Genomic DNA, 72,089 nt, shown 5'->3' on the forward strand with positions numbered 1-72,089 from the left:
TCTGAAATTAAAGGTAATCGTCAATTCCCCTTTCTGAATTATCGAAAACAAATATGTGTATATGCCTACGTACTGGGCGTCTAGCAAATGATACCACAATAATCGATTTTGATGTTGGGGAAATTTTGGTGATCAAGATTGAAAGGAGAACATTTTTCGGAAAATTAGAAGTGGAATTAAGGACAGGTTAAGTTACGCATATTGGAGGAAATTTTCTAATTTTTAGCTCTTGAAAATTTTAGCTGAATTTTCGACATAATTCGCTCAATATGGATGTTTTTACATTAGTCGCAACATCAAATTCTAAATCCATAGTTCCAGAAGATAATTGTGATTGGAGATCTAAATTCTAAATTTCGGTTCGGTCATATTGGTGGTACATTGTTTGAGTATAGCCTTAGAGCAAATCAAGAGTAAAAGGCATCGCTTAAAAAATCAGATCGACCACTCCACGATCGACGATATATTTACGAGCACAGTTTGGAAGCGTTTAGTAAAAGGACATTTCGTGGGACATGGAGCGATTCTTAACCGGCTCAGGCTCGGGCGCCTTGAAGGTATTCGCTTGATGTCCTTACGATATCTTGTAGCGCTGTGAAAAAGGCGTATTTGTAAAAACTTGTCGTCAGCTCCTTCTACGATTGCATTTGTATTTGTTATGGCTGTATTTTGTTTGTAAATGAGAGTAAGAAACGTCCTCATATCCAAAAGGCGACTTTTCATGCTCTATGTGCTCCACAATTAGTGCAAAAATACAATGTTTCAGGAAGCCAATTAGATGTTAGAACAAATTTTGGTAAAAATTTACAGCGATGACAATATAGCAGTTTTGAGCTCTTCGACAGACTTGGGTTTATTGTTCGGATACATTTTTCACACAAAATTTCCCTAGATGCTCTCCACAGGATTCCTTCATTGTGAACGACTTCAAAAGCCCTACATAAAATTTAACAAACTGGGTTTCGATGGACCGAGATTTACTTGAATATTCGTAATAGAGAAGCCGGCCGTCAAGTTTTACACGTAACATCTTTTTTTAGCTACTAAGCCATCCGGACAATGCAGAGACCAAACAACTTTATCAATATCCCATAAATGGGGGCTAGCGTGTCATCCACACCAAGAAGCCATCGGTGCCGATTCGCTCGAGCTGAAATGTGTGCTCCCATCAGGTTTTCCAGAGAAGTTTCAATTCTTCCCATTCACTTTTATTCTACTGGCACTTCCGCCTTCTACTCAACAAGCCCATTGGTATCTGGCCCGTACCCCCTCTCGTTGTTCTCTGTTCGAAATTAGGTTAAACTTTAATACCCCGATGACATGGTGGAGACAAATGTTAATGGAGTTTTGGAATTCCCAGCACAGAAAGAATGATGACAACTTGATATTGAAATATACTGACGTTGACGACTTGCGGTATCGTCCCAGGCAGAGGCAACTCATCAGACACTGTTTCACCTCTGCTAATTTATACAAAACCCTTCTTACCAGAAGTACCGAAATTCCAGATTTCTGATTTCTTCCTTTTTCCTGATTAACACTGTATCACTGATTTTCTTCCTGAATTTTTTTTTAATATACTGAAGTCGATTTTTGTTTGTAGAAATAAATTACAAATGAGATTGTTTTGAAAAGATTTGAGGATAGAAAAGCAATCATTGTGAAAAAAAATGAAAATGAAAGCAAGAGTTCTTGACGCGCTTGATGGTATGGTGCCAAAAGGTGCGTCCCATGAGTTTTAAGACTACGCTTCGAAAACCATTTTTTAAAATGGTAATTTTCATTCATCCCCCTTAACACGAATACACTCATTAGCGCGATATTGTAGCTTATCCATCGCTTTCTTAAATTTGACCGTTACAGATTGCTGGATGTCCTCAGTCGTTGCATAATGGGTTCTCTCTATCTCCTATTTCAACCTTGGAAAGGCAAAGTAGTGTAAGGGACTCAAATCCGGAGAGTAGGGAGAATAGCTTCACTGAGTTATAGCTTTTTTAGCCAGAAACTGCTGAACAACAGTGGTGGTATGCGGCTGGGTATTATCGTAGAGGAAAAAGTTGTGATTTTTCCATATTTTCGGACTCACACGTGCGATGCGCAAACGGTCCAAAACTTGTTTGTAAAACTCTGATCCTTCGGCACAAATTCGTGGTGATAATCCCTTCGCTATCGAAAAAAAATGAGCATTGTCTTCACTTTCGACTTTTGAGACGACATTTTTTTAAGGCGACGTATTCGGACCGCACCATTCTGCCCTCTGGTGTTTTGTTTCCATCACCTGTTGTTATCGAATACAAAAAATGTTGATCATTTCGAGCAGATCGGCAGTCAATACATGCGGCAAAAAAGGCGCGCACACTTTTCTCTTCTTCATATCTTCATGCAATATGCGTTGAATGGTGGTTTTCGGTGTCCCTGTTTTCTCATTTATCAAACTGCACGAACATTGGAGACCGGCTTTCAAAAGATCAGCTACACGAGCGATGTTTTCCTTCCTTTTCGTGCTCACTGGTCGGCCCCTCCTCTTTTCGACTTCCAAGTTTTCTCTACCACCGATAAACGCAGCATACCAACGCAATGTTGTGGGAGGAGACACAGCTGATTCACCCTACACTTCTCGTATCAGTTCCTAAGTTGTGGTATGGTTAACCTCGGCTTTACAGTAAAATTTTTTTCTCCATTTTTTAAGGTTTTGTGTAAAACAAAATCGGATTGCTGTCAGTCTGTCTGTCCGTCACACGCATTTTTCTCGGAGACTGTAGCAGCGATTGACACCAAATTTGGTGAAAAAATGGGAACTGCGAATGCTCACGCATACAGTGTGTTGAATTCGGTTACGTACAATTTGAGGGGAGGTCCCCATACATGCAAAAGGGGGGTGTAAATTTTTTCACCAAATATAGTCATGTAGGGTATCAAATGAAAGGTCTTGGTTAGTACTTTCCGAATCTGGACTTAGTTTTGAGATTTGTTGGAAAGGTGGGTAGTTCGGTCGAAAACGATCATTTATTTAACGGGGCCATTCTCAGAAACTACCCAACCGGCTAGGCTCTAAAGTAACTTTCAGTTATTGGCCGCAGAAACCCCTTAAGTTCTTCCTAGAACTACGAATTTAATGAAGATCGCGCCACTGTACCGTTTCCGTTGATCGGCTTACAGAGGGAAACCATATTAGAAGGCCTATTTTCACTTATGTGAATTTGTAGCCACAAATAAAAAAGTTACGGACTAGAGTTCAACTTCGGCACATAATTTTGCTGAAGGTCGTAATTAGAGCTCAACTGGGGGACATGTAGTGACTCCAACTTTTATTTTAAGTCAAATAGCTTTGAAGTTTACATTTTAAAAAAAGGGGACTAACGGTTTCGTCCTGAGCAGAGGCAACTCATGAGACGCTACCTCATCCACATTGTTAACTATTTTCTAAGAATATGAACTTCAATGCGGGTGAAAATAGTCAAAATCAAAAATGTTGCAACCAAAAAATGTTAATTTTCACTACTTTTTTATTTATTTACAAGTTTACATAAGAAGGTTTAGATAAGGATGCACGAGCCCGAGCGTGTACCCAATAATCGCTCGGTTCTATGCTCATAAAATCTGGTATAGCTAAATTAACGATCTATCCAATAAAAAAATCGATTTTGAAAATGTAATGTGGTTTCCCCCTTAAGTTACACGAACTATTATCTCACATGTTTGCACATAAAAATGAAATAATTTTGAATAATGGAATGGAACCTGACAAAGAGAAGACAATGTTACTCTGCATGTGATATTAGTTATCATCATCAAGGCCGCACCAACCGGTATCCGGTCTAGGCCTGCCTTAATAAGGAACTCCAGACATCCCGGTTTTGCGCTGAGGCCCAGCAATTCGATATCCCTAAAAGCTGTCTAGCATCCTGGCCTACGCCATCGCTCCATCGTTTTCTACCATAGATATTGCCCTTATAGACTTTCCGGGCTGGATCATCCTCATCCATATCATCATCAAATATTCGTAAGCTGTGGCAAGGGTATTTAACAAGGAAGTAAAGTCATTAGAGTCACCTTTGAAAAAATACATAATATTTAATTAAAGCGTTCTTTTGCTGAAATCATAATTCTTATTCTTCATGGAATACTTTTAATACATTTAAGGCAGTTTGTTTTTATTTCAACGCTACTATGGTTAACCACCAACTTATCTTACTCACTCTATTTTTCTCGAAGATTTTGTGTTCTTCATTAATCCCCAAGGGCTATTTAGTTGCCCAGATAGACTTAATATGAAAAAATTATCATGTTCTCGAAAGTAGATGATGAAAATGTGAATGTCTCTAATAATTTGGCCATCCTCTGAATTATATGCACAAAATAGAATTTGCGGGTGCATCGAGAATAATTACTGATATGAGTGGAAGGAAAAGTCTCAAAAATGCTGACATAGTGTTTTTTTATTTCGTTTCTCTTGCTCAGAATGCTCCTTTTCTATTACTTTTTTCTTAAAGTTTTGTATGAAACAAGATGTGGTGCCATTTTGTGTTTAGTTGAAGGGTGCTCCCCATATGTGCGAAAGGAGAGTGTACATTTTTTTCGCCGTGATGTGGGGTATCAAATCGAAGGGCTCGATTAGTATTTTCCGAAACTGACCTTTTTTTCTGATATTGGGTTAAATATAGAGGAGATAAGGGTTTCTCAGAATCTAGCCAACCGAAAAATCTGTAGAAAAAATTACAGGGATGCAACTATATGAAATGCCTCAAAACACATTCCATTCCTATATCCCTCAAGTTCGCCCCAGAAGTACAAAATTTGACATCAGCATAGGCGATAATATACGACATAATTCTGAAAAGTTTAACAAAGTTATAGAACGACATAATTCTGAAAAGTTTAACAAAGTTATAGAAGGTCAAAGTTTCGAATTTTAGGTAAATTTTTGGCACCCTATGACGACGTATGACGGGTATGACGTCAACACCATATACTGGAGGTAGACATGTATATATACATATGTTTGTGCTAATAAAGCTTGCGAATAGTAACTAATATAATAGATATGTACGTACCCGGTTACGAGCAATTTTTAATTTACGTATATAACATATATGTATGCTTTTATGCGCGGAGTAAAGTGGAAATACGTGAAGATGCGTTACCCCTATTTAGATGCGCATGCATGCATCGCCATTCGGTAATAGGCAATGTTTTTGTTTGTTGTTTTTTCATTGAAAATTCTATTTTAGATTCACGAAAAAAATCAGGGCCGGCGGAATCCCCCTTTCTCTCGTCAGGCCTGACAACACTGGTCAAGGAAGCTAGGAACCAAACGTTGTTCAGTCTAACAAGATCCTTTGCTTGTAAAAACTGACTTCTTGGCAATATCTTGCAATTACTTCTTCAAGAAAATATACACGATGTGTAACGTTAACTTTACTACTATGATCGAAACGTAGGTATAACCTCAATTGACAACTATGTCAAATTTCATAGCGCAAGAAGGCGCTGTAGGTAAAACTGCCTAGGCAAGCTTTGAATTTTCACGGGACAGAAAAGATGACGTCCAGTGGGCAGTAAAGATCGCAGTTGTGTTCTGCGCATCTTCATTCATTCAACAATACTACTTGGGCGAGTGTTTTTGATTGGTATAAATTGTTTCAAAAAGACACAGAACGCGCTGATGACGCGGAGCGTTCTGGTTGTCCTTCGACGAAATTAAGGATTTGACATTGAAAAATCGTCGATTGCGGATTGAAAATCTTGTAGATATAACCAACATTTAATTTCAGCAGTATATTCAGCATAGGGCATTATTTCACATTGGAATAGTTGCATGTGCGTTGTACAGAGTGCGGCAGCATAACTTCCTTTTTTCAAAACTCAATAAAAACTATTGTATGCATCGGAAAATATTTATTTATTTTTTATAATGTAGGTACATGTCTAAAGTTTTTATTTACATTGTTTTGAAGATCAAATCTGTTAGGTGACGTCCCCCATTCTCCATACATTGCGTAAACCGATTTCTGGCGTTTGTCGTGACGTTGTTGTCTTCCTGTTGGTCTTCAAATCTTGTAGGGTTCTTGGACGGTTCACATAAACACTTCATCACTAAAAAAAACAATAGCACCCTCGGAAACGACATCAAGAAGAAGCTCACATGCGTTCATCCGAGAATTGAAGTCACGTTCTGCAAGTTCCTGCACTACCGCCATCTTATAGGGATGAAAATGAAGATCATCATGAAGAATTCTTCTCACAGAACGATCGGCTAGTCCAAGGGCAGATACGTGTTTGCGCGCAGAACGCCGTGGCGATCGCTGCTTCAATGTTCTCAGGTGATCTAACGGGCCGAGGGACTCCAGTTCTTCCTTTTGTCGCACTTGCAGTTTGTCTGAATGTAGTGACCCATGCAACAATTGATTTGCGGTCTGGGACGGGAGCCAACGGGGCTAAATTAAAGCGATTCCGAAATACACGCTGTGTTGCAATAACCGAACATCCGCTTGAAAAGTAAACCTCAACGGCAAAGGCACGCTTCTCACTATTCCAACGCATGATGGCGACTGAACCGTGTCGGGACAAAACTTTACAGTATCCCCTCTTGAACGAGATCACTAGCGCTCCGCTATGACATCAATTAACTGAGTGGCGCGCATTTTAAAAAAGGAAGTTATGCTGCCGCACCCTGTATATAAGATTTCACCATACTAATCCAGGAAAACGAAGAAAATTTTCTAGACTTTCCCAATGTCAACTTCTCGTTGTTTGAATATATCGAAGAGTCTAAACAATGACTTGAAAACCTATCAGATCCATCCGATCAGGCTTACAACTGGGGGAGGTAGCGGCCCAGGCTTGGCGGACAAGAGACCCTAACAGCTTTTTCGGCGACTTGGGGTATCAAACGCAGAACGAAGAAGGGTTTGGCCCATCACATATAACATACGCCATAACATATAATCTTAATCAGACCGTAATCTCATGTACGTTCGAAAGCTCCTTAAAAACAATAACCAATCCAGAAAAACAAAAACCGACTGATATGATTTACACTTGATATCTCAATGAAATAAACGAAGAAAAAAATTATAGATTAAGGCATTATCAGGTGTTCGTAGTAATGAAAACCGTTGTAGGAACACGAAGATAATTGGGTAAAATTAAACTCTATCGAATGATAAAACAGAAGACAATAAGAATGTGAAGATAATGAGGAGGTCAAACATTGAAGGTAGTCCGCTGCTGGTGACAATTTGAGCGTTAGAACAAAGTAGAGCTGTCCGATAACAGAGGAGTTGTATTTCAACGTAGCGTTATCAAATTTCTCAAAGTCCTTAACCCCCGCAGAATGTGATCTCCGTCTCAGATTAGGTTTTATATATTTTTAAAAGGAATTTCCAAAAGATAACCGAGTGATGGGATTCCTAGCAAAATCACGAAGAAGCAGAAGCGACGTGAGCGGAAATTTGTTCCAAGATAAAGTTTGCTTATTTTTCATAAGAAATGATTCACCCATTGAGTTTATTATTCATTACAAACCCCCACTCGACTTTATCTAATCTGATTGGACTGAAATATCAGCAGCTCTATGTTTTGTCAGGCCTGAATATGCTGATTCAATCGAATTCACGGTGCAAAGCATCCGCAAAGAGCGAATGGACGTTGGATGCTATTCGTTTTTCGTTTATCCTTAACGATGCTGTGGAATTTTCAACATCATTCAAAGGAAAGAGTCAAGTGAATTTAATAACAGTTCCAATACCTGCATTCTGTGCATAGCCGCTTCCTCTTGAACACGGTGAACTGTACATTGCAACTTTCGCATGGCATTATAATTCCAACTGGATAAATCGAACTGGGTGGATATTACTTTTGCAAGATAATTTAAGAAAATTAATCAAACATATATCGGCAGGCGAGCGTCTTCTTGAGGTGCATTATCCGCGGAACGTATTTTACTGACACAGTGCAAAACGAATACGGCAATAAGAGCGAATTTTCCGATAGCTAATCATTATGCCACCGCGAGTGACAAAACTGCAAACAAAACGCAACCTCTCAATCTTTTCTCTTTGTCATTCCGTTTGGCTCACGCTAAGAAGCTGCTTCAGCCTTTCTGTTGGGTGCAAAAACAAATTTCTGCACTGTCGTTACTTCAAATTTCGATTTTGAGGCCGCGGCCGCCGTACTCACAGTTGGTTTTTCTATTTTGACGCAGAAAATGAATTGGAGATGTCAAAATAAAATGACATTCTTTGGGAGTAACACAGGAATTCAGCTGCTAGCGCGATATTTCCCTCTACGTCAGCAACAGCATTAATATCGGACAACCGTTCTAATAACGTCTACTTGAGCGAGATACCCATGAATGGAGGTTAAAGCGTAGTCCAGCGGTTATCTTCGGCAATTCATTTATTTCCTAGAGGCTATCGGAGTTTTGAACGGTTGTCGTATCGGGTTTTTTGCAAAGAACGTTTTTGTTTTTGACCCGATGTAAAAAAGTGAAAGGGTAAGCAGGAAATATTGTCGTAAAAGAGCAAACTTTTGCAGGAAATCTTATTCTGAAACAAGATTATATGATTTCCAAAAGATACATACCACAAAGGATACATACCACAAATTCGCAGATTTACGCTTGACATAGAGATTTAATTGATCTACAAACCACGCAGTTAATTTTATGCGTACACAACGGTTTTTGTTTAGATCCTTTTGTCCAAAAAAACTTCAACCTTGACTGCCTAGATGGTAGGTTTTACTGATGGGGTTTAGAGGGTGTACGTCATATCTTTCCGAGATGCAACTTTAGCGACTGTCGTTTCGAATAAAATAAAGAGTGAAAACTGTCAGGGTGTACTTTAAGGAAAATTGGGACTCGATCGTTTTCAAGAATATAGTTACCACTAGCGCCTATATGGGGGATCGTTCGTCAGCCACATCTATGTGTCATCTTTATCCTTCAACTCTCTCACTATTTCCTAAGAAGTTTGCGTTTTTCCTCCTACCGCGTAACTCCAGGGCGATACACTTACCTACCATTCTGGAATGGTGAGTTACTTTAGATGGAATAGTCTGCATAGGGACGGTTACTCTTCCTTAATCTATAACCTGTCACTTATTTAGTGCTGTCAATACGTAGAGCGGCGCCGCCCTCGGCAGAAACATTTATAAATATACAGATTAATGGATGCTCTCAATCTTCTGTCCACTAATGTAAATCGGAAGAGTACAAAGACCAGTCAGACTGAAAACCTTGGTTTTATTGGTGCCTATATTCAATCCGATCCTGCTTGCCTCCTCCATCAAATCCAGAGCAATTTGGCTAGGGTGCATAACTCCACGACAGAGCAAATAGATCTTATCAGTGTAACTAAGGTATTTGCGGAAAGGTGACATAGTCCATTAAACCCTCCGTCATCCGCAATCAAAAAAATATGAAGGGCATAGCGAGGAGAGACTACGAAATCCATGGCGGCCAGGGTCCTGATATAGGAAACACCGCATTAACATCAACAACTTGCATTTACTTGAGCACGTACGGAATTTCAATCAATTGAACGCATATAAAAAGCTATGGATCAGCAAGCAACTAGATTGACTTTGGATATTGGAAATTGAGCTATCTCCTCTTTAGAATAATTAGGTAGTTATTGAGATAAAGTAATGGTTGCGATAAAAATTAAGTATAATAACGGACGGTTAGGTTTAGGTATGGCATATAGTTCTTATTTTTGAACAATTCTTATCCGACACCTTGCATTAAGGGTGGCAACAAGTTATTCCCGAAATTCTGGGATTTGTGAAATAAGAAACTTTACTAACAGCAGAAATCATGCCTACAATTATATTTACTCTCTTGGCTATAAACAGCGGGAATACACATTAGTGGTAGTTAGTGAGCCTTCATACGCGCGGTCGAACAGTTATTTTCATTTTTTTCTCTTTAACTTTCGTTAGTTTTAATAATTTTTCAGTTTTACCAACATTTTTAGATTTTAGATCCATCCTGGTGTGAACCGAGTGCACCATGGCGCTTAGATGTTGCCTTTTTGTACATGACGATACGGAGGCTGAAGTGTGTAACGAACTTTGCCCATTTTCCCGAACCTGGCTAGCATAGAGGTGGAGTTATGTTCAGATGCTGCTACATGTTCTCTGACTTTGGAAACAGCTCTGTTCTCGTGATTGACCATTGAGTCCAGAGTATGACCATCTTTAACTTGCATCGTCATTATACAATCTACTCTATTATATGATATATTATATAACTACACCACCTTTGATTTGGCGTTTTAATTTAGGGTCATTATTTTTTTTTGTAATTAACCCTTGAGAATGGAATTATATAAAATTTTATTGATAGTCCTGTAGATATGAAACGCATCATATTAGCATTATAGCCCGAAATCCATTGATAAGCTTCTTCGCTTGTGTGTTTTGAGTCACTGGCTTTTCTGGAAGGGAGGCAAGAGGCAATTCACACTCTGCATACGGAAGCATAACTTGTTGTATAACATCTAGACAGGGATTTTGAGCCACAGTACAGTTGAACCAGTGTTTTGGGAGCAAACCATGAAAAACATGACTATATTATGATGCTTGGTCTGGTGGTAAAGAAAAGATTGCATTTAGATTTCGGCAGACGTCTAAGTACTGTCTCGATCCAAATTGTTTCGCCATTTTTCGATAGCGCATTTAACATTTTTTCTCCAAATTGAATACTTTTTTATTGAGATATTTTTGCACGTTTTTTGTCCGGGCGTTCAAGCTATAATTTCTCTCCGGCCTATTTCAATATACGCTATAAACGCTGAGTTTTTCAGTCATGCAAAAAGGCAATAAGATATCTACGACCAGGAGCATTTAAAGACCTCGAATATTGTTTTATGTTTCAGCTTTCTTAAACATTTCCCTTGTTATTTTTCGTTTTTGGGGAGTATAGTACCCCCACATTCCACTTTTTGGAACAAATACACAACTTAATTCACTCAATTATCCAATAATAAATTTACTGTTTCGATTGTAAAACTATTACAGTCAAGTACAAGTTGGAAATCAGAAGGTCAGTTACGAAAGGTTTTGTGGAGTTTTTATTGAAGAGGATTTGGAAGCTTGATGGTTCGATTTGTACTAAGTTCCTAGTTTATATATGTATACTAAGTATGCCAGAATATTCATTTTAATTTATTGACATGCTATGTACATATGGCGCAGGTTGTAGTAAAATATTACTAACTTTTCTAATGATAGCATTCCTACCAAACTTGCCAGTACGATGCTCCATAATTACTTTAGAATGAACTTAAGGAAATTTGTAGTAATTTGAGATCCAAAAGTTATATATGAGCATTACCAAGTTTATTTTCCAATATTTTTTTCCGGGTCGTTTGTACGAATAACCTTTTAATTCATGTGGCCCCTGTTGTCCCTCACTCACTCCCTCTTGTTCTATTGCAAGTGGCGTCGAAACTAAGACCCGGTTTGAAAACAACTAATCGAGAGCTTTGATTTGATACTCAAGTTAGCTATATTCGGTGAAAAAATTGTTACCTACTTTTGCATATATAGGGATCCCTGTGCGTTCACAATTCCAACCTTTCCATCAAATTTCGTCTCAATAGCTATAACTGTTTCTGCGAAAAGTAACTGAAAGTGAAAGTTATTTGTGATCTCCGAAACCTTCCGGCGACCATTGATTTACGTGAAAATTGAAATCGTGTTTCAAAAGTTGTGTATGTTCAATATGCGTTTTTTATTTTAAGGAGGCGGAACTGAACTTGGAAATCACATATTAAATTATTTATTAAATTGGAATGTGTGTGTGTCTGGAACGTTAATTGACTTGTTTTCGAATATTTCCATTCTTGAAAACCACCCCTTGCATATTTTTACGGCAAAAAACCTTTTAATAAATTTTTTCTTTTCTTTATCTCAATACCAGACATCCCGGTTTTGTGCCGACGACCACCAATTCGATACCCCTAAAAGCTGTCTGGCATCTTGGCCTACGCCATTATACTTTTTTCCGAAATTATGCACTTTGAATCCATCAAATTTTCAGAATTTATTGCATGGACCTATATACAGTGAATTTTCAAGGGATTCGGCTTATTTTCAATTTTTACAATAAAACTAGGATTTTTTTTTACGTGTTGTTTCTTATGCCACCCTTTACTTCCACTTCGAATGTCAATCGGTCTTGACCGAAAGAATTCTGAGGTTGAGATCTTGTCTGATTGGACTAGTAATGAACCAATATTAATAAATAAATTTTTAACAAAACCTCAAAAAGGAAAAAGTGCAGATTTGATTGCACAAAAGTGTTATCATAGCGGCCTGTTATAAATTGTAATCAATTAGACACTCCCCTAAAAGTAGCAACAGCCAAACTCATAACATATTATACATAAGAAATTACTTTGAGAGAAGTGATATGTGTGGTGAAATTGCTTTTTTTATCGCCATTGCCTATTAAACAATTATCGTAAGATAAATGAATAATCAGTGGATATTCAAATGAATCGTGGGCACCTAGAAGACGACTTTTTCTAACTTTCAACGAGTAATGGGCGACATTAATTAAGACAGGGGAATGTCTGTTCTTAGTCCTTAGTCTATATGATCTAATTTTGTGCTTCACTTTAGTGTCAGAAAACCGCGAAGTAAACTTTTGACTACTGGTCACTGATTTGTGTATGACAGAGTTTTTTATAATATATTTGACTGGATTCCAGTTTTTCTCACATTTATGGTGTCCTGGATCTTTGCGTTTTCCGTCACAGCACTGTATATACTATACCTTCTTCTTTTTCTTTAGGTTTTGTCCCATTCACAAGCGGTGTCCTATCAATGGCCTGGCGCAATTTTTCCACGATTGTTGCAACCCCATATTAATCGCGGATATCCTCATTTCGGATGTGATCAAGGCGTGATATGTCAATAGTCCAACTTCATCTTCATTACCGCGGGGCGCCATTCATTATAGTCGACCAACACTCAGAACCATAGAGTGGGAATGGACGGACGACACTGCGGTAAATTTTAGATTTGAGACGTCTGTTAATACGTCGATTACAAAGAACGCCATTCCATACAAATTGCGCTAACGCGTAAAGCGATTTCATAGCGCAGTTCGCAACTGGCTGATAGCATTGACCTGCGATATTTAAATCGCTTAGTTCTGGGCAGGACATTGCCACTGGCGAACATGGATAGAGACACGAAGCAGTTTTGATACATCCACCACACTTTGATCTTTACTTTTCGGACTGTGATAGAGCAATTCAATCCAGCGCACGAGTTCTTCTGGTACTAGCTGTTGTCGTAGAGCATACCACATGCGTTTATGTGGAACACGGTCAAACGCTTTCTCCAGATCAAGAAATGTATTGTAGTGATGGCGATGTTTCTCACAATGTTTCTCCATGAGTAACCGCGCAGTGTCTATTGTATCAGTAGCTTCGTGGTTCTTGGCAAACCCGGCTTGATTTACGGTTATTCGAACGATTTTGCCAATACGGCAATCAAGAATGGGTTCGAAAATCTTCATGATATGCGACAGCAATCTTTCTTTTTCCATATTAAAACTGTAGTCTTTTTTTGCGAGATGGTGTTCTACCTTCCTGAATAACCAGATTGAAGAATTCACTGAGCCAGAGTGTTGGATCTTAGCTTATGGCTTTCCAGAGTTCAGATGCTATGTCGCCAGGTCCTGTTGCTTTCCTCATAATCGGTTGTAACCAGGGCCATAAAGAGAAAATTCGAATATGGAACGGAAATAATGTGTGTGTGAACCCATTTTGGCGTTAACCACTATCTTGTTGGAGGCTAGGTATTTATTATAAATAGCTTTCCACAGCACAGAAACACGTAGGTATTATCTCCTTGAGTCCATCATCATCTATGCTATATCAGAGCTGTTTTTCATCTGAGTAGCTATCGAAAAAGGCCTCAGGATAACTGAAAATGTCTTTGGAATCGTTTTCCTTTGCATTACATGCGACTTAAGCTCCTATCGAGTTCCTTAGCAATGTACGGTTTATTCCCATACATTTTACCTCGAATAGACTAGACAACACTCTAGAATGTACAGAATGCGAATGCGAATTGATAGATCAGTAGCTTACTCCAAATGACAATTTTATTTTATTATGTGTATATTTATTTCGGGAGCAACTTACTCCTTTCATCACTACAAAGCTACTTCTACTACTTCTAGCTTTGTACTGATGAAGGGAGTAAGTTGCTCCCGAAATATATATATATATATACATAATAAAATAAAATTGTAGTTTGGAGTAAGCTACTGATCTACCAACTTCAGAATTATAGTAATGACTCAGTAATATCTCAGATATCTTTGTATTGATAACATTAGAATTCGAAATCATAAGGATAATCTGTAGCAACCCCCAATAGCCCCCGCAGAATCTAAAGTAGTTTCCTTAATTTGCCCTACAGCTGAACTTAATAAGTTAATAACTTAGGGAATCATGTTCTAAATATGAAGTTATAGTAGATGTTTAAAGATTTGGTGAATAAAAAACTCGCATTTGCTGTTCTATTTTCTCCAACTTTATTAATTTTTCAATATGTGATGGTATCATAGGAAAATATTCATCTTGCTAGAACGTGTTCACAGCCTCTTTAGCTCAGTGGCAGAGCACTGGTCTTGTAAACCAGGGGTCGTGAGTTCAATCCTCACAGGAGGCAGTCAAGTTACAGCTTTTTTTAGATTTTTTTTAAATACTTATTTTTTAATCAAAAAGCATCAATCCCTGCCAAGTTGATGTGTATGCGTAGGTTTATCAACTCGAACAACTTTCTCGCCTATATTAAAATAACCTTCGTATTCAACTATGTCTGGCGTGGTGTCGTAGTGATAGTGCCCAGCCCACTTGTCCGAAAAACTGTGGAAGTGCTGAAGTCGGAGATCAACATCCTGAAAAGACACAAAAAATGTATTTTAAAATAACGTAACTACGCATTTTTGCTCTTTACCATTTCCTGTGTGACCAGCGTGCCAACGGCATTCAGAACTGCTGGCATTTCATAGAATGCCAACCACTTGTTCAATTCTGCCTCACTATTGATTGGCTTTTTTGGGAAATCTCTCATGACGTGCTGTTTTGCCGCACCTTGTTTGAGCAGGAATATACCTCCAAGGCCTGAAATGTTAACCCAAATTAGATACGTTAGCTTTTTCTTATATCAACTTTTTCTAAATAAGACTTAATCTACTAATAAAATTTCAGGCAGTGAAAATTCAACTATAAAATGTGCGACGCTTCTTAGAATTAGAGAATCCTGGAAAAAAGGAGATTGACAATTTATGTAACAAAGAACAGAAAGATATCCTGTTATGAGTTAGAACTTGAAGGGTTCTTCTTGGCTGCTACCATGGATAAAAACGAAGTTTAAAGTGGCTAGATTTGTTAGTATGAGTTGATTGTGATAATAAGCCCTAACTTTGTTATCGAAGAAAATAAACATAGTTCACCAATTCTTACAATAGAAGTAGGAAAGAACAAAAAAGAGAGGGAACACAATTCGATACCAAGGATGTTATCCAAAGTTTATAAGGGATATTACCGTGAGATTTCTACGTCGAAATAAGATGTTTATCAGTGATTAAAAGAAAGTGATTGAATATCTTATGAATGTAAATAAGTAGGACCAAAACACGTCCAACAGTTCTATGAAAGTCAGATGTGTGGCTTGAATTCAGAATAAAAGGGGGTAAAAGGAATTGTATGTATTTTGTTTTTTTTATAAGAAAGTAATGTACACCCTATTAGATACAATGGAAAGAAAATTAACCAAAAAGGATAAAAGGAAACTGTGGTATTGCACTAGTCTGCTTAACGATTTCCGAGTGTAATTCTATTTCAACAACTTTAAGAAAATTTCAGTATCGTCTGGCAATTCACAGTTCTTACGATTCTTTACACCCTTGAGACCAAACTCAGTAATTTCATATTTTCGTATATATTTAACAACTTGGAAATCACTTTTAGAACAAAAGAGTTTAAAGAAATTTATAAATCAAAATCCAATAATTGGAACGAAAGCGTTTAAGGAAATTTATAAATGCTATACCGGAAGACAACCGTCTATCGTCAGGTTAGAGGCAGAAGAGAACGATCTGTCTCCATGTGGTTCTTTCTGCCCCCAACTCATGGCACACTTTCCTCGCTAGTCCTCCACTCTCGTGGCGAACTCTACAAAGTGGAAAGTTCCGCGCCATCTATTGGTTCGCATTCGCAATATTTGAAATAAATTTCGAATGCTGCGAATCCTGCCGCGCCACAAAACCCTTACTGGAGTCGAATTAGAAAATAAATTGTATTTTCGTAGGCAAGTTTGTGAGAATATCCACTTCGTGATATCGACATTCAAAGTCTTGAATTTGCACGAACAGAGCTAACAAATTGTAATAATCACAAGTTGGGAAATGGGGAGCTGAACGCTTCAGCTATGATAGATTTTGTTGGTTTTTTATATAAGAATATTTGGCTAGACGATAGTTCCCACTTTTATATAGGCCGTAGTAAATAAACGTTAAATATACGCTATATTGAATTCGACATCGACATCGCATCTGAGCTCTGGAAAGCGAAGAGCTGGGACCCAACAATTTGGTTAGTGAATTCTTTAATCGGGCTATTGAGGAAGGAAGAATCCCATCTGACTGGCAAGAAAGTATCACTGTTCCAATATGGAAAAAGAAAGGTAGTCCAGCAGAATGTTCAAATTATCGTCCCATCCGGTTACTTTCCCATACCATGAAGATTTTGGAACGCATTCTTGACAACCGTATTCGCGAAATCGTTGAAATAACCGTGAATCCAGCCGGATTTGTCAAAAACTGCGGAACTGCTGACGCAATACTCGCTGCGCGGTTACTCATGGAGAAACACCGTGAGAAGCATCGCCCTCTTTAGATTGCATTTCTGGATCTAGAGAACGCGTTTGACCGTGTGTCAAATAAACTCATCTGGTATGCTTTACGACAACACTTAGTGCCAGAAGAACGCTGGGTTCAATTGCTCTACCACGATCGGAAAAGTAAAGTTCGAAGTATGGGGGGTGTATCAAAACCGCTTCGCGTCTCTTTTGGTTTTCATCAAGGAAGCGCCCTCTCACCACTCCTCTTTGTTCTCGTTATGGACACCGTCACACGGGATATCCAACGTCCAGCGCCCTACACACTACTTTATGCAGATGATGTTTTTCCAGCATCAATGATGAGCAAAAATGATCTCGAGCAACTTGCCCAAAAATGAAATGATCGCCTCATGCAACACGGTCTCAGATTGGATCTAAACGAGACTGAATTTTTGACGACCGATCCCCATGAAACAGGCACAATCACTGTCAGCGGCAGTGATCTGCCCAGAACTGAGCAATTTAAATACCTCGGGTCAACGCTATCAGCCAATGGAGAATTGCGTTATGAAATTGCTTCACGCATTAACGCAACCTGAATGGCGTTCCACAACTGGTGTTCTTTGTGATCGGACGTATCAACGAACGTCTCAAATGGGGTTCAGTGATTGACATTAAATTACCTGGCTTATTTCATTGGAAGTACAAAGCTTTGATGAAATTCATTCCCTAAAAATAAAGTAAGCAAATTTATTGCTTGAGTTTGAATGATAATTTCAGATGAAACGTCGGTTTCCTTCAGTAACGTTTGCAGACGATCGGAGCCAAAATTACTTGGTTATGTTTTTAATACTTTGTGTAAAACAAAACCTTATTAATATCAGTGTGTCCATCCGTCTTTCATACGCATTTTTCTTAAAAACGGCTACACTTATGGAATAAAATTTAGTGGACAAATGGACACTATGAAGTTCCGCGCATATGGGTAAAGCCAATATTTCGTGGAGGTTGAAATTCTTTTCCCTGTATATAGTCTTTTAGCGAGGCAGAACTCATTTTTGAAAACTACTCAATAAAGAAATCATTATGATGCGCCTATATGAAATTAAAGCCTCATATCGATTTCTCTTAAAAAATTTTTTACTTTTACGGGGTTTATGACTAATCATTATTTCAATTGAAATTCCAAGAGACAGCTGTTGTGCTTCTTTTTAAGTGCTTTTTTTTAATTAACTGGTAATATTCCGTATTTTTTGGAAAATAATGTATAAATCGCTGGTATCGCTCGTATAACAGAAAAAATATGCGTACAAAAGTCGAAAACAAAATTTGTGGGTATTTCCCATAAGCAAAAGTACACCAAAGATATCGAAAAAGAAAGGTTTTGTTTCTTAGTATTTTTAAAAAAATTTTTGCCAAATCCGTGTAAAAGGAAATAGAACCAGTTCTGTAAAAAGGGATTAGTCAAGCGGTGAAAAGAATCTAAAACTTCCCGGAAAATTGATAAATTGTTGAGTAGATCTTATTTCTCTGTTCAGAGGATATTTGAGAACTACAAATCGTTTGGTTCGACCGTATCAAGGCCACGTTCTGAACGCCCACCTAAATTGAATGAACATGACCGGCATCATAATTTCAAAAAAGTGCACCAAACTCCTTAGAACAAGGGCTTTAGGCTTATGCTAACCAAGGATAGCTTTCGGAAGACTGTCTTCAATGTCTGTAAAATTTTGAAGAAAGGTGGTTTTCGTTGTCGAGTCGGACGGAGAAAGGTCTTTATACCACATGTTAAGAGAAAAAGGCGAATTCACTTTGTTAAGGTGCACGTTAAGAAGCTACCAGAATTCTGGGAAAACGTATTTTTTTCGGACGTGAGTAAATTTTGCATTTTTGGGATCAAGGGACGAAAGCTCGTCTGGAGAAAACGAGGTACAGCATTAAGTAAAGAAAATCCCCACTACCCACTGTCAAACACGGCGGTGGTGGCGTTATGGTGTGGGGATGTATGGCAAATGTGATAACAACACTTTATTGAGTCAACAATGGACAAAATTCAACTATACTTGAAGCCAATTTGAAGCAAAGTGCTGCAAAAACGTATCTGGAAAATGGGTTCAGTTTTAGCAGGACGACGACACAAAACCCTGCGGAAATTTTTTTATAATTCTTATGTAATGCTCCGTGTCAGCTTCTTACACCCTTACAATCCCCAGATCTCAATCCTATTGAGCATCTGTTGGAATTATTAGAGCCTAGGATTCAAGATCACAATATTTCATCCAAAAAAATGCTTGAGCACATAATTAATCAAAAATGGAGCAATGTCTTAAGAAGCAACAGAGTTTTGCTATTCCAAGGCGCAGAACGTATCAAATGCAAAGGATATCCAACTAGTCATTAATTATTGATAACTGTGGAAACAATCGTATTGTCAAATTTAAACTTTTTCTAAAATATTTTTCATATATAATATATATTGTTGTTTCTGTATCCTTTATTTTTTCTCTAATGCTTCCAAATTGTTTATGTTAATGAAGACTGAATTCCATTTAATGATTATAATATAAAATTGCTTTTTAAGGTTTTGTGTAAAACAAAACCTTATTAAAATCGATTCAATGTCTGCCTGTCTGTCTGTCTGTCTGTCACGCATTTTTCTCCAAAACGGCTAAACTGATCCGAACGAAATGGTGGACAGATGGGAACTATGAAATCCCACGCATAAAGTGAGTGGCATAAATTTAGGTGAAGTTTAAAGGGGGGCTCCCCATACATGCAAAGGGGGGATTCAAAATTTTTTTTCACCGGATATAGTTGTGTAGAGTATCAAATGAAAGGTCTCGATTTGTACTTTCCGAAACTGACATTAGTTTTGGCATAAATTGCAAAGTGCGTGAGTAATGAGTCAAAATGTACGCACTTGAAGTGAGACAGGACTCATTTTCGCAAACTACCCAACCTAAAAATCCGGAAAAAATCGGAGTGGTGCGCCTAGATGAAATCTAGGTCTCAAAATATGTCCCATTCCGATATCTGCTCAAATAAACTTACTAATAGTATATTACTACTTTATAGAAATTTACTGAAAAACCCCCCTTAAATTCATCCTAGGACTTCCGAATTGTGTACCAGCATAGAGGACAATATTTTGTATATACATGCAAAATTTCGTAGAAATCTGGCAGTTAACGCCAAAGTTTTAGCAGTTCAAACTTAGCAATCTCGCGCGAATTTACCGCTTCCAAAGCCATGCAAATCAGATGCTGACGTCATAATTACCCGGAATAATTGACATTCGCGTGAAATATTAAAGTCGCATTTATGAAGAACCTACTTATCTGCAGCACTTTTTAAGATTTTTTGTAAAACACTTATGTGAAATCTAATCTTCGAGAGATGTCCTATTCCGGTATCTGCTCAAAAAATTTACTAATACTATATTATCAACTTTTAGAAATAGACTAAAAAACTCCCCTTAAGTTCATCCTAAGTGTACTAAATTTTGCACCGACATAGAGGACAGCCTCGTGCATACACATGCCAAGTTTCATGAAAATCCAACTATTGGGAAAGTTATAGCAGTTCAAACTTATCAATTTCGTGCTAATTAACAGGATCCTAAGCCATACAAATAAGATGCTGACGTCATAATTAACAGCCAAGTTCGTGAGTAAATTCAAGTTGAATTATTCAGACAAGTTGTTTCTCATTTTCATATTCTTATTAATAAACATTGTGCGTTCCATATCGAGAGAGACGAATGGAAAATGAAACTTGCATCCACTTTATGGTTCTATAATAGTTTCTGACCAATGAAATTACGAACACTAAATACTTAACATGCATATGTATGTGGAAATATTCAGGACCATAACCTTGACAATATATGATAAGGTCATTGAAATTGTCATCTAATCATTGATAACACTATTTTTACAAATTGATGATTTAGGCGGCAAAAAAACGAGGTTTCGTCGCATTGGCTTAAATAATTTTATTAAAAAGTTGGCCGCCCCCGGGTGGGCTCGAACCACCAACCTTTCGGTTAACAGCCGAACGCGCTAGCCGATTGCGCCACGGAGGCTGCTGAAAATCTGTCTTTTATTTATATATTTGAAACAAAGGTAAGTTTATGTTATGCCTTTTCTTACATCGGCTTGAATAAAGCTGAAACTACGGAGTAGTAGCAAATGAGAAATACGATATGAAGTACAAATTAGATATTGGATGCCGATTATAGTTTGAAACTGGCGAACAGTTCTGTGCGGTTAGACGCAACGATCACAAAGAGCAATAAAGAAATAGATAAAATTAAAATTTGTGCGGTGATTAATTTAGACAATATTTTCATTATTGAACTCGGTGATTCCAATTGTGTAAATTCTATAGTATAATAACAACTTAAGGAGTGCAAATGAATATTTTTTCTGGATGTATGCAGGCCGGAGAAAGAAAATCCGGGCTCGGGGTGAGAATTATGTGGAAAGCAAGGCCCTGGGGTGAAAATGATATAGATCCCGTGTGGAAATTATCCTGACCATTGAAATTTTCATTCGTGACCCCCAAAAAAATCTCGACTGCGGGGGGAATCCTCCCCCTCCCTCTCGCCTGGGTATATCGTCATGACTATTAGACTATTTCTAATATGACTTCTTTTTAGACGAGACTATTAGCCAGCGTCGTAAATCTAAGAAGAGTGTACTTGGAATATCATCTAATTGTATTGAGAGTGCAAAGTCTAATTACGACATCAGATCTTCTAGTAATTGAAAACTTCTTCTTCTCTTGACTGTCAATTTCTGAAGAGCCATTGCTGTGTAATCAGAAATCGGTTTAGCGAGAAAACATGTGGAAGTAACTTCATTTATTTATTTGTTTTTGCGGCGCTATATCGCATTACAGCACAGACCGCTAGGTTTTCCCTCTTACCATAGTTTCAAGCGTAAACTAAGCTCTCTATAATACTTTCTCCCCTCTTAGGGGAGTTCATGGAGAAGTGGGGTAGATTGAAAAACGGCATACGAGCTTAAAAATTATCGAGAAAACCAAGCTATGAGAACGGTTGGTTTGATAGCTCTGCCTTCAGGGTTGAACGCAATCGAGTATTGATTTGATCCTTCTGCATACATTAGTTAGTGAACCAATTAAATTTAGAAGGGACAGAATTATTAGGTTGTTGCATATGAAATGGCGAAATGGGTTGGCGCTGTTGGTATCCGGTCTAGGGCTGCTTTTAATGAAGGAGTCATTTCAGTTTTGAGCATCGTTGTGATAACAGTGAATAGAAGGGAAAAAAAGGATGGAAAAGAGCTAAGAACGTATACTTTTTCTGTATGAGCTCAAACTCGGTCATAAAGCAGCGGAGGCGACCAAGAACATTAACAGCGCATTTGGAGCTGATATGCTAAGCGAACGAACCACACGGCGGTGGTTTGAAAAATTCCGGTTAGGCGACGTAAACCTCCAAAGTGAGCCACGTGGACATCCAGGACCATCGATTGACAACGACGAGTTGTGTTTGCTAGTCCAATTCGACACACGTCAGTGTGTGAGAGACATTGCAGAGAAACTGGGCGTACACTATTCGACAGTTTCCCGGCAATTGCAACAACTTGGAAAGGTGAAAAGGCTCGATAAATGGGTTCCGCATGCCCTTACGGAGCAAAACATGGCGCTTCGAATGGAAGTTTGCAGTTCTTTACTCATCCGTAACAGAAGCGATCCCTTTTTGCATAGAATGGGGACATGTGATGAAAAGTGGATATTCTACGACAATTGTCGCCGATCAGCACAATGGCTAGATGCTGATGAGTCACCGAAGTATATGCCGAAACCGAGCCTCCATCCGAAGAAGGTAATTGTGACTGTTTGGTGGTCTACAGTTGGAGTTATCCACTATTCTTTTTTGGCACCTGGAGAAATGATAAATGCACAGAAATACTGTGCCCAACTCGAGGAAATGCACCAGGAATTGAGTATTCAACGGCCGAGATTGGTCAACAGAGATGGTGAGATACTCCTTCACGACAATGAACGACTTCATGTATCCTGAACAACGGTTCAAAAGTTGAACGAATTGCAGTATGAGACTCTGCCTGACCCACCATATTCACCGAACCTTTCGCCAACTGACTACCACTTTTTTAAATATTTGGATCATTTTTTGGCGGAAAAACAATTTAGGAACGAAGAGGCTGTCAAAATTGCCTTGGACGAATTTATCAACACCCAACAGTTGGACTTTTACGAAACTGGCATACATGCTCTTGAACCTCGTTGGAAGAAGTGTTTTGAATCGACTGGCACCTATTTTGATTAAATAAATAAATTTTTGTAAGCTTTACAGTCGTTTCAAATTTTAGTACCAAAACGGCCATTTCATTTGCAACAACCTAATACGTTTGCGGCCTGCCCGGCAGATAACATTGAGCATGTAGACTTAACGACATGGAGAACCACAATTTAAAAACAATTCAACACCGTCACTCGACTTTGACCAATTTGTTGGAATTTACCAACTTCGTCTCTGGATACAAGAAAAGATCCCTATACAATCCATACTAACTTTACCAAAGCTTACGCTGCTTGCTGTACACCAAACTTCGGTCGTATGAATTCCAGAAACTATTCTCTCTTGATTGAAATCTGATTTATTTAGATGGTAGAATGAATCGAGCCTTCTTCGGGAGTAGCTCATGCCTTCATCTTCCACCCATTTCTGCTTCCTCTTTCAGTATTCACTCTTCTTTATTTATCGGCTAGCTTTTATATGCATTTATATTTATATGCAACTTGGGAACAAGTTGCCACTTCATGGGAGGAAATGCTACTCATTATGCTATTCACTAAAAACATCTACGATACTCATTTGCCATCTCGTACGTCAACCTTTAACGGTGATTGCGTTTTACAAGGATTTCGGTGTGAACTTTGACAACAAACTCAGATTTAATCTTCACTATGTCGACGTACTCCGCCAAGCTTTAAAAATGTCCGGCCTTACCGTTCGTTTCTCTTATGAATTCATGAGTGTCCATTTATCAGTCATCCTTTATAATTCCCACGTTCGTAATATTCTTGAATATCCTCCTTATTGTAGTCCTTTCTTACTCAACTTATCCTGGCGGTCCGGTTTAATCGGCTATCTTTACTATCTATCTTCAAATTTTGTAACGGATAAACAGATAGTTCTGTAGCCTCCTCCTACATCCCACAATATTCGCAACCTTAATGTTTTTGAAGTTTCATTTGTGAAGCTCTTGTATTACATCAACCCCGCAAAACTCAAATTTGAGTATAGTGTCTCCTCCTCCGAGAATAGCCCAAATATCAACCCAATTTAAAATTTGGCAGATTATAGGTGAAAAAATTAGAGAAAAATAGCCTGTAATTTCAAAAAATCTGGAGGAAACTATTTTGTAGATATAATATAATGAAGTAAGACAAAAACATAAAATTATATGAAGCAATGCCCAGACGCACAAATGTTGTTATAAAGATCAAAGGAGGGTGGGGGCGGGCAAAGCCTCTGAGCACTCAGAATATAGTGGTCCATTGTACTCGATTCCCTTGTCTAACGGAATAACCCGGATTCGTTTATGTATTACAGAATTTCCGTTAGTGGCAAAGCTATGAGAGTTCGTTTCATCTTTATCTCTACATATTTGTTCCAAAGAAGCTTCTTGTCTAGAATAACTTCCAGATATTTCACTGAGGATTTAATCGAAAGTCTTGATATAGTCGAAATACATTTTTTTTCATTTCTAGAGTTTTTTGTCGTTGTAACAAAAATAAAAATTGTTTATCAATACAATAAGTTGTAACTGATAGTTCTGCTATTGAACTTTAATATGTGATGAAATGTTTTACTTATAATTTGATACTTTGACTGTAAAACTTGATATATTCCAAAAATCCACTGAATTGAAAAATTTGCCAATACACACAATATGCGGATGACGTGGCTGTGCTAGCTGTTGGTCGAGTTATCGGAACGGTGCGTATATACAACGCACCGTTGATTTGATTAACAATTGGTGCCTCAGGCATGGCCTTTCAGTAAATCCAAATAAAACCACGATGGTATTATTTACAAAAAGGAGAAAATTGTATGGTTTTCGCCTTGCAGAGATGATGGTTTTAACCCTTCAGTTCTCCGAAAAAGTAAAATATCTGGCAGTTATTCTAGTTTTTGTTCGAAACAAACATGTAAAGATAAAGATGAAACGAGTTCTTATAGTTTATGGGCTGTGCAGACGGACCTTTGTCTCGACATGAGTACTTAGACCTCGTGTAGGGATGTGGATATATGTAGCAGATGTGTGCTTGTTAAGATGAAACAAAAGAGTTTTCACTGAAAGCTAGCCTCATTGCAAAGAGCTATATATTTGGATATTACTGGTGTCATGAGGACGACATCCCGTGTAGCTCTAAATGTTTTACTCAATTTGCAGCCCTTGGATTTATATACATATTCAGCACTGATTTGATAAAGAGCCACTCTTAGACTAATACTTTTAGATCTATGGGGAAACAACGGATGTGAGGGAGACAGAGCATTGGATATATTGGGAGAACTGAGCACAGTTTTGGCAACGCCTCTAATTCTCGGATCCTCATACATATGTTTGGTAGAAAATACAAAGTTATACTGATGTAAACAGAACAGGGTTTTGGAGCAGGAGTCTACTTTTCGAATAAGAACGAGAACTGGGTTTTTCCCCTGGGACAACATGCAATGATCTTTCAGGCTGGAATGTATGCGATTGTATAGGCAGTAACCTGGGAGATTGGCGAACGATTAAAAGACAGATAGATCGCCATCTGCAGCGATAGTCAAGCTGCACTGAAGACGTCGAATAGTCCTTCGATCACCTAAAAATCGTTCAGGAATGCAGGACTCGATTGAATTCTATTTATAAATTCAATACGGTGGAGCTACTTTGGGTAGATATACTGAACAAATGTTCAAAATAGGGATTCTCCAAGATGATACTGTAAGTAGACGAAATCCACGGAACATTTCTTGTGTGAGTGGCCTGTGGACGCATAAGACATCAAATTTTTCGTGCTGATGCGTTCCAGCTGCCGCTACGATACATAAACGATTCCAGGATATTCGGTCAGATGGGGAAATCGAGTGCAATGTGATTAGGGTCTGAGTGCTCTGAGGCTTTGCCTTCTCATCCATCTCATACACATCCAGATACACGTGATTTTTGCTTTCAGTCTTCTAATGCTTATTTATTTATTTTGAATGCGTCTGTTACACTTTCGATGGCTTTTGAAGAAAACCTCATTAAATCGGTATACAGTCTGTTTCCTTTTTTTCAAAACCAAATGAATCAATTGATACGAAATGTAGTGCTCACATGTAAAATATGAAATTAGCTCACACAATTTTAAGTGAAGAATTCTACTGTTGTGTATTTCGTTTTGTCTGCCTTATTTTTAGTTAGAAAAAAGACTGAATTTTCCTGAAATACCGAAAACATTTTTTTTATTAAATAATATTTTTTGTTGAGGATGCTGGGAGTCCTAAGTCCGCACCCACTTAGTTGACGGACCGAACCACTTGGGGAGCAACTTACTCCCTCTTTTGTAGTTCCCGGACTCCTCTTTTTTTTAGTTAAACCCAAGTTTACAAAAAAAGGCAAAAAGCTGACTGACGGTTTCGTCCAGGGCAGAGGCAACTCATCAGACACTGCCTCATCTCTGCCCTGGGAGCAGCGTGACCGAAAGTCTGGTGAGTTGCCTCTGCCCTGGACGAAACCGTCAGTCACCCATTACATGTTTGCGACTATATTTAAGCGGAGCATTTTCCACTTTTTGAATTTTTTTATTTATCATATATCGATGTTTTGAGGACAAACCACTGAAATATCTCTGTTAGTGCTTTGGAAGTGTTAGCATTGTTCGCGAAATAGCTTCCCAATTTGAAGGGAGTACAATGTACAAACTTGAGATAGGGCTCATATTCAGAAACAACGCAATCGGGAAAATATTGCCGGTGCACCTATATGCAACTTTAGCCTCAAAATATACATTCCAACCTGATATCCAAAAAGCGAATAAATTTTTATTAGACACACGGGCCAGAACCCTTCTGTGGAATCGGAAACGGTTTCATGGCTATGAATTTAAGGAATGAAGAGGAACGGTTGAGGGAACTATACTGGGCGGCCCTACCAGGGATGGAGCAGTCCAGGGTGCTTATTGGGGGATATGAACCCAATACCAGATGCAAAGCTGAAAGATCTGGAAGTAGGGAACATACTAAAGTTACTAACGGTTATAGGCGTGCTTGAGATACTATGATCAATAGTTACACTATAACCAGTAAAAGGGGCACAATAGTTCTTCAAGGACGCGGTGTAACTTTCCCTTAACAGAATAATAATAATTGGAGCGACCTGCTCAATCGTCTGACCTCAATCCTATAGAAAAATCTTTGAGCGGACGCTAAAAAAAGCTGCCTGGAATAAAAAAAAAACAAACAGTTGCTTTGGACTGTGTTAGAATGTTCCGATCCTTGTTGTAAGATGTCAAAAGCTTGGGCGCTGGATGAAACGTTGTTGGGAAACAGTTATTAAGAACAAAGGATGCATACGATTAATTTAGATGAGTCTTCAATATGTACATACATATTGAAGACTGGGAACTGGGAGTTTCGGAACTCATCAAGAAATATTTTGGATTTGTAACTATGTAAGAATGGGAGAAGGTACATTGAAAGTTTTTCACATAAGAAAAACAGAAAACCGTTCATACCCGAAATGACTTTTTCAACGGATATTTCGACACAACAGATGAATCTACCATTTCGATAAAAAAGTATATGCTTACTTTTAAAAGTGGGAGTCTATGTATTTTGTATACTTGGCTGATTTTCTGAACTAGCTAATCTGATAAGCTTTGCTGAGATTTCACTATATAGTACATTTTTATAATCCTTTGGAATTCTCCTCTGTTTCATATAAGCAAGAAACGCAACCCTCCACATCTAAAATAAAGTTTTCCTGCTGCTATTTCAAATCTAACAAAGCAGGACGGCAACCGTTGTTTAGTTATTAGAAATTTTTATGGGTTGAATTTTTGTAGCAGAAGTTAAAAAATTTACAATATATATGCTTACCAACAGCTTTAGAGCCAAAATGTTCTGTTAGGGCAAGTCGAATACTTTCGATAAAATTGAGACCACCAATTCGTTTTTTGCAGTGTACTTTCAGTACTTTTCCTTCGATACCTTGACATGCGAATAAGTTTCCCAGTATTCCGAGTTTGTTTTCACATGGCTTCACTCGACCCACTTCGCATTCTTCATTAGGTCCCTCAACTTTTGAAATGTAGCTCCTATTTTCAATGTCTCCTTGTTTTGAAATTTTCACATTGTATATCCCTTCGGAGTTTTTTCCGATAGAAGGGAATGGCCCGGCTCCGGCTCCAATAGCATATAGGTTGCTATCAGCGCCATCCAAAGATTTTTCAATAATTTCCTTTACGTTATATATTTTGGTAAGGTCAGCCAATGGCATCATGAACGCATTGCCACCGATTTCGATTAGAGTAGGAGATCCACCAAGACCTGAGAAATGTGAAAAAGAAATATTCATTTGCATCGCAATTTCTTCCAATCAATTGTACATTATTTACCTGGAGTTGTCAACCGAAACGGTTCTTCTGTTAGATTTGGACAATCCACTATTTTCACTTCCACAGAGGCAAAGTTTTCTGGGAGTTTTTTGACCAACACTGTAGAAAAATAAAATAATAATAGTAAGCATTGAGAAACTTTGAAATATATTATATCTTGTTCATATATTTATATTGGGGGTGGGGGTGACTCTAAAGTTTTCTCTTCTAACTTCGACCATTTTTAAGAGAAAAAAAATGTTCTACTACTATAAGTTCTATATTATTTTCAGTATTTCCCGTATTTCACTTAGGTTTCTTCGTTTAATCATTTACGTTTCAGTTTTATCCTCCCAGAACAAAAAAAAACAGAGAAAATCAAAATGTTTATGACTGAGTCTCATTATTGCAAAAAAGGCTTCCAGATAACAGGGATAGAAACCATATGTCAAATGAAAATACGGTCCTAGTGAAGTGGCGTAATATTGCTACCAAAGAGCCAAGAAATAAAAAGCGCAATTTATTTTTAAACCATACTGTCGATACACTGCTGCCATCTTAATAGTAACTAATTATTTTCTTGCCGTAAAAGCCTTTGCTCACGGGAGTCGATGAACTGCTGAAGGACCGTTCGCATGGCCTTTGCGGAATTGAATTTTTTCCCCGCAATAAACTCGTCCAAATTTCGAAATAAGTGGTAATCGGTGGGTGTAAAGTCTGGCGAGTATTTTGACTTATGGCGAATTTCAAACTCCAAAGATTTTGTGTAAAACAAAACCTTATTAAAATCGGTTTACTGTCTGTCTGTTTGTCGTCACACGCATTTTTCTCGGAGACGGTTATAGCGATTGACACCAAATTTGGTGGAAACGTGGAAACTGTGAACGCTCACGCATACAGTGAGTTACATCCTTTTATCTCGAATTTAAGGGGATCCCCATACATGCAAAAGGGGTGTGTAAATTTTTCTTCATCAAATATAGTCATAGGGGTATCAAATGAAAGATCTCGGTTATTACTTTCCGAAGCCGGTCTTAGTTTTGATATTTGTTGAAAAGGTTCTTAAACGGGCCCATTCTCAGAAACTATCCAATCGCAAAATCTGGAAAAAATCGAGAGGCTGCCAATGTATGCTGCCTAGGCTCCGAAATATCTTCCATACCGATATCCTTTCAAATAAAGTTAATAATAGTATAGTACTACATTTTTTTGTAATTGGCTGTAAACCCCCCTCAAGTTCATCCTCTTACCACGAAATTGTAGTAATCTAGGTTATAGCATGATTCTACCAAGTTTGGTGGAAATCACACTATTACTAACAAAATTATAATAGGTCAAAGTTGTCGTTTCCTTGCAAATTCGAAACTATAAAAGTCAATATCACCCGAAGGTGGATACTCTCACATAATATATGCATATATTACGTGCTACGTACTAATGGGGTAAATGCACACTCAAATATCTTTATATAAAAAATACACAAAACCTTCCGTTTCGTGACTTGTTTATTGAATGGCCTGCTTCAGGCAATTTTGTGATGGTTTTTCTTCATCCAACAACTACGATGAACACCTGAATTCAAAGTGCATGATATATTTTTCATGTTGCAATTCAGGAGAGTATAGTTTCCCGATTTCCGTCAGACGACGCAAGAAATATCAATATTTTTAAGAGCCAAATATGTTTCTTAAAGAAGAGATACGTGCTTTTCGAACAAAATACAATTTACTATTCAACGTGGTTGCAGTATATGTTTTATTGAAGTTTACGTTTGAGCAAGTTAGTCATTTCATAAAAAACGACCAAATACAGGGTGCGGCAGCATAACTTCCTTTTTTAAAATGCGCGCCACTCAGTTAGTTGATGTCATAGCGGAGCGCTAGTGGTCTCGTTCAAGAGGGGATAGTGTAGTTTCGTCCCGACACGGTTCAGTCGTCATCATGCGTTGGAATAGTGAGGAGCGTGCCTTTGCCGTTGAGGTTTACTTTTCAAGCGGATGTTCGGTTATTGCAACACAGCGTGCATTTCGGAATCGCTTTAATTTAGCCCCGTTGGCTCCCGTCCCAGACCGCCAATCAATTGTTACATGGGTCACTACATTCAGACAAACTGCAAGTGCGACAAAAGGAAGAACTGGAGTCCCTCGGCCCGTTAGATCACCTGAGAACATTGAAGCAGTGAGAGCGTAAATGTTGCGATCACCACGGCGTTCTGCGCGCAAACACGCATCTGCCCTTGGACTAGCCGATCGTTCTGTGAGAAGAATTCTTCGTGATGATCTTCATTTTCATCCCTATAAGATGGCGATAGTGCAGGAACTTTCAGAACGTGACTTCAATTCTCGGATGAACGCGTGTGAGCTTCTTCTTGATGTCGTTCCCGAGGGTGCTATTGTTTTTTTTAGCGATGAAGCCCATTTTCATTTGTGTGGGTCGGTTAACAAACAAAACATGCGCTACTGGGCTGACACCAACCCTCGAGAATTGCATCAAAAGCCTTTGCATTCACCCAAAGTCACAGTGTGGTGTGCAATTTCCTCAGCTGGAATTATTGGTCCCTGGTTTTTTGAGGAAAATGAGGTTACAGTGACAGTGAATTCGGACCGGTATGTAAACATGCTACAGAATTTTTTTTTCCCACGGCTAGAAAATTTGGATTTGGGGGACACTTGGTTCCAACAAGACGGTACAACAGCACACACTTCAAGAGCATCGATGGTTGTTTTGAGGGAACACTTTCCAAAGCGCCTTATCTCAATTAGAGGCGATTTGGAATGGCCGGCACGCTCTCCCGATCTGTCCCCTTGTGATTTTTTTCTATGGGTTTTTTTGAAATCCCGTGTTTATGTGAACCGTCCAAGAACCCTACAAGATTTGAAGACCAACATCCAAGAAGAAATTGCCAACATAACACCTGCTATGTTAACAAGAGTCATGACAAACGCCAGAAATCGGTTTACGCAATGTATGGAGAATGGGGGACGTCACCTAACAGATTTGATCTTCAAAACAATGTAAATAAAAACTTTAGACATGTACCTACATTATAAAAAATAAATAAATATTTTCCGATGCATACAATAGTTTTTATTGAGTTTTGAAAAAAGGAAGTTATGCTGCCGCACCCTGTACTTTCAGGTTTAAATTCGGTAGATATTGGAACTTTACGCATCGCTTTCGAAACCAGCCCACAGCAGTCGAGAAGCTTCTGTTGAACGTGGTATTAATAAAATGTGATTATTAGGTGGGCAAAGGGTAGTATAGGTCCCAGGGCAAAACGTGGATTGGTACCCACGATGGAGCATAAAACCTGGGAAATGCCTGCTGAACCTACACCAACAGCTCTACTACCAAACCCTATCTCCACCTCCACGTGGTGACCGCTGGGAGCTCTTTCTTAACGAAAAGCTGCAGACGGAGAAGGATGAAGGCGAGTCTCCCGCGTCTAAAAACGGGACAAATTGTACCAACTGGTCCTCCAGGTTGGGGGTTGGGTAGGGCTGACAACCCTACACGGAAAACAACTTGTTACGAAGCCACAACAGGAGTCTCGGACAGGACGGACTTTAAAACGACGGACCCGGCAACGACAACGGATCAACGATTTGCGCATTTTCTCATGGAACGTGCGCTCTCTGTACACAGATGAGGCTGATGAGCAGCTAGCCGATACCCTGTCCCAATATAGGGCTGATATAACAGCGTTACAAGAGATGCGATGGACAGGGACCGGTTTCCTGGAGAAGAGCCACTACACCATATATTATAGCGGTCATCCAGTAAACCATGTGCTCGGAGTAGGTTTCTTAGTCAGCCAAAAAATGAAACCTGCTGTTATCGGCTTTGAAAACATAAGCGAACGGCTATGCATTCTGCGCTTGCAAAGCAAGTTTAGAAATATAAGCCTCATAAACGTTTACGCCCCTACAGAGGAGACTGCAGAGTCGGAGAAGGATACCTTCTACGAGGCAGTAGAACAAACCCTCGAAGCCTGTCTCAGATATGATATCAAAATCATACTTGGGGATTTTAACAGCCAAGTAGGGAAGGAGCCCGTATTCAGGCGATACGTTGGCTCCCATAGCTTACACGAAAAAACAAATGATAACGGACTGCGGATTATTCAATTAGCAGGGTCACACGAAATGGTTGTTGGAAGTACCTGGTTTGCGCGGAAAGCGGTCCACAAACATACGTGGGCCTCTCCAGACGGGACCACGTTCAACCAAATTGACCACGTCTTGATTGAACGCCGCCACCTCTCAGCCTTGATGAATGTCAGAACATATAGGGGGGCCAATATAGACTCGGATCACTATCTCGTTGGCATGGTTCTCCGAGCCCGAATAACAATACCACCTAGAATCCCCTCTGACAATCAGGTGAGAGTGAACACTGAAGCCATCCACAACACAACCCTCCGCGACATCTATAAGAGGGAAATGGATGTCGCAATAACCGCAGTCAACAGAGGTCCTGGAGATGAAGCATCAACAAATGATCTTCACAATCACCTGAAGAACGTTATCATGGATACGGCCACAAGCATACTTGGCCCCAGCCGCAAAAGGAGTCGGAACGGCTGGTTTGACGATGAATGTAAGCTAGCAACGGAACGGAAGAATGCCGCATACCAAGTAATGTTGCATTCTCAAAGAACGCGGGCACGCGCAGAGACTTATCACGAACTCCGTCGAGCGGAGAACCGACTTCACAGACGGAAAAAGGAAGCCTGGGAGAACCAACAAGTCTGTGAACTAGAAAAGTACAGGGAGCAAACGCACCAGGCATAGAAGGCGGAAGTTTTACCAACAAGTAAGCAGGATGAAACCTTATACACCTCGATGCTCATCCTGCCGAGACAAAGAGGGAAATCTGATTTCCGACAGAATGGGCATATTAGAGCGATGGGTTGAGTACTTTGATGAGCTACTGAACAACCGATGGAATTACAGCCGAATTGGTTAAATATGGAGGCGACCAATTACAACAAGTGGTTCATCAACTTGTGCTCAAGGTATAGGACAGCGAATCAATGCCTGACGATTGGCAACAAGGCATTATCTGTCTCATACATAAAAAGGGAGATATCACACAGTGCAGCAATTATAGTGGTATCACGTTGCTGAGTACCATCTATAAGATATTCTCCACTATCTTGCTAGGCCGGATAGCCCCATACGCCCAGAACATCATTGGCCCATACCAAAGAGGCTTCACTCCAGGCAAATCAGCAACAGATCAGATTTTCTCTGTGCGGCAAGCGATGGAAAAACTGTTAGAATATGGACAACAGTTGCACCATCTGTTCATCGACTTTAAAGCCCCCTATGATAGCATAGCCAGGTTAAAACTGTACACGGCCATGACAGAATTCGGTATCCCGACGAAATTAATAAGACTGACTAGGCTGACCCTGACCAATGTGCGAGGCCAGATAAAAGCAGCAGGATCACCCTCAAGACCATTCGACATCAACAACGGTCTACGACAAGGGGATGCCTTATCATGCGTCCTCTTTAACCTGGCCCTCGAGAAAGTGATCCGTGATGCTGAGGTAAATGCAAGAGGTACGATCCTCTTCAAGTCCACCCAACTACTGACCTATGCTGACGATATCCACATCATGGGAAGAACCACCCGAGACGTATAAACTGCCTTCATCCAGATCGAGTAGGCGGCGCGAGATCTTGGGCTGCACATCAATGAAGGCAAGACAAAATATATGGTGGCAACGTCAGCACCGAAGACGAACCAACCAACAACATCAAACCGCACTGGTCAAACAGGAAGAATAAGGATAGGAGAATACAACTTACAACTATCTAGGGTCGAAAATCACAACCGATAACAGCTACGATGATGAAATCCGCGCACGGTTGTTGTCAGCCAACAGAGCCTATTTCAGCTTACAAAGCTTGTTCCGCTCGAAACGTCTCACCATAGGGTCAAAGCTCTTACTGTACAAGACTATGATCTTGCCAGTCCTCATGTATTCCTCGGAAACTTGGGTTCTTAGCAAGAAAAATTGCGAACTCTTGGCCACGTTCGAGAGAAGAATCCTCCGAAGAATTTTTGGCCCCCTACGTGAGGATGGACGATTCCGTAGCTTACACAATGACGGAATCTATGAGCGATACCATGACCGGCCGGTTGTGGATAAAATCCGGCTCAATAGATTACGGTGGGCGGGTCACTTAATTCGTATGGATGAGGATGATCCCACCCGGAAAGTCTATAAGGGCAATATCTATGGTAGAAAAAGAAGACGAGGCAGACCCTGCCGAAGATGGAGCGATGGCGTAGGTCAGGACGACAGACAGCTTTTAGGGATATCGAATTGGTGGACCTCGGCGCAAAACCGGGATGTCTGGAGTTCCTTATTAAGGCAGGCCTAGACCGGATGCCGGTTGTTGCGCCGTTGATGATGATGATTTATTCGGCATCTCCATGCTCTTGGGAATATTAATAAATACTGCAATAAGAAGTACCTTATGAGCTGGCGGAAAAATAAGCTGAAAATCGTTTCGATTCGTATCGGAAATTGCTAGAACATCCACATGATAACCTATTTATCCGCCAAATCGTGACTTAAGATGGAACGTGGGTGCATGTTTGGTATAATTCCAAAGGCATAATCCTCTTTCAACTGATTCAAAATGGTCGGCCGTGGATACAAACTTCTACTGGCATAATTGGATCGAATGTATTTCACACTTAGCGAAAAATAATCCGCTTTGATCAGTTGGTTGCTTTTGGAGCTAGGTAACACAAAATAGCACACTGTTAGACGACCAAAGAAAAAGGGCGAACATTTTGGTGCGATTGAATTTCTCCACAACGAGCATTCAATCCAGATCTTGCACCATATGACTATCACCTATTTGGCAAGTTACCAAGTAAGTTGTAAGGCCATACAACTTTACTAGCAATATCATTAAGTTTTCAGATCTCGAAGACTAGAGATTTTGTGTGATTGATTCTGCAACCATACAAAGTTTTTGCACACGACTGCCATACATAGTAACAACAGCTTCACCTAGCGTTTCTGTAAAAAACAAAGAGCAAGTTATGGAAGTGCGGTCAGATATGGGGGCACACTATACTGTCTGCACGGCATATCTGCAATGAGTATTTTTCACTTCCCTTAGAGCTGAAACAATAAAAGAAGTGTAATTTTCAGAGAGTCATCGCCTAAATTTTCAAGAACTTTATAATGGGGTCATTTTGGTTACAATTTCACTTGCAATCTAGTGTGTTTCCCAATAACCATTATTGAAACTGGACTGAAAAGTAGTTCTTACTAAGTTGTACTTTCTTAAACTTTCAATAAGACTCATCCAAGGAAAGTCACCTTATTACCTTAATAGCACGCAACCTACGCATGGGTCAAGCTAAAGAATTCAGGTTTTTTATAAATAAACGGATAAACGAACAAAAAATTAATGAAATATTGTTTTAACAGGTAAGTGCCTTACATTTTACTATCTTATTTCCTCATGACATTGTGAATAAGCATGCATTTCTGTGCTGTTTTCTTATCGTCAATTCTAATCTATCTGACGGACTATTTGATAATCATGTTTTGTATATGATAATGGAGTTTAATTGTTTCTACGCTGGTAATATGTGATAATAGTTGACATAATTCAAATGAACTGATAATTCGCTCCATACATAAGTGTTCACATTCATTATGCGCAATGATATATAGTAGACTCCTTTACAATAAGTAAGATAAATTTAATGTTTTTAAATAGTTTGCTTTTTGGGACGAAAGAGCAAATGTATACACTGCACCGTGGTTTATATATGAACAGTTTAGAGAGAGTAGCACTTCATAAAAATATACGTTTAAACATATAAGAGCAAAATAATTCTATCCGACATATAAAAATTAAGAATATGGACTTCCCTACTTAACTTTTATTCACTATCGGAAGTATCAACAAAAAATTCGAATGTTGTCGTCTTGTATATTTGGTGTATTTTTTAAAATGCATGTCCTATATAATGCAGTTTCCTACAAACCGGAACATACATATGTAAGTCTATTCTACCGTATTACCATGGAAAAGGTCGTAATCTCAGTTATATTAGCAAAGAAGGATTGATGCAAATGAAGAATTTCCTTGGACCGATGACTATCTCTTGAGCTTGGGATTGAGGATGCATTCATAAGGTTTACACTATTCTAAGGGCATTAAAGACAGGCAAAGCGTGATTATAAATGAGTCCCCGTCGGCCTGATGCTGACAAGATTTTTAAGACGTATTTTTATTAACTTGGTAATTTTAGACAAGACTATGTTAGGCTCCCTATAGATGAAATGATTCTATAGGGTATCCCGTTCACGATGGTGGATAGTACAACTCGTTTGAGGAAAATTGGTCCATGGAGTGGATACTCGTATTTTTTACCGTTACAAAGTTATAGCGTTTTTCGTGAATATTGCCAAAAAGCTTGACCTTCGCAGCAAATTCACAATTTTTTACTCCCTAAATCATTACTCCCACATTTGATACCATTTTCGGAAACTACATAAAATTTTTTATAAACGAATATTTCCTTCAATTTCAAAGGTCATCATTACTTCGAATTTTAAAGAAATTTCAAAATCAATCTTTCCAATTTTCCTTCGCGCCTGGTACGACTGATAAAGCGGCAAGAAATTCGGCAACAAGATACCGACTTGGGACCTGAAGTGAACCTCGACATAAAGGCGAAGGTTTGCGGCAACATGAAGCCTTTCAATATAGAATGAGCATAATTGAAGGTCATCCCGTGTGAAGGCCGTTTTTAAGGTTTTGTGTAAACACAGAACCTTATTAAAATCGGTTTACTGTCTGTCTGTCTGTCCGTCACACGCATTTTTCTCAGAGACGATTATAGCGATTGACACCAAATTTGGTAGAAAGGTGGGAACTGTGAACGCTCACGCATACAGTGAATTACATCCTTTTACGTCGAATTTAAGGGGGGGGGGTCCCAATACATGCAAAAGGGGGGTGTAAAATTTTTTTTCATCAAATATAGTCATGTGGGGTATCAAATTAAAGGTCTCGATTAGTACTTTTCAAAGTCGATCTTAGTTTTGACATTCGTTGGAAGGGTGGGGAGCGCGGGGGGTTGAAAGTGATCACTTCTTTAAGGGGGCCATTCTCAGAAACTACCAAACCGAAAAATCAGAAAAAAATCAAGAGGCTGCCACTATATGGTGCCTGGGCTCCGAAATACCTTCCATGCCGATATCTGTTTAAATAAAGTTAATAATACTATATTACTATAATTTTTTGTAATTGGTTGGAAACCCCCCTTAAGTTCATCCTAGTACCATGCAGTGATGCAGTGATATATGCTATAATATAGAGTATGATCTTACCAAGTTTAGTGGAAACCGCACTATTACTAACAAAGTTATAATACCTCAAATTGGTTGCTTCTTTGAAAATTGAAGACTATGAATGTCAATAACATCCGAAAGTGGATACTCTCACATAATATATGGATATATTACGTGCTAAACCTTTCGTACCTGAAACGTCTAGCTTCCGGTTTCCCGACTTGTTTAGAAATTTTTTGTGAAGAAGTGGATAAATGTACAAATACGAATTTTTCACCATAGATTCATTAATATCTTGAGCGTCCATAGTAATTTTTCCAACTCGATCGCATAGTTCATTATTGAAATACAGAGCAATTTATACACCCATCTCCACCCATCTCCCACCCATCTCTAGAGGGCGCTGTGATCATTCTAAAGAAAAAAAGTAAACGGCATTTTAATGTACGGACTTAATTACAGTCCGCAAACTAGGATTATTAAAAAAAAATTTAAAAGCTAAATTTTTGGTGCCGTGTTAAACTTTTTTTGGGATTTTTACTTTTTTTTTCACGGTTTCTTCAATGAATAAAAAAAACTACTGAATAAATCGCAATGATCCTTGCTTGCGGACCGTAGAAATATGTTCTGAATAGGGTAGGTAGGTAGGTATCAGTAGCCGCTCCGAGGAGCCCAATTAGCGCTTTGGTGCGCCGTTTTGATGCCACTGTTGTTATGGGAGCAGGGAGGCAGAGATCTTCAGAGCCAGCCCGCAGCATTTACGAAGGAAAGCAGCTCTCCCACCCTGCAGCTAGAAATCTCTCTGAGGTTCCCAAAGAATGGTTTACCCAGTGTCCGTAGCCTGACTCTAGCCAGAGCTGGGCAATCGCAGAGAAAGTGCATAAGGGTTTCCCTTCCTTCTTCGCAGCTTCGACAATGCGAGTTGTAGGGTATGCCAAGCCTAGCGGCATGATCCCCTATGGGCCAGTGCCTCGTGCAGACCGCCGTAATATTGAATGCATTTGCACGCGTCTGGCACAGCTCTCGTGATCGAGTTATGTTATAAGCGGGCCAAATTCTCCTTGACTTGGGACAGCTTGTAAGCCTTCGCCATCTCAGGCCCGCGGCTGCTAGGTAGTGCGAGTAGACTCGGCCCCCGACAGCCGCCAGCGGAACACCGACTGTATTCGTCGAAGGACTGCCAAGAGCAAAGTCTTGCCTGGCCAATCCGTCAGCCCGCTCATTCCTCTCTATGTTCCTATACTCGGGAACCCAGAGGAGAGTGACCTTGGGCGTGCCGCTCAGACAGTTAAGCGCGTCTCTGCACTGCCCCATCAGCCGGGAAGATGTTGTCGTTGAGTACAAGGCCGCTTGGTTGTCGGTCAGAACGGCTATGTTACGCTTGGGGCCCGAATTACGCCCCAGCCATCGACAGACTTCCAATATCGCCAGTACTTCCGCCTGGAATACACTGGCGAAACCTGGGAGACCATACGACTTGGATACACCGTGTCTATCCGAGAAAACCCCCGTGCCGACTCCATAGGCCATCTTTGATCCGTCCGTAAAGAATACTGTATCATAGTCTTGCAACACGCTGCCAGTCTCCCACTTTGTCCTGGTTGGAAGGTCCACAGCAAAGTTTCTCGTGAAGTTCAGTTTGCGTGTGACATAGTCCGTGGGGGACGTCCAGATTTCCCTAGGTATTTCATCTAGGATGTTGCTGTGGCCGTAGGACTTCGTTGCCCAGCATCCGGACTCACGTTGTCTGACGGCACTGCACGCTGCAATATATTTAATGTAGAGGTCTAGGGGGAGCAGATGCAGGAGTACCTTGAGAGCATCTGCCGGGCAGGACTGCAGTGCCCCAGTAGCACCTGCATACGCGGTTCTTTGAATCCTTTTAAGCTTCGTTCTATTGTATTTTTTCTTCAAAGCCTGCCACCATAAAATAGAGCCGTACGTTAGGATCGGACGAACTACAGCGGTGTACATCCAGAGAACCATCCTCGGCCGGAGACCCCATTTCTTTGCAAAGGTTCTCTTCCAGGCATAGAAGGCTATACAGGCCTTCTTAACCCTCAATTCTATGTTCAATCTCCAATTTAGCTTAGAATCTCGGATTACACCCAGATACTTTACATTAGAGGAAGGAACCAATCTTTGATCATTCAGCCGTGGTATATGGAATTCAGGTATCCTTGGCTTGGTGGTGGTGGATAGCATCAGTTGCGTTGTGGTTAGGTTTATGCTGAGTCCGCATCTTACGGCCCACAGGCACACCTTTCGTAACGCTCCTTCCATGATGTCGCTCATTACGGACAGAATCATCCCCGATACTAATATCACCAAGTCGTCCGCATACGGCACCACCTTCACCCCGCTGCTGTCCAATGTACGTAAAATTTTGTCCATTACTATTAACCAGAGCACCGATGAGATGGCGCCACCCTGGGGCGTGCCTCTGTTCACAACTCTGGTCAAGTGGTTGCCTTCCAGATCCGACTGGATTATCCTGGTACTCAGTATAGATATAATCCAATGCGTGAGATACCCCTCCAATCCAATACCGGTTAAGGCTTCCTTGATGGCGTTGGTACTGACGTTGTTAAAAGCTCCCTCTATATCCAAAAAGGCAGCAAGGGTATACTGTTTGTACTGCTTGTACCGCTCAACCGTGCCAATTACCTCGTGGAGGGCGGTTTCTGGGGATTTTCCTTTGAGGTAGGCATGCTGGGACTTATAGAAAGGCGTTCTCTCCATAATCGTCTTTAAGTGAATGTCCAGGACGCGTTCTAGGGTCTTCAGCACGAAAGAGGTCAGGCTGATTGGTCGAAAGTCCTTCGCGGACTCATGACCGCGCCTGCCCACTTTCGGTATGAAAACCACTCGTGCGCGCCTCCAGGACTGCGGTACGTATCCTAAAGACATACAGCTCCGGTAAATCTCAACAAGCCACGGCATAACCCTTTCCTGCTGCTTCTGTAGCATGGCTGGCATTATGCCATCTGGGCCTGGAGATTTGTATGCGGAGAAGCTGTTTATAGCCCAGCCGATCCTATCCTCGATAATTACCGGTTTGATAGCCTCGCGCAGCTGGGGTTGCCGCAGATCCTCGAAGCAAGGTTCTGACTTACAAGTGCGGGGTTTCGCTAGAAGATTCCGTTTAGGAGCCTTCCGACTTCTGAATAAGTCGTGAAAATTTCAAAGAATTTCGTTGGATAGATTTTGGGCTATGGTGGCAGCCGATTTTCAATATGCAGTTTCGAGAAAAAGCATTTAAAAACGTAGAATGCGATTTTCAGCCATAAAATATAAACTGACTGTTAATCTGCTATACCTAATCCATAAATCTTAGGTTTCTTCAAGAAACACATGTACAGCCTTGGGTTCAATTCTTGTCCTTTTAGCGAAGTCATTCGAACGTCATTCGGACCAATAAATACCAGCTTTATTACGGCGACCGACATAAATCTGGCATGTGAATTATCAGGTGCTTAACACTATAATTTCCGAATGACTCCGAATATCAAAAAATCACTTTACCCATATATTCTACACTATATATAGATACAATTGAAGCCAAAAAAAATTAAATTCCACGGATCCGACATACGGGACCTCCTTAAGCAGTTTTGATCATTCGTCGATTATTAACCTTGGATAACTGTTACTTTTGTATTTCTATATTGTAAAATGATCTTCACAACGACCTGAAGAACGTTATCATGGATACGGCCACAAACATATTTGGCCCCAGCCGCAAAAGGAGTCGGAACTGCTGGTTTGACGATGGAAGTAAGCTAGCAACGGAACGGAAGAATGCCGCATACCGAGTAATGTTGCATTCTCAAAGAACGCGGGCACGCGCAGAGACTTATCACCAACTCCGTCGAGCGGAGAAGCGACTTCACAGACGGAAAAAGGAAGCCAGGGAGAACCAACAAGTCTGTGAACTAGAAAAGTACAGGGAGCAACCGCACCAGGCGCGGAAGTTTTAGCAACAAGTCAGCAGGGTGAAGCCTTATACACCTCGATACTCATCCTGCCGAGACAAAGAAGGAAATCTGATTTCCGACAGAATGGGCATATTGGAGCGATGGGTTGAGTACTTTGATGAGCTACTGAACAACAAGAACATCGGCGAGTTGGGGGTCCCACCAACTGAAGACGACGGACAAATACTACCACCACCAAGTTTAGGAGCAGTCCGTGCAATTCATCGGCTAAAAAATCACAAGTCGCCAGGAGCCGATGGAATTACAGCCGAATTGGTTAAATATGGAGGCGACCAATTACACCAAGTGGTTCATCAACTTGTGCTCAAGGTATGGGACAGCGAATCAATGCCTGACGATTGGCAACGAGGCATTATCTGTCTCATACATAAAAAGAGATATTACACATTGCAGCAATTATAGAGGTATCACGCTGCTGAGTACCATCTATAAGATATTCTCCGCTATCTTGCTAGGCCGGATAGCCCCATACGCCCAGAACATCATTGGCCCATACCAAAGAGTCTTCACTCCAGACAAATCAGCAACAGATCAGATTTTCTCTGTGCGGCAAGCGATGGAAAAACTGTTGGAATATGGACAACAGTTGCACCATCTATTCATCGACTTTAAAGCCGCCCATGATAGCATAGCCAGGGTAAAACTGTACACGGCCATGACAGAATTCGGTATCCCGACGAAACTAATAAGACTGACTAGGCTGACCCTGACCAATGTGCGAGGCCAGATAAAAGCAGCAGGATCACTCTCAAGACCATTCGACATCAACAACGGTCTACGATAAGGGGATGCTATATCATGCGTCCTCTTTAACCTGGCCCTCGAGAAAGTGATCTGTGATGCTGAGGTAAATGCAAGAGATACGATCCTCTTTAAGTCCACCCAACTACTGGCCTATGCTGACGATATCGACATCATGGGAAGAACCACCCGAGACGTACAAACTGCCTTCATCTAGATCGAGCAGGCGGCGCGAGATCTTGGGCTGCACATCAATGAAGGCAAGACAAAATATATGGTGGCAACGTCAGCACCGAAAACGAACCAACCAACAACATCAAACCGCACTGGTCAAACAGGAAGAATAAGGATAGGAGAATACAACTTACAACTATCTAGGGTCGAAAATCACAACCGATAACAGCTACGATGATGAAATCCCTGCACGGTTGTTGTCAGCCAACAGAGCCTATTTCAGCTTACAAAAACTTTTCCGAAACGTCTCACCATAGGGTCAAAGCTCTTACTTTATAAGACTATGATCTTGTCAGTCCTCATGTATTCCTCGGAAACTTGGGTTCTTAGCAAGAAAAATTGCGAACTCTTGGCCGCGTTTGAGGGAAGAATCCTCCGAAGAATTTTTGGCCCCCTACATGAGGATGGACGATTCCGTAGCCTACACAATGACGAAATCTATGAGCAATACCATGACCGTCCGGTTGTGGATAAAATCCGGCTCAATAGGTTACGGTGGGCGGGCTACTTAATCCGTATGGATGAGGATGATCCCACTCGGAAAGTCTATAAGGGCAATATCTATGGTAGAAAAAGAAGACGAGGCAGACCCTGCCGAAGATGGAGCGATGGCGTAGGCCAGGACGCCAGACAGCTTTTAGGGATATCGAATTGGTGGACCTCGACGCAAACCGTGATGTCTGGAGTTTCTTATTAAGGCAGGCCTAGACCGTATACCGGTTGTTGCGCCGTTCATGATGATGGTGATATTGTAAAGCATATTTTTGTAGCAGTAAACATTTCCTAATTTAAATAGACTGCTTGATTGAAAAATAAATTCGAGTTTTAAACCACAGGTAACAACTTATTGGTCAGAGTGAAATTATGCGGTGTTTCCAACGATTAATTAAATGAAGTAATAAAAACTTGTTGTTTCTTTTTCGTTGGTGTGGGTATTTATTCTTGCAAATACCTAACAAGTTTTCTTGTTAGCACTGATGAAGGGAACAAGTGGTTCCCGAAATATCGGTATTTGCAAGAATAAATACCCACACCAACGACAACAACACCAACAAGTTTTTATTACTTCATTTAACTTATTGGCCTTTCTTTTACTATAAGAAACCACCCCTTAATACTTTAGTTTCGGCGGGCTTTTGGCTATTGGTATTGGTCTTTAATTTGAAAATTCCAAGATCTGAGCTATTCTTCCAATGCCACATATTTGTCCAATTTCTAGTCGGCAACATATGTATGTACAGTATGCAAAATTCGTATTCGTACACCCTATATTTTGCGGGTTTTTGGGTTATTTCTGAGAAATGATAGAAAATTCGTTCAATCTTATATAACAATTTTTTACATAAATATGTATGTAGTTGTTATAGAACATTAATCTTAAATTTTATTTACATCCGTTTGTTCAAGAGAACAATTTCCAAATTCAATCGAAGCAAAATTCGTATTCGTACACCCCGACTAGCGGCTTGAACTCAATCCCTGTACGATATTAATCATTTTGCACTGTAAAATTCTAACGGTAAATTCTTGAAAAAGTGTGGTTGACAGTTCGAGCTAAAGTGTTTTGGGAATTACAAATAAAGAGTTAATTCTTTAACAAATTTTCTAAATGAGTCGAAAAGGTAGTGAATTTTCGAACAGTGATCGTAAGATAGTGATACAGCTATACAAGGATGGTAAATCCTTGAGACAAATTGCAAAAATTATGCATAGGAGTCACTCGACAATTCAATCTGTAGTAAAGATTTACAATTCGTCTGGTAGAATCGAGAAGAAAAGAAGAAATGGAAACAGATTAATTTTGTCAAGGAGACACCAATCCTTTGTTCGGCGTGTTGTTCGACAGGATAACACGATAAGTGCAGTGAAATTAGCAGGACTTTTGCAAAACCAGTTCCAAATTAAAATTACACCCCAAAGTGTTCGGAATTATTTGCGTAGATTCGGTATACAGAGCCGGACTTCCGCTTCTAAGCCATTTATCAATAATGTCAATAGAAGAAAGCGGTTAAACTTTGCAAAAAGATATCTAAACAAGGATTTTCGTTATTGGAAACGAGTAATTTTTTCAGACGAGTGCAAAATTAATCTAAAGCTGTCGGACGGACGGGTTCGTATATGGCGAGAAAAAAATACGAGGCTATATCCAAAAAACATGCTTCCTACATTTAAGCATGGAGGTGGTTCGTTGATGATTTGGGGATGTTTTGCAGCTTCTGGTGTTGGAAACTTGCATTTTATTGATGGAATAATGAACGCGAAACAATATGTGCAAATTCTTAAAACCAATTTACATCAGAGTGCACAAAATTTAGAAATTCGTAGGAAGTATATATTTCAACAGGACAATGATCCGAAGCATACGGCACTTCACACGCGGCTTTGGCTACTCTACAATTGTCGAAAGTCTTTAAACACGCCTCCACAGAGTCCTGAAGTTAACCCAATAGAAAATTTATGGTCTATTTTCAAGAAGAATCTAAAAAATTACAGTATTAGGAATAAAGAAGACCTGAAAACTGCCTTGCAGACCGAATGGCAAAATATTTCACCGAACTTAACCCAAAAATTAGTTCAATCAATGCCAAATAGGCTTAGAGCAATAATAAAACAAAAAGGATTTCCCACGAAGTACTAAAACTATATTTCTAGCACATTTTTTGAAGTCTGTAGGTGTACGAATACGAATTTTGTTTTGAGTTTTATATGAATTACTGTTTTTATTATTAAGTTTAAAATATATTTTATACTTGTTATTATGTACATGAATTAACCTCTTCATTTGCTATAATAATATACAATTTATTTATCTCTTAATGTTATATTTGACTTAAAAATAACAAATAATAGGTAAAAAAATGGGTGTACGAATACGAATTTTGCATACTGTACATATTGGATAAAGTTAGTCGGCAATCGCAAAATATATTGAATGTTACTCATCATGTCGCAGTTTTTCATTGTGAAACAAAAAATGCGGCAGTTTTACTTCAAATCTCAATGGACAATAAGAAGGAAGGGAGTAAGAATCCTCCCTTTTCTGCAAATATATAGGTACACCGTGGATATGAGAATCGTGGCCGCAATTAGTTAGATGCAACCATTTATTGCGACACATGCGCGCTCTGAGCCCGACCAGCTGATTTTGACTGTCTCAGGTTAGTACTATTACTACGTACGAACGGAATGCTTCATTGACATTAGGAAACAACTCTCTGAAAAACACTTCGCAGCTATTGCCGACTTTTATTAAAGTTCACTTTCACATGTTTAAGGTCATTTGTTTCCACTCACCCGACTGAACCTCCTCCAGCAATGGGACGTGCAGATTTCTTACTTCGAATAGCAACTTATCGGTTTCCAGAGTACTCATTTTGGCGTTTTGATAAAAGAGATTTTTAAAATAAAACTAGAAATTCGACCGACCCGCAGTGCAAGTTAATAAGCCACCTCAACCGAGAACGACTCCAATCTGAATGATTTCCGATTTAACACTGAATTCACCTTCTTGACGGACCCGCCAAGTTTTTAAAGTGAACTTTCGTTTAGTAAAATTTTGTTCGGAATGGACGTTGCGTCGATCAAACCCGCCTTGTAAACTACACGTTGTTTTAATAAACATGCCGGTCACTTCGCTATTATGTGGCGGGGCCGTGTGCAGTGCTTGAAGCTTTAGATGAAGTTGCGTTGACATAGATTTTATCTTTACTCGCCCATAGGTTGATAGCCGAGTGAGGTACATCTAATCAACGGAACTTTCCTAATATTTGAAATGTTTGTATTCACTGAATTCTCTATCTCGTCTATGGTAAGTTGCCTTTGATTTGATTTTCAACTATTCAACTCATTTTGTCTGGCTTATACAATACAACGAGTAAATAAAACGGAACAGACAGTATTCTGACTATGTAAACTTACATGTTTCAGTTTAGTAGTACCCACGAAGGAGAACCGGGGCAGTAGGACATTGGCCTACCCAACTGTTGAGATGGCTGTTATCATAGTAGTTCTTTTATGTCCATCTGCCAGTCGGACAAAATGGTTTGATAATAGTCTTCGTTTTTGGTACCAACTTCCAACTTCCCTTGTCATAGGAAGCATTTTACTCGAAAGATAGAGTGGACAATATAAGGACCTGTAAGATTTGAATGACTTTTTATTTATCTATTCATTTAAATGAATGATACAATAAATGGAGGACGGAACCCACTGACACATTGCAACATAAGTACGAAGAAAATTTACAATGCAGCCTTATTTTTCAAAGAGCAAATAATGAAGCTAGAGGACTAAGCTGCAAGCGATTATAATCGTTACGCGAAAGGCACCTGGAAGACACTAAGGGGAGCGAACATTATAACATGATTTACGTCCACGTATCTCAGAGGCTGTTGAAGAGTCTATCAGGTCGTTGCAGAGCTTAAACAGGATGCAAGCGTATCCTAAAGTTCTTCGGTATTATAGAGATGCCATTTTAAAGAAAACTAGGATATGATAAGTAGGAAAGTTCTTTTTAAAGAAGAGTGAACGACTGAGCATGTCGATATAAAAAAGTTAAAATGAACCTTGCTCTCGAACATCAATTCGAGGTCCTTAGAAGATTCAATTGCCGTTAAAGGTTGACTATCGAGACAGTAAATGCGTGTTGTCGGAAGAAAGGTTTTCAATAAATAACATAGCGTAGGGCATATGTTCACATTCAGTGCCAACATATTCTTAATGAACCACAGAGGGGTTTGATTAAAGGCAGCTTTGTTCAGTAGTATAATCTACGGCAGAAAATAGTTGTAGATCGTCAGCAAACAGAAGACACGAATTAGTAAATAAGCGAAAAAGATCATTTATGAAGAACGAAGCCTATCACAATGTATGGAACGGCTGTAACCAGGCGAGAACAGTTATTGAAAGCCGTACGATCAGAGTTCGTTGAGAATTCAAAATTAGTAACTCTAGCAAATTTGTGAGAGTTGAGTAGTTCGATTCAAATTCATGCGGTTCTCGAGAATCTTGGAGATCATGGCAAGAATGTTCAAATAATAGATATTCTAAACTGCTTCTTAAAATGTGTAATTGAATGTAGATATTGTAGCAATCGACTCCCCGCGTTAGAAAATGACTACATGTTTTTTACGCCGAAATAGTAGTTTCACCTGCCAAATTACCGTATCCGTTAAAAAAAAAACCAATTCGGTCCCTTCATTTGTTAATTATAATGGTTTAAAAATTTAATTCTCAGAAAGCGGAAAAGAAAAGGCGGCGACTTCATCATCATCATCATCAACGGCGCAACAACCGGTATCCGGTCTAGGCCTGCCTTAATAAGGAACTCCAGACATCCCGGTTTTGCGCCGAGGTCCACCAATTCGATATCCCTAAAAGCTGTCTGGCGTCCTGGCTCACGCCATCGCTCCATCTTAGGCAGGGTCTGCCTCGTCTTCTTTTCCGACCATAGATATTGCCCTTATAGACTTTCCGGGTGGGATCATCTTCATCCATACGGATTAAGTGACCCGCCCACCGTAACCTATTGAGCCGGATTTTATCCACAACCGGACGGTCATGGTATCGCTCATAGATTTCGTCATTGTGTAGGCTACGGAATCGTCCATCCTCATGTAGGGGGCCAAAAATTCTTCGGAGGATTCTTCTCTCGAACGCGGCCAAGAGTTCGCAATTTTTCTTGCTAAGAACCCAAGTTTCCGAGGAATACATGAGGACTGGCAAGATCATAGTCTTGTACAGTAAGAGCTTTGACCCTATGGTGAGACGTTTCGAGCGGAACAGTCTTTGTAAGCTGAAGTAGGCTCTGTTGGCTGACAACAACCGTGCGCGGATTTCATCATCGTAGTTGTTATCGGTTGTGATTTTCGACCCTAGATAGGAGAAATTGTCAACGGTCTCAAAGTTGTATCCCCCTATCCTTATTCTTGTTCGTGCTTATGTTTGACCAGTGCGGTTTGATGTTGTTGGTTGATTCGTCTTTGGTGCTGACGTTGCCACCATGTATTTTGTCTTGCCTTCATTGATGTGCAGCCCAAGATCTCGCGCCGCCTGCTCGATCTGGATGAAGGCAGTTTGAACGTCTCGGGTGGTTCTTCCCATGATGTCGATATCGTTAGCATAGGCCAGTAGTTGGGTGGACTTGAAGAGGATCGTACCTCTTGCATTCGCCTCAGCATCACGGATCACCTTCTCGAGGGCCAGGTTAAAGAGGACGCATGATAGCGCATCCCCTTGTCGTAGACCGTTGTTGATGTCGAATGGTCTTGAGAGTGATCCTGCTGCTTTTATCTGGCCTCGCACATTGGTCAGGGTCAGCCTAGTCAGTCTTATTAATTTCGTCGGGATACCGAATTCCCTCATGGCCGTGTACAGTTTTACCCTGGCTATGCTATCATAGGCGGCTTTAAAGTCGATGAACAGATGGTGCAACTGTTGTCCATATTCCAACAGTTTTTCCATCGCCTGCCGCAGAGAGAAAATCTGATCTGTTGCTGATTTGCCTGGAGTGAAGCCTCTTTGGTATGGGCCAATGATGTTCTGGGCGTATGGGCTATCCGGCCTAGCAAGATAGTGGAGAATATCTTATAGATGGTACTCAGCAACGTGATACCTCTATAATTGCTGCACTGTGTGATATCTCCCTTTTTATGTATGAGACAGATTATGCCTCGCTGCCAATCGTCAGGCATTGATTCGCTGTCCCATACCTTGAGCACAAGTTGATGAACCACTTGGTGTAACTGGTCGCCTCCATATTTAACCAATTCGGCTGTAATTCCATCGGCTCCTGGCAACTTATGATTTTTTAGCCGATTAATTGCACGGACTGTTTCTCCTAAACTTGGTAGTGGCAGTATTTGTCCGTCGTCTTCAGTTGGCGGGACCTCCAACTCGCCGATGTTCTGGTTGTTCAGTAGCTCATCAAAGTACTCAACCCATCGCTCTAATATGCCCATTCTGTCGGAAATCAGATTTCCCTCTTTGTCTCGGCAGGATGAGCATCGAGGTGTATAAGGCTTCATCCTGCTGACTTGTTGGTAAAACTTCCGCGCCTGGTGCGGTTGCTCCCTGTACTTTTCTAGTTCACAGACTTGTTGGTTCTCCCAGGCTTCCTTTTTCCGTCTGTGAAGTCGCTTCTCCGCTCGACGGAGTTCGTGATAAGAGTCTGCGCGTGCCCGCGTTCTTTGGGAATGCAACATTACTCGGTATGCGGCATTCTTCCGTTCCGTTGCTAGCTTACATTCATCGTCAAACCAGCCGGCGACTTCATCGAGCGAGCAATTTGAATCTTATCTACGTGAAGGCATCCGGTTTAGTGTTTGTTGCTTGTTATTTGCCAAGTAATCAACCAGTTTTTAACAGCAACAACAACAACAACAAAAGTGGGAAATTGACGCATGAATGGATATTCCTTCAAGTTACTTTACGTTTCGGCAGTAATGCTAACAAGTTATATAGAAAATTCTGACATTTTTACTTGAATAGCAATAAAACGTACGTTTCTGACCGGGCGGGATTCGAACTTTGGCACGTTGAATATTCTGCGGTAGCTCTTCTCTTGTGACTTGATTTGAGTTTGAATAATAGTGACACAACATTCTAACACAATCGTATATTATCAATTAAGATTGGAGTAAAAGTTTAAAAAATGTTAACTCACATTAAAATGATTCTCCCCATTTAAACCTGACTCCGAAGAAACTGGATTCCGTCGGATGATAGTGATCCACTTCTTTCGAAAATCTTCTTTCGGAATAGCCAAAAAAGCTTTCAACGGGGTTTTATAGAGTTATTTGTGCACCAAGGCACGAAACAATATTTTATCGTCCTCCTTAATATTTCATGCGGGAAATTAATATTGACAGTTTTATATTTTTAAGGGTAACTGCCAGTTGTCGGGCTACTGAATTTCTTGGGTCTAGAGGTGACGTTACACAATATGACGCGGGCTTTTCAGTCTGAGTTTGGTTGAAATTTAAAACGCTGATAATTTTAAACACACACTTTTTTATAAAAAACAGTCTTTGATGGTTTTGTTAGATTGCACCATAGAAGTGACTTCGGTCATTAATGAAAATAAGGATAGAATTAAGCTTCCTACTAAAACTTCCCAGGGATTGCTGTTTTAAATTTGATCCATATCCCTTTCGATATCAACATATGCTACTAAAATGTTTGGGATGTTACGCGCAATTAGGTACCAAATGCACTTTTCCATATTTTTTTTTCTTCGAAAGCCGACGGCCTCATGCATTTAGTATTGTTTCAAAAGAAAGGTTCACGTGTTAAAATATGAGGTTGAAGAACCTCTTTAGTTCTAAACACATTTGTGCGTTTATTTTACAAAAAAACTACCCATTTTGTTCCATAATGTACCATTATGGGTATTCCCGTTCCTAAACGTACTATATTCCAAATTTCAAATTTGAGAACATAAAAGCCAATAATATAAGATTTTTGTGGGTTGTTGTAAATATATAAAGAAAAAAGGGAACGTTCTTTAAATGAGGGACTATTCCCGTATATTTGGTCAAATATCCAAACTTTGGGAGCCAATTTCGCCGAAACCAACTTTTATTTTGATTGGAAAACTGTACGGATACCCAAATTGCCGAGCTACTAGCTGGCGTTTCAAGTCTTCCAGATTCTTGGTTGGATAGATCATCATCATCACCAACGGCGCAGCAATCGGTATCTTGTCTAGGTATACCTTAATAAGGAACCCTGGACTGTATCCACAACCAAACTGCCGTGATATCGCTCATAGATTTCGTCGTTATATAGTCTACAGAAAGGCATATCATCCTCAAGAGTGCCAAAGAACCCATGTCTTTGAAGAATAGATGAGGACTGGTAAGATCATTATCTTGTACAGTTGCACTTTTGTCCCTATAATGAGACGTTTTGAACAGAATCGGTGGAGATCGTTGTACATGCAAAAGGGGGGTGTACATTTTTTTTCACCGAATATAGTCATGTTGGATATCAAATGAAAGGTCTCGATTACTATTTTTCGAATCCGGTTTTAGTTTTGAGATTTGTTAGAAAGGTGGGGAGTGAGAGAGGTGGAAACTGATGATTTCTTTAACGGACCCAACTACCCAACCGAAAAATCTGAAAAAAAAATCACGAAGCTGCTTCTATACGGTGTCTAGGCCTCAAAATACTCTCCATATCGATGTCTGTTCAAATTAAGTTAATAATAGTATATTTCCATATTTTTGGAGAAATTGAGTAGAGCTCCCTTAAGTTTATCCCAGAATTATAAAAGTTGGTAGCAGTATAGAATATAATATGAAGCATATTGTCCCCAAGTTTGATCGTAATGGTACTATTACTAACAAAGTTACAGTAGGTCAAAGTTGACTTTACCGTGTAAAAATATCGACATCCCTTTCTAAACTACAGGGCATCACAAAACTGAAGTGCTACTTAGGGGGACTTTCGAACCAAAGGAGAAGAAGAGAAGATTTCTGACGGCGACATTGTTATCTTAGTGGGGGATCTGGATGCTAAGATGGGTTGTTTTGGAAAGTACTATATTTTGCGAAACCTTGCATCACAGTAACGATCAGATTTGTAAATTTCTGCAACTTCCACTACCTAAGAAAGCTTTATAGCTTTGTTATAAGATTAGATGGGTATCTACTGACTGGCAACGAAATTTTAATTAGATAAAGATTCTCAGGTACGTATCAAAAGAACATTATAAAATCGGGCTGAGCATGAAAACAAGAGAGTGCTTAAAATTGCTGGGAGTGGTGGAGAGCATGGATTAAAGGATTAAAATGTCGATGCAGTGCTACGGTGTGCTATAAGGGAATTTATCATTACGATGATTAGGTAAGTAGAAACTGCCAGGAATGAGCTTGGAAGAGACCATAAACCTTGGTCTGGTCAAGGTCGTTATGGGTAAACTTAACTTAAAAGGAGGAAGAAGTGGGTAAAGTTCCGCCTGTTGTGGGTGGAATATGTGAATATGAACTACTATTTCTAATAAAAGAGTAAAGTTTTGGTTTAGAAAAAGAAAAAAAAAATATTAGAACTTTCAGTTTCGTCTTCTTTTGCAACATATCAAAGTTTCTAAAATCTTACATATTAATACGTTGAAGTAAGCTAATCTATCTAGAAAGTAAATGCATTTATTTAAGAATGAAAAGGAACTCATAGTTTACATATAGAACATGGTATATACAATTACAGAAATTCGTAAATTATGTGTGGCAAATTCGTATTTGAATCTGTGGTTCAATTGATTTTATATCAGATTCAAACTTCAAAGTTTCGGTTTCGCAGCTCAAAACTTTAATTTGTTTGTGGTAGAACTGTGGTTCTAACCTTGATAATATTATTCCACAGCTTCTCTTTATCAACGCAAATTGAATATGGTGTGCGACTTATCATTTGATTCGTGAATACGTAATTGAATTTGAATGGTTTTTTGACCTCTAGCCATATGTTATCAGTGAGACATGAGCAATTGTTGTGATTTTATAATGCAGTTATCTATTGCGTTATTAGAAGAGCGACCAGTGTCACCATTCCTTGATCTATTCACTCTCACTCTCGCTCAGTAATTAATTGCTGCTAGAGTCTTGTTAGGCTGAATGGATTCGTATTTAATTTCGAGGTAAAACCGCTCGACCGGCGAGGGGAATTTTTCATCTAGAATTACATTTCGCGTATGGCCATGGTGCTGCAACTTAATCCATTCGAGTTTGATGGTTGTGGCACGCCACACTTGTACATATACTTGAGCACCCGATTTTGTCTCCCTGCGACTTTTTTATGGAATCATATCAAATCACTTGTTTATAATGATTGTCTCAGGATCCTGCCTCACTTGTAAGACAACAATCAACCGAAACCGAACATCTGGGTGCCGCATATTTACACAAAAGAGCAATTTTCTTGGTATTTTCTTCAGTTTTTAAGGGTTTGTGTGAAACAAAACCTTATTAGAATCGATTCAGTGTCTGTATGTCCGTCTGTCTGTCTGTCACACCCGATTTCTTCGGAAACGGCTTGACCGATTGACACGAAAATTGGTAAGAATGTGTGATCTGTTGTTTCCTTTACATACAGCAAGTGGCGCCATTGTGTGTTAAGTTTAAGGGGAGGGGGGCTCCCCATACATGTGAATGGAGGGTGCAAAATGTTTTTTCATAAAATGTGGCCATGTATCAAATGAATGGTCTCAATTAGTACTTTTCGAAATTGATTCCATATTTGATATCGGGGGAAACATAGGGGAGCGAGGGCTTAAAATATGACCCACAAAAAGTGTAACAGGTCTCATTCTTAGAACTTGCCCAACCGAAAAATCACAGTGGTGCATTTCTATGAAATCTAGGCCTCAAAATACATCCGGTTCCGATATCTTCACAAATAAAGTTAATAATAGTATATTTCCATATTTTAGAAATGTAACGGGCAATCCTCCTTATGTTTACCTCTGAAGTACAAAATTTGGCATGGGTATAATGAAGAACATGATGCACAATTTGGTCAAGCTTGAAGAAAATCCAACTATTATTAACAAAGTTATAGGGAGTGAAACTTTGCTATTTTTGTGAATTACGTGCACTCTACAACCTGGTTGACGTCATCATCACATATCAATTCGTCAATACCAAAACGAAATGAGTTCTTATGAATGGAGTTTCAAAGAATTATCTTGTTTTAGTTTTTTAGTCATTTGTATATGAATATCAATTACTCCAAACAGACATGTGTGTATGTAGGTATATAGCATATGCGTGCTAATGAAGTTTAATTCAGATAGATATATTTGCACATTAAACCAGCCGTATTTAATATACGTACTATATATGTACATATGTATGTTTTTGCGCACGAAGTAAATCGGAAATATGGGTACGATCAATTTATAAACGTGCATATATATGTGCAGTATTCGGAAATAGGTAGTTTGTTTTATTAGGGTGAGTATAATATCTGTATCTGTAGTTTGGAAAAATATAAAGGAATATGTTGGATTTGTAGCTATATACGGATAGAAAAATGTACGTTGAGGTTTCTTACATAAGATGAACACAAAACCTTTATACCTAAAGCGCGAGCTTCCGCTATTCCGACTTGTTATAGTTCTACATACGAATCATATACTCATTCTCGGGTTATTGAAAAAATCTTTGACATTGACGAAGCAACGGAAAAGGATGTTTTAATATAATATGAAGTAAAGAGTTCCGTGTTGGCCGCTCTACTTTGTGTTGTTGTAAGTTTTTTGATGACGTACGAATTAGGCTTCCCTGATTAAAAGGGATTGTAATTTGTTTGTTATCAAACTGCAGATTTCGAAATTCTATTGCTACCGAAACTTCAACAGCGCCTCAGATAAGAACAGACCGCACGTTTACGACCTTCGGCTATTGAATAAAGCTTATGATTGTTTTCTGGGCTGTACACATTCTCCCCACTAAGAAAATTATCATTTTCTCTAATTTGAGCGGAAATCCGGCAATATAAACTAAATATTCATGTTTCTATCGTGAGTGATCGTGATCTCAATGCCAAGGTACGCTCTGCACTTTGGTCGATCGATCATATTGGCATCAAAAGCGCTGCCATCTGATAGTCACTGGCCTTCATTTCGTATCGCTACTACGTTTCCTCAGAGGAACTATCTCCGTGAACTGGTTGTCGGTGAGCAGGGGAACATTTTTTGCTGCGTACACGATGCAAACTCTCTATCTCTTGTGTGGATGAAGTTATCAGAAACATCCTAAAAGTTGCCACAAAACCCGACTGGCTACGGAAATGTGGATGTAGATCGATACACGTAAGGAACTGAGAGCTCCGCTGATGGTTGCGAGTAGGATAAGCGTGACGCATTGGAGCTCCGTTACCGTAAAAAATACGAGAAATGCAGCGTTTTTTACGCTTTAATAAAACACACTTGCGTTGGTGAGGGTAATAGCAACTGCAACAGCAGTTTCCTCACTGTATGCGGCATCGCGAAAGAGTTTGCAGGTGGTCACAACCCTGGGAATCCGAAAATTTTCCCAGTCAGTTGAAAATGTAGATGATCTTCAAGATTCCGAGAAAACATACTCTTCTTGAAAGCGACAACTGGAGGGGTATTTGCAAGCATCCTGCTAAAATAATTCTGTGGCGTATCAAAGAGCATTTTCAAAGTTTGACTGACAAAGAGCAGTTGTGGTTTCCGTTCTGTACCTTTCTGTACTGACCACATTTACAACATTTAGATCATTGGAACACTGTATGTCGTTCTCTGATCATTGATATATTCGTAAGGCAACCAACGTAACAACAACTGAGGGTACTACAAACAAATTGAGATGGAGCATTACGAAAAGTAAAAACGAAGGGGGAAGCACATACGACATCTACCATAAGTGGCACTGGACGATTTAAATAAGGCAATTATCTCCTCGCATGAGAGTAGCTATAGGTTACAAAAAAATGCCACCACACCAAATGTAGTTGTTGCATTCATAATCTTGAACTATTTAATAGTGCAACGAGGACAGGACGGTGGAGGGAGGATTAAACACTTACCTAGTATAACAAAGAGGTCGGTAAAAACTTAGATGCCCTATGCTGACGATATCGACATCATGGGAAGAACCACTCGAGACGTACAAACTGCCTTCATCCAGATCGAGCAGGCGGCGATTGGCGCGAGATCTTGGGCTGCACATAAATGAAGGCAAGACAAAATATATGGTGGCAACGTCAGCACCGAAGACGAATCAACCAACAACATTAAACCGCACTGGTCAAACACGAAGAAGAATAAGGATAGGAGAATACAACTTTGAGACCGTTGACAAGTTCTCTTATCTAGGGTCGAAAATCATAACCGATAACAGCTATGATGATGAAATCCCTGCACGGTTGTTGTCAGCCAACAGAGCCTATTTCAGCTTACTAAGACTGTTCCGCTCGAAACGTCTCACCATAGGGTCAAAGCTCTTACTGTACAAGACTATGATCTTGCCAGTCCTCATGTATTCCTCGGAAACTTGGGTTCTTAGCAAGGAAAATTGCGAACTCTTGCCCGCGTTCGTGAGAAGAATCCTCCAAAGAATTTTTGGCCCCCTACATGAGGATGGACGATTCCGTAGCCTAGACTATGACGAAATCTATGAGCGATACCATAACCGTCCGGTTGTGGATAAAATCCGGCTCAATAGGTTACGGTGGGCGGGTCGCTTAATCCGTATGGATGAGGATGATCCCGCCCGGAAAGTCTATAAGGGCAATATCTATGGTAGAAAAAGAAGACGAGGCAGACCCTGCCTAAGATGGAGCGATGGCGTAGGTCAGACGCCAGACAGCTTTTAGGGATATCGAATTGGTGGACCTCGGCGCAAAACCGGGATATCTGCAGTTCCTCATTAAGGCAGGCTTAGACCGGATACCGGTTGTTGCGCCGTAGATGATGATGAAAAACTTAGATGGAGAATGTGTCTTGAGTGGACTCTAACTAAAGATCCAACTCATCTCCGCTGTAGCATTGAAGAGACACAACGAACCATATACGAAAACTGAAAAGAAACTCTGAAAATTTTTCTAGAGGCTTAAGGTTTTGGAATAAGAATAGGGGCGAGAAGAAGCTATATGCAACTATTCTACGTAATAGATCGGGAAAATACCGCTTCAAACTTAACAACTCACGATCGTGGCATTGAATAAGATGAAAAGAACGATAAGTTCATTTGAACCATATTGAATCGAAATCGCCTGGTGGATGGAATCTGCTTTATAGTTCAGGTGATTCTAATTTTAGAACACTATTTACTTAAAATACAGTAGAATCCCGATAATTCGTATGGTCAAGGGACCGACGATTTGGCACGAAATATCGGGATTACAACTTAATGCGGCCCACTCGTCAATCATCTTGGGAGAGTGGATTTCACTGCGTAACGTAGCCTGCAATGCAATTATCGTCCTTCCTTGAAGTGTGACCTATTCACTGTTACTTCCGCCTTCCGGTCACAGTACGTACAAGGGGCAACCCTGCGCGTCGATTAAGTTCTTCGTTTGAGGTAGTGCCAGGTCAGCACGCTCCGATGATACGGCGCAGGCAGGTATTGACAAAAAATTGGAGCTTTTTGGTAACAGTAGAGTTCACTTTCCATCCGCTATTCCCATATAGCAATACAGAAAGAACACTAGCGCCATCATATGTCGGTCGGATAATAGCTATTGGTTTCTCCGGAATGCTCCCCCCTGCGTAGAGCACTCCAGATACACTCCCTGTTCACTATATCGAAAGTTTTCTCGAAATGGATGAAGAGCAGGTGCAGCGAAAATCTAAACTCCGCGTACTGTTCCAAAATGAATCGTAGGGTGTTAATCTGGGCAATGCAGGAGAATCGCACCAACCTGTTCTCAGTCGATCAAACTTTTGAGATGTTCTTTGATGCGTTCCAGGATTATTTTAGCTATTACATTTGCGACGAAATGATTTTTTTATTTGGAGGAACAGTTCGTATCCGCATGTTAGAGTGATTAGCCATTTCATCCACAAGAGGAGGAATTTCACCGTATGTGACACGGTTACGAACCGCGATGAAGTGTTCTAATAATCCATCACTAGCCTCGACAGAAATATTTGCACAGGGTGAGACCATTTAGTATTCGTTCACGCTAGGGAAGCGTATCACCCAGGGAGTAACTAGCCCTGAAGAAGAGCTCGATCAGATGCATCTAATAGAACTAATTTGTATAACGAATAGAACGGAACTGTTCACATAAACCAACTTTGGTAGGATATACAAAAAGCCAAGGGGCTGCAGAAAGAGTTAATAAAATCCAATCTTACACAAAGCACTGTCATCAATCCATCGATTCAACTGTGGCTAACTCCGAAAATGAGCCGCTACACTAATAATAACGTGTATGAAAAAAATGGATTGAACGGAGGCATAAAAAATCAAATTCTCAACAGACTATGGCTATAGGGAAGTCAACCTAAGAAAACTTTTGGAAATTCCCCCCTTTGACAATGAGGTTATAGCTGGCACAGTTTTTTACGGAATAAAATTATAGGAAGTATTTCCATCGCTTAAGATCGGTCGAAACTCTCAATTCGGATGCATCGCTACACCTAAGGACCCGGGTAGGTAGGTAGGTAGGTATCAGTGGCCGATCAGAGGAGTCCAATTAGCGCTGTGGTGCGCAGTTTTGATGCCACAAAGACCGTGACTGCTGTTATGGGACAGGGACGCAGTGTCTAGCCGGGTCGGATCTTCAGAGCCAGCCCTTAGCATTCACGAAGGAAAGCAGCTCTCAGAGATTCATGGAAACAGCGAAGTTAAGCGACGCATTGAACACAGAAATTGAGCAATAAAATTTCGTGGAAAAGATGTTGAGATTGCAGGAAAAATATATCGTTATAAACGCTACAATAGCTGGAATACAAAAGAATTCCGAGAACTTGACTTGGGCGTGGTGGTGCAGACCAGATACAGGCAATTTATGGAAGCGATAACTTGGACGCTAATACATTATTTGCATAGCAGCATGCAGTGCCTTGGGTCAAGACGAGCTTTGCACAGAAGGTGAGAATCTCTTACCAAAATAACATTTCGTGATGGTTTCGCGGGGGCATGGGCAAGAGTGGAAGTCGATTGGGTGAATTTACATCGACAATGTAAGTCGATTGTTTCTGTTAGGGGGTTTTCCGAAACAGCTATTTGCCTTTGTTTCCATATGGAAAAAGATAAATTCAATCAAAAATGCCAATTTCCCAACAAGTTTTCTCAGGTTTCAACAAACAAACATCCTTTTCTGTTGCTAACTTTATCTAGCAACTTGAATGACGGTCAATTTTTAGTTGAAATTCAGACTTGCTACTACATACACTTTATTTTACATTATATAAAAATGTAGGATACTTCAAATTTTCTAAGTCCCTGTTTTACTCACGGGTTTAGCACCCTGGAGGATCAACGGGTGGCCGTCATTGCAATGGCGGTCTCCTTTTCCTTTTTTCCTTCCAAAAACCTCATGCAAGGATTATCCCATTTCAGAATTAGTAATTCATAATGATCTTGCTATGTTTAGCAAAAGCTGAAAGAAGAACGTTGAATCTACAAACCGAAACTTAAAAAGTGCAACCCGCACCTAACTTCATAACCGTCTCCATGTTTACAAACAAATTGTTAAATTCAGCACCAGATTACGTTTTCAGCAGTTGCAGATTAGAAAAAGTTGAAATGCTGAAATCAAAGTTCAGCAGTGGTTTTTGTAACATCACGGCCAAAGGTAACTACTTGAGTGAAGATTTGAAGTATTTTTGCGTTTTATACGATATTATAATTTTAGTGCATTTATTGGTTAACGAAGAGTTTAAAATCTGCGGAAAATTAGTACCGCTAAAATGCAGTCGCCGGTTTGACAATCCCTACGTCAACGGACAGAAGTGTCTTATTGACGTTCGGCGCAAAGTACACCGATTAGATACTCAGTAGTGAATATTTTCTGTAAATCGAGTTGCCATGAATCGTTTCATTATAACAAATATCTTCAAGAGAGGGGTGTCAGTTAGCGCTATTTCGGTGGGTACTTGGACGTGACCGTCCCTGTGTTCGTTTTCAATTAACTCCGACCGAAAGTCTGCTGAGTTCAAAGTGTTTTTAGAGTGAAATGTCACTGGCGTGCAAAGTGCGATTCGGATTTCGTTCGGTGCTAATTCCTCCGAAATGTACTAGTTGTCTATTAGGTTTGCATATTCACTGGTTGTGAGCCAAACTTTCTTGGTGCATGTATCTAGTTAAAGGTTTGGAGAGTATCCGAGAGAGCGGTTCGTGTATTTGAGTTGAGTTCGGTGTTGTCTGTTTGTTACCAAAGGTAACAAATTTAGTATCTTTTGAAGCTCGTCAGTACCTAATTACTCTTTCTTATTTTTCAATATTCATTTTCAATATCACATTTTGCTCTCTGTCGTCTACATTGGGCGACAAAAGAATTGGCACACCATGAAAAGTTAGCATAGGACGCCTAAAAGACCTAGGGAGGGTGGGAATATACCACACAACACTAAAAATTTAAAAGTATGAAAAATGGTACGAACAGGAAAGAAAAGGAATAATCTAGTCACTATGAAAGTGTTAGTCCTTCTTGACCTACATTCTTTAGGTTCGTCTCCCGGCACATTGCTTGAGTTTGTATGCTAGAAGGAAAGCATCGCACATGTACGTCGCCATCTAGGCGTTATCGGCACACCGACATAACAATACATGAATCATAGGCGCAGGACTCACTCCACGTAGTATTTTTGGTTATGGGGGGCCATGCAGCTAGTTAGCTACTTCGTACCAAACTCGGTTACATTCTGTGCTGTCTTGAAACTCGATTGGCTCCTCCTATATGTAGTCTTCTTGGTGTTAGCATACGACAACGCGTTCATAAATAACTGATGGGAAAGGAAAATAACGCACCACGCAAAACAAACAACAAATACAAATGTATGCAGTACGGAAATTGCATAAAATCGAGAAAAAATGCAACGTTTCGTGGGATAGGTCAAAACGATCGTTAAATCACAATAAATATTTCATCACTTCATACAAAATATAGAAAAACCCATCGAATTGGACGGTAAGAAGAAAGAAGAAGTAAGAATGTATGTCTACGATACTTGACAACGGTATCGAGGACTTCGAGAGTGTTCGCTTGCTGATCTGAATGCCAAGATTCTTTGACAACACTTTCTCCGAGAATGTCATAGGATGTATGCAACAGCAATGGTGAACGGTTTATAGATTTGTACCACTTTCACGTCTCGTTATTGGCGGTACACTGTTGGAGTATAGGGCCTGACACAGGTCAGTTGTGGTTCGACAGACTGGCAACCAATTTCGAACATCAGATTACCCATATCGCGATCAGTGCTAGATTTAGGGGTTGTCTTCTGTACGTGCGTGATTGTATACTTAAAAAGGGCGATGCTCCTCACGGTGTTTCTTTGTTACTGCGTAGAGTGTATTGTGTCAGTAGTTCTGCAGTTCTTGACAAACCCGCCTTGATTGACTGTTATTTGGACAATGTGGCCAAAAGGGTTGTGAAGAATGCATTAAAAAATGCTCAAGGTATGGGATAGCAACCAGATCGGATGATAATTTAAACACTTGCGGGACTACCTTTCTTTTTCCATATTGAAGCGGCAATGCTTGCTAATCACAACCGATAACAACTACGATGATGAAATCCGCGCACGGTTGTTGTCAGACAACAGAGCCTATTTCAGCTTACAAAGACTGTTCCGCTCGAAACGTCTCATCATAGGGTCAAAGCTCTTACTGTACAAGACTATGATCTTGCCAGTCCTCATGTATTCCTCGGAAACTTGGGTTCTTAGCAAGAAAAATTGCGAACTCTTGCCCGCGTTCGTGAGAAGAATCCTCCAAAGAATTTTTGGCCCCCTACATGAGGATGGACGATTCCGTAGCCTACACAATGACGAAATCTATGAGCGATATCATGACCGTCCGGTTGTGGATAAAATCCGGCTCAATAGGTTACGGTGGGCGGGTCATTTAATCCGTATGGATGAGGATGATCCCACCCGGAAGGTCTATAAGGGCAATATCTATGGTAGAAAAAGAAGACGAGGCAGACCCTGCCTAAGATGGAACGATGGCGTGGGTCAGGACGCCAGACAGCTTTTAGGGATATCGAATTGGTGGACCTCGGCGCAAAACCGGGATGTCTGGAGTTCCTTATTAAGGCAGGCCTAGACCGGATACCGGTTGTTACGCCGTTGATGATGAATGCTTGCTAATCAGATGGTATTCTACCCTCCTCAGTAACCCGATTAAAAACTCACTGAGCCACAGTGATGGGTCTCGGCTCTTCGCTTTCCAGAGCTGAGATGCGATGTCGTCAGGCCCTGTTGTTTCCTTCGATTTCATTCGTTTTATTGCTTCTTCGACATCAGTGGCGCTGGAAGGAATTGTTCGAAATTTCAGCAGTGTATGTGGTGATGAATAAATTCTTCGGTTGAAATCTGCTGGAAATATTAATATTATAATTAACTCAGGCAGAAATAATCAACTGGAAAATCTCTAAAATATATATGATAGGTTGCCAAGAAAGTTTTAAAAGAATATTCAAACATCTTGGTCCGCGTAAATTTACGTACAACTGTTTGAGAACTTGCTGGAGATTGGGAAAACAAGAAAGCTCGATAAATGGATGTTCCATGAATTGAAAGAGAATAAAAAAATTGTTATTTTGAAGTTTTTTCATTTTGTGCAACAGTAATCCTTTTCTTGGTCGCATTGTGATATGTAGTGAAAAAAAACTTAATTACTTTAGTATTACGTGCTGAGCTCCCTTGGTTTGCACTAACTAAAGTTATAAACCCAAAATAAAATTCTGCTGAGTCCATAGAGCTGATGAATGCATTTTTATTCTTCCGAATACGGATTTCGGTAGTCACTTGATGTCTTCTTCTGCCTATTCCCCTTTAATGTGAGGCATTCTTCGCATTTCGTTTTGCGTTGTTCATAACAGCCAGTAATTGACACCCTTCGTTTATGCCGAATGCTCATTGTCACGAATTAACTAAAATTTTATCTGAAATTTGTATTCGTCTTTGCCTTTGAATGGATATGGGAAGTGTTGAGAAAGAAAGGTTGGTTCAATTACTATTGAGGCCCCAGCATGCGTTCTCGCTTCAAAAAGTCCTGTGATACAAGTAAGGTGTTCTTCAGTTTTGTCGCATCGACCAGGTTCTTTACAATTTCTCGCATTTTAATATTCATATTAGTGTTATAATCTAATAAAGAAAGTAAATTGGTACAACTATGAAGTTTCCTCCTTTCTGGTTCCATGTCGCGGGGTGTAGGCCACGTATTTTGCGCTGTCAAAATAAACGCAGGTGCTTATCGTGAAAGTGTTTTGGAAGATATTTTGGAACCAGGACCATGTCAAAATTCCGGACGTAGACCATGGAGATCTTAATAAGATTCATCATCGTTTTACAAAGTGCGCCAACCAAACCAATTCGACCTTGTATTTCTTCGACACAGTGGTTGGCAAGTACTCCGGTGAAATTTTTTACAACAAAAAGATACTAAAGGGTCAGTTATGCCAAGCAAGCTGTTTGGGCGGAAGAGCCGCCATAATTCGCGTTAAAGGTGGCCATATAAAAATTGGTGATGCAGCTGAACATGAACATATTTTACTTCGTTTGAATAAAATTCACATAAAAATATTACACTGCTTTACTTTGTTATAGTTTTTACGTTCAGTGTTATCTTCACTGGTCCTTAATAAGTAAATTCGTATTCTTTTCAGATGTCTTCCGTAAGAAACATATCCGTAAAAGTAAAACAGGGGACGCTAATCGGGCAGGAATCCAATCTGCCGAGTGGAAATCCCTATTACAGTTTCAAAGGTGTTCCATATGCTGTTCCGCCCATTGGAGAGCTACGATTCCAGGTAAGAAGTGATGTAAATATATTACATTGCTTGAATTTTAGTTAAGATCTTTGCATTTATTTTAGTCTCCAAAGCCTTTGGAAAAATTCCCTGAATCTATATTAGATTGTAGCAAGGAAGGGAACAAGTCGTTCCATAGAGATCCATTCTCTTCAGACATTGTAGGATCAGAGGACTGCCTATTTCTCAATGTATACACTCCAAAGCTCAAATCTGATCGACCACTCCCCGTAATGGTATGGGTACATGGTGGGGCATTTCTAATGGGTAGTGGTGACAGTGACTTGTAAGTATTTCTTCTACGCTAAAGTGTGTGTGATACTTACTATTTTACTCTTTTTTAGTTATTTGCCAGTTTATTTACTTGAGGAAGATGTAGTTGTCGTAACATTGAATTATAGACTTGGGATGTTTGGATTTCTTTATGCCCCAGATGCAGACGTACCAGGAAATGCTGGATTGAAAGATCAGGTGAGTTTTGTGTTGCATTTTAGTGTTTAGGTGTTATGTTAAATAAGGAATAACAAGATGTGATAGATATTTTCTTTCTTCCACTTTTGTGGTCCACGCATCCTTCTTTTTTTGAACTAAATATTTAAATTTTCAAAAGGGCTACTTCAATCCTCAAATAAATGTAAAAGAGGGACGCAATGCGAATTATAAGAAAGAGCGTATAACATCTGCGAGCCGCTTCGGTCACGCTGCTCCCACGGAAGAGGTGAAGCAGTGTCTGATGAGCTGCCTCTGCCCTGGTACGAAACCGTAGCCATCTCCGTCTCTCTTTAACTTTTTGAACCTTAGGTGTTAAACTCAAAAAGAGAAGTCCGTGGGCCATAAAGAGTGGGAGCAAGTTGCTCTCCATTTGGTGCGGTCCGGCCTCAAGTGGATGCGGACTTGGGACTCCCAAATTCCTAAAAAAAGTGTCAAATAAATGATTTCGCTCCAGCGTAGTTTAGGTTTAAATTTAAGGTGGTTTCCACATGGATATAATTCGCACTCATGTCGTGTTTGCGTGGGTCGCCCATCATCACAGAGTGTGTCCGACTTGAGGTTGTCGCGGAAACTGGCGACCAAGAGTCGATGAGGACAGAGGCGGCGGCATCAATAACACCACGTCGTACTGCAGGCAATAGTTTCAGTACTCGCCGGAGAACTCTTCTCCACCGTCCAGCTGAAGTCTCCCCTGAGGTTCAGGACGAATTCCAAAGAGCGTGCATAGAATTGTCGGAAATGGATCCTTTGTATAGACCAGGTATTCCAAGACTCTATTTATCCCGAGCAACTCCGAGAATTCTAGCTCAAATCAATGGTGAGATTGCATCTCGACTGTGTGCTGACATATCGCTGTTGCAACTACAATCACTTTCGTATTATGGTGTAATTACGGCTGCCAGACTGCACGGTCAGAACGCTTTATTGGTTTGATTGGCGAACAAGATCCACCATGGAAAATTCGTCTAGAATGTCGACGGGACTCACTAAGGCATGACATTACTAGGCTGATTCAAATCAGTTCTGGCTATGCCAGCAGACTTGTGAAAAATAAAGTGCAAAGGGTTTATTGGAACTATGCCATCCCCGGTGAAACATTCGGGGAGGTACGCGAGGAACCAGCGAAGCTTTTTCAGATCACTCAACGAATCCCAACAGAGTGTCTAAACAGCGCAGTTTTCGGTAACGGAAGCAAAAGAATATTGTGGTGGACTTTGGGGGTTACCCGCCCAGTATACTGAGAGGATTATCGCTTGAGGCATCTGCCATGCCACTTTGCCGGACATGAATTTTGCGGATGTTACTGAAGAGGAGGTTCGACGAACCATAAACAGCTCGAAGAACTAGAGGGGCCCAGGTCTGAATCGGATGCAGAACTTCTGGTACAAAAAGCTCAGTATGGTCGGTTGGCACACAGCATAAATCAGGTCATAAGTTGCTCACTGCGGGGTTTACCTATCTTATCTTTAAGGAGAACAGGGTACAGGTCCCCACAGGCACAAAACCGATTTATTGCTTACCAATTCTTTATAAATTCATAACGTCCATTATTAGTGGAGGGGCCAAGGGGTTGTAACGAGCAACTCATTATCGACTCGGTTGATGTAGGACAAGCAACTAGAGGCCAAAGAAACCTTTAAGTTGCTGTATCGACTATCGGCTTTCGGTAGCATCCCGCATGCCTGGCTAATCGATGTCCTACATCTGTATCGCATTGATACGGAATTAATAAAGTTTTTGGCGACAATCATGGAAGGGTGGCATACTACCTTATCAGTGCAATCATTTGAGGATACCAACACCTCAGACCCAATCCATATACGGAGAGGCATCTTCCAGGAGGATTCGTTCCCTTAAGTTTTGCATGAATGCAAATGCACTGAACCCCCTGCTGGTCTACTGGTTACTGAATGATGCTAGAAATTTTGTAATAAAATATGACCTACGTGCTAAGAGCGAGCTGACACACTTGATGAACTTAGATGGCATGAAACTGTATGCTGGTACTGACGATCATTTTAGAAGTCTGTTGCGAATAGTAGACATGTTAACCCGTGATACGGATGGAATTTGGATTAGACAAGTGTCGAATAAACGCCATCCGCAAAAGTCATAACGAACGGCCGAGGCAGACTTTCTATAAGTACCTAGGAATTCTGCAAGTAACCTTTGTTCGAGTTAGTGACCAGATGGAGAGCGCTGTCCGAATTCCTGCGACGTGTAAAGCTAGTACTGAAATCGCTATCCCTTCAATGGCTTGTGCATTCGGAATATTGCCGTGGACGAAGATTAATTTGGAAAACGTCCAGCGATGGATATGTGGATAAACCTACCTCGTGACATCGGAGGTAGAGGTGTGTTTGATGTGGCAGCACAACTTTACCGTCAAGTCGACTCCTTTCCATGGGCCTGTTAATGGGCTGATTCCCCTTAACTTGAAAGATCGATTTTTTAATACTTTGAGTGGGGTGAAATCAGATGAGGAGCGGAATGATGAATGGAAGTCGAAGGCAATGCACGGCAAACACGAGAATTGAACCATGCAGAAATGCACCATTCTGCATACTTGTTCGATATTGCGGGGAGTTCTCGACGGATTCTCTTACTAATCTACCACCGGCCACCACCACCAGCGCCAGGTGAATGGAAGAAATAATTCATAAAATATAATATTAGCGATTTACCGAATATGAATCATGTGAAACCCGTGTATGTGTGAAAGGGTTTCATTCGATTCGGCCGATCGTAACAGAAAACGAACCGTATCACATGGAACCTTATACGTGTGAAGCGAGCCTTAACCTGCATTCAGGCGCAAACGGCAGAGAAATCAAATCTGACCATTTATTCAGGTTATTGTATAGCTTTGCGTTGTGGAGAACAGTCATATTCGGGCATGGACTTGTTGTTGGTTGTTGACTGCTAACAGAGCCTATTTCAGCTTACAAAAACTCTTTCGCTCGAAACGTCTCATCATAGGGTCAAAGTTCTTACTGTACAAGACTATGATCTCTATGACCAGTCCTTATGTACTCCTCGGATACCTGGGTTCTTAGCAAAAAAAATTATGAACTCTTGGCCGCGTTCAACAGAAGAATCCTCCGAAGAATTTTTTGCCCCCTACATGAGAATGGATGATTCCGTAGCCTACATAACGATCGTCTGGTTGTGGATAAAATCCGGCTCAACAGGTTGCGGTGGGCGGGTCACTTAATCCGCATAGATGAGGATGATTCAGCCTATAAGGGCAATATCTATGGTAGAAAAAGAAGATGTGGCAGACCTTGCCTGAGATGGAGCGATGGCGTAGGTCAGAACGCCAGACAACTTTTATGAATATCGAATTGGTGGACCTCTGGAGTTCCTAATTAAGGCAAGCCTAGACCGGATACCGGTCGTTACGCCGTTGATGATGCGTAGTAGGCCATAACCTGACGCACTTTATTGAGATTATCCAAACAAACACAATGTTTTCACGGTTAGCATCCAGCTTTATACTACCGTGGATGGAGATCATATTGCATGGACTTTCCAATCAAAACGTTTTTAAGGTTTTGTGTAAAACAAAACCCTATTAAAATCGGTTTACTCTCTGTTTGTCTTTTTTAAGGTTTTGTGGAGAACAAACGTTTGTAGCGATTGACACCAAATTTGGTGGAAAGGGGGGAACTGTGAACGCTCACGCACACAGTGAATTACATCATTTTACGTCAAATTTAAGAGGGGGTCTCCATTAATGCAAAAGGGGGGTGCAAATTTTGGTTTTACCAAATATAGTCATGTGGAGTATCAAATGACAGGTTTTAGTTTTGACATCTGTTTGAAAGTTGGAGAGTGCGGGGGCCGAAAATGATCATTTCTTTCACGGACCCATTCTCAGAAACTACCCAACCGAAAAATCTGAAAAAAATCAGGAGGCTGCCACTATATGGTGCTGTCTGCTCAAATAAAGTTAAAAATAGTATGTTACTATAATCTTTAGTAATGGGCTGCAAACCCCCCTTAAGTTCGTCCTAGAATCACTAAGTTTTGCAATGCTATAAAATAAAGTACAATCCTACCAAGTTTGGTGGAAATCGCACTATTACTAACAAAGTTATAATAGGTCAAATTTGTCGCTTGTGGGCACATCCAAGACTTTGAATGTCAGTATCACACGAAAGTGGGTATTCTCATATAATATATGTTTATATTACGTGCTAGGTTCTAATCGTCTAACTCAAATATTTTTATATAAGAAATATGCAAAACCTTTCATACCTGAAGCGTCCAGTTTCCGGTTTGCCGAATTGTTTTTTTTTCGCTGGTGGAAATCCATCATGGATAATAATAATAATCGTTGGCGCAGCAATCCATATTGGATCAGGGCCTTGAAGTGTATTGGAGCACTTCATTCAAGACCGTAACGGTACACTACAGTACACTGTAGGAGGCAATGTGGTCAGCATGCTGATTTGACTCAGGTACTCATTCACAGTTAAGTCGACTGGTATCCGACGTCAAATCACGATACAAATAGCACTGCCGCCAGGGAGATTCAAACCGCGACCTTCCGTACGACAGCCTTGTGCTCTAACCACGCAGCTATCCGGACAATCCATCATGGATACGCTTCTAAAATCTAGGACACGCGTGCCGGACTCTTTCTGACTAAAGCCTTCCATATTTTCGCCACACTCTCCCCACGGGACCACCGTTCTGGTATTGCTTCGCGGGGCTGTTCAGTACTTAGCTGTTTACTTGAAACGAGCTGCTACCGCTTTGCGTGGCGTTAATTGCAGTAGCGTTCCTTCCATGTCTTCTTCTGCTTTTAGCTGCTGGTGGATCCGTTTCACCATTGCAACTACCGCGCCCCATGCTATATTTGATTGCACCATGTACCTTATCCAATTTTCCACCGTTAAATGCGTATTTAACTCTGTTTCAAGCTTTCTCGTTGAGCTTTTAAATCTTGGGCTGGCGAAGAAGACGTGTTCTGCATTTTCGGCTTCACTTTCGCACGTAGGACAATGGGGCGATTCATCTAAATCGAAATAGAAGTAATTCCTGTATCCATCGTGTTCGGTTAAGAACTGAGTCAGATCGTAACTCGACTCGCCGTGGTTCCGTGTAGTCCACATACTTATGTCTGGGATAAGCCTGTGTGCTCACCGACCATTCTCTGCCTGGTCCCACGCTGTTTGCTATGCAGCCAATGACCACCTACGCTCACTTACTTGTTTAGGCTCGCTTCCGCTTCCGCTTCATAGGATGTTGTTCGGTAGGCGCAACATGTTCGGAGAGCGTTTAACCGATATGCAGTTTGAAGCTGTCTACGATTTTCTCCGATTTTTATCACCGACGCCCACACTAGTGCTGCGTATAGAGTAATCGTCGACTGTGCTTCGGGCAGCTTACATTTGGAAGCATCCTTGCCAGTGTTGAGTTGATAGTCGCCGCTTTCTGCCCAGTAAGCTTTAAATGGGGTTTATAGCTCAGCTTGGAGTCGAATGCTACTCCCAGGTATTTCAGCGATTGCTCAGAGCTAACGACATGCGTCCTGATGCAAATCTCAACAGTTTTCTGTTTCCGCCGCTTTGTAAAGAGCCCCAACTCCGTCTTATGTCGGGCAAGCTCCAGCCCATGGTTTTTAAGCCAAGACTTGATCGCCCGTATAGTCTCGTTTGCATATATCTGTACTTCGTCGAGGTGATTGGATGTTATGGCCACTCCAATGTTATCAACGGCTTGTTTAGCTACTGGAAGCCGTAAAACGCCATTACACCTTAAGTTCCATAGAACAAGGCCCAGAACAGACGCCTGGGGAACTCCTGCCGCTTTTTCGGCCCGTCCATATCATACAGTAGCTTCCGCTGTCGGAAGTAATCGAAGATTATATTTAATATATATTTTGGTGTTTGTGTCGCGATGATATGGTTGCATCTGGCAGAATTGAACGCGTTCTTGATGTCAAGAGTTACCAATGCGCAGTATTTCCCTTCGTCGTAGGCTTTTCTGGCTAGCTCAAAAACCAGTTTGGTAGCATCAACCGCTGACCGAACCTTCTGGAAGCCAAACTGCCTATTTGATAAATAACCGCCACCATCAATTAGTGAATATACCCGGTTATAGATTACCCGCTCGAGGATCTTGCCTATTGTGTTTAGAAGACAGGTGGGTCTATAGGATGTTGGTTCACCTATCGGCTTACTTGTCTTAGGGGTCAATATAAGCTTTTATATTTTCCACGCTGCGGAGAAGGACCCTTCTTTTAGGCAGTCTGTAAATGCATACATGCTTGGTGCCATTCTCATTGCCAGTTTCAATGCCGTGAAAGTGGATATTTTCACATAATATATGCAAATATTACGTGCTAGGTACTAATGGGACAAATGCACACTCAAATGTCTTTACAAAAGAAATACACAAAACTTTTCATTCCTAAAACGTCCAGTTTCCGGTTTCCCGACTTGTTTAGATACAGATACATGAACGGTACTAAGGTTCTCATTTTCCTTGCTGCGAAACAGAGTGCCATTCCACTAGCAATAAAATCATTGTTTTTCCCGATTATCTGGTTTTGGTAATCTTAAAATATTTCGATGGTGATGGTCGATGTACAACCCTCTTAGCGTGTTTTTTTTTTTAATTCAGAATCATTTCGTGGGGCTTATGATTCGGGAGATAGCAAGCAGACGTTATATGTTACTGATTACTGAAAGAAAAATTAAGAGTAAAAACACTGGACTTCAAATTGCTTTGGCGCAGCTTGCGATGATTTTTTTTTTGCACCGTCATATATTGCTTTAATAATAACTATGCTTTTTTTTCGAAGAGTGCAGAGTCCCCTATGTATCTCCTCTTTTATCGCTTCTGAAAGCCTTTTTCAATGAAAAGCAAGTAGAACAGATATCTGCATGTTGCCCTTATTTCACGATGAATTGAATAATGTGATGTGGTTAAGGTGAGAGGATCCATGGTGGAAGATGATACACTTTTCGGATACCGTTTTAAATATTGCCTTTGCGCCAGTTGGGGGCCAACATATACTTCCGATTATTCCACTAGTCGATTCCAATCGAATTGTTAGTTCAGCGTCTCTCCTTTCTCAGAATGTTATTTTGTTCTCGATCTTTACCGCTTGACTTTGTCTGTCTTACTGGAGTACAATAGCACAATGTCGCAGGAAGGTGGGGAGTGTTCCAGAGTCCCACCATTTTACTTTGCTTAACTCCACAATCTATACCTTCTATAGTTGGAATTATTGCTGCTGTTGAAGTCATCAAGGAGTGTTCACGCATTCCAGAATTCAGTCACCAACTGTTGACAAAAACAAAAGGTCTTATC

The 72,089-nt window shown here is 40.2% G+C and overlaps 3 protein-coding genes, 1 long non-coding RNA gene and 2 other non-coding genes across 7 annotated transcripts in view; 3 read left to right on the forward strand and 3 right to left on the reverse strand.

Moving 5' to 3' along the window:
* Nucleotides 1-8,220, reverse strand: part of LOC119661241 — a 14,151-nt gene extending 5,931 nt beyond the window's left edge. The window contains exons 1-2 of the mRNA XM_038070470.1: nt 7,751-8,220; nt 1 (exon numbers count right to left, since the gene is read on the reverse strand). The exon at nt 1 is cut by the window's left edge and continues 169 nt beyond it. Of these exons, the coding sequence (XP_037926398.1) occupies nt 1; nt 7,751-7,818 (69 nt within the window). The 5' untranslated portion in view covers nt 7,819-8,220. The remainder of the gene's footprint in view (nt 2-7,750) is intronic.
* Nucleotides 8,221-14,539: 6,319 nt separating this feature from the next.
* Nucleotides 14,540-46,355, reverse strand: LOC119661753 (ester hydrolase C11orf54 homolog). The gene is made up of 5 exons (XM_038071223.1): nt 46,116-46,355; nt 28,528-28,626; nt 28,010-28,459; nt 14,989-15,155; nt 14,540-14,929 (listed from the first exon to the last, which is right to left on the reverse strand). Exons 1-5 carry the CDS (start codon nt 46,192-46,194, stop codon nt 14,759-14,761), a joined length of 966 nt encoding a protein of 321 aa, XP_037927151.1. The 5' UTR covers nt 46,195-46,355; the 3' UTR covers nt 14,540-14,758.
* Trnat-ugu lies at nt 14,629-14,700 on the forward strand. Its single transcript has one exon. It is a non-coding gene; the product is annotated as a tRNA-Thr (tRNA).
* Nucleotides 20,886-20,959, reverse strand: Trnan-guu. Its single transcript has one exon. It is a non-coding gene; the product is annotated as a tRNA-Asn (tRNA).
* A 132-nt stretch (nt 46,356-46,487) lies between the features above and the next one.
* Nucleotides 46,488-46,964, forward strand: LOC119661754. Its single transcript, XR_005250615.1, has 2 exons — nt 46,488-46,629; nt 46,749-46,964. It is a non-coding gene; the product is annotated as an uncharacterized LOC119661754 (long non-coding RNA).
* A 13,004-nt stretch (nt 46,965-59,968) lies between these two features.
* LOC119661407 (esterase B1) overlaps nt 59,969-72,089 on the forward strand; it is a 14,309-nt gene continuing 2,188 nt past the window's right edge. Inside the window, exons 1-4 of one of the 2 annotated variants that reach the window (XM_038070736.1) lie at nt 59,969-60,382; nt 64,128-64,271; nt 64,337-64,557; nt 64,616-64,742. In XM_038070736.1, the coding sequence (XP_037926664.1) occupies nt 60,323-60,382; nt 64,128-64,271; nt 64,337-64,557; nt 64,616-64,742 (552 nt within the window). In that variant the 5' untranslated portion in view covers nt 59,969-60,322. The remainder of the gene's footprint in view (nt 60,383-64,127; nt 64,272-64,336; nt 64,558-64,615; nt 64,743-72,089) is intronic. The other variant, XM_038070737.1, reaches the window with a different exon arrangement.

This window comes from Hermetia illucens, chromosome 1, assembly GCF_905115235.1.
Source record: "Hermetia illucens chromosome 1, iHerIll2.2.curated.20191125, whole genome shotgun sequence".
NCBI lineage: Eukaryota > Metazoa > Arthropoda > Insecta > Diptera > Stratiomyidae > Hermetia > Hermetia illucens.

Bases quoted from the DNA above. Each gene is read 5' to 3' on its own strand.
- LOC119661753 (XM_038071223.1), bottom strand. From the start codon at position 46,194: ATGAGTACTCTGGAAACCGATAAGTTGCTATTCGAAGTAAGAAATCTG. The intron at 28,460-28,527 runs GTAAATAATGTA...CACATTTCTCAG, and splicing joins GTTTCGGTTGACAACTCCAG to GTCTTGGTGGATCTCCTACT. The intron at 15,156-28,009 runs GTAAGCATATAT...TTAACATTTCAG, and splicing joins TTTTGGCTCTAAAGCTGTTG to GCCTTGGAGGTATATTCCTG.